We start from the raw sequence: 71,294 nt of genomic DNA on the forward strand, positions 1-71,294 counted from the left end.
AAAGTACAAAAATCAGCTGGGCGTGGTGGCACATGCCTGTAATCCCAACTACTCAGGAGGCTGAGGCTTGAGAACTGCTTGAACCTGGGAGGTGGAGGTTGCAGTGAACTGAGATCACGCCACTGCACTCCAGCCTGGGCGACAGAATAAGACTCCATCTCAAAAACAAAAACAAAAAACTAAGGTAAAATTTATCATAAAATTGTGGACTTGCACATGCTGGCTAGGTGCAGTAGGCATGTTGCTTAACCTCTCTCACCCTCATACCTAAAATGGGATTAAAAATGGTACCTGCCTTATAGGGCTTGCCTGAGGATTAAATGGGATGATTCATGAGAAATATGTAGTTAATAATGTGGTACAGAAAAGTACTCAATAAATAGTATTCATGGGCTGGGCACGGTTACTCAGGCCTGTAATCCCAGCACTTTGGGAGGCTGAGGCGGGCGGACCACCTGAGGTCAGGAGTTTGAGACCAGCCTGGCCAACATGGTGAAACCCCCTCTCTATTGAAAATACAAAAATTAGCTGGGCGTGGTGGCGCGTGCTTGTAATCCTAGCTACTCGGGAGGCTGAGGCAGGAGAATCTCTTGAGTCTAGGACGCAGAGGTTGCAGTGAGCCAAGATCGCACCACTGCCCTCCAGCCTGTGCAACAGAGTGAGACTCTGTCTCAAACAACAACAACAACAACAACAACAACAACAACAACATCAACAACAACTGGTATTAATGCAAACAAAACCACATTGTGAATCCATTGCTCGCTTACCTGACAGGCAAATGCTCACAGCGCACCCTGCTGGCGAATCTGTGGGAAAACAGGCTCTCAAGTCCACTGCAGGTGCAAGAGTAAATTGCACTTACACATTGGGGAATTTACTCTTTACACATTTGCATATACAAGCTGTCCCACTGTAGTACTGTTTGTAACAGCAAAACCCAGGAGACACCCACATGTCCTTCACAACAAATGACCTCCAAAACTAATGTTAAAAGTTTTGGAATGGAAAAAGATGTAGATAGTGGTGGGCAGGCTGACATACTTGTGAATAAGAATCGCTGCAGATCTATTGGATCTAAGATGCCAGGAGTGACAAAGGCACTATTAATTTATATGCCACTAAGAAAGTCCATTGCTGATTAAATTGGCACAATGCTTAGAATTTTATATTTGAAAACTCGTTTAGACTTATTTAGACATGAATTTATATCAATTTTGGGCACAAACAAAAAGGAAACATATAGACAAAATAAATATGTTAAGGTATTAGGTGACACCAGGACTGCCTGATTGTATGACGCATTCTGATTTCAGAGTTGCTAAATATGGGAAACAATGGACGCCTTAGAATAGAGTATTGGCTTGTATTTAGGAATTCTGGAAGGACAACTAAGAAACTTATAGTGGGGAGGGACGGAGGGGAATTGGGCAAATGGCATGGATAAGAAGGGAGGTATCTAAGACATTTTTTGGCACCGTGTAAATATATTACCTATTTAAACGTAATTTTTTTTAAAAAGGCCACTCCCAGGTCATAGTCAAGATTTTGAACTTCATTTAGAAGTACATCTTCTTCCCTCTCTCAGGGGCAGGGTCGCAGGGGACATGGGGATGCAGGAAGGGCCTGCTGGTTTCCTGTGGCCAGTGCAGATGCTCTGGGCTTCCCTCTAGGGTGCACTTGTTCGTTCCTCAGATCTTGGTTCACTGCCCTTGAGGAAGCCAATAGATTCTCTAGCTGGCTGCTTGTAACTCCTCCCTCAGTCCTGGAACCCAAGGTCTAGCTTGCACTGAGGTCCCTCTGTCCTTCCAGAGCAAGACCCAGGACAGTCCAGTCTGGCTGCCTCATGGGTCCATGTTTGGCTGATGGGACATGCAGCACCTTTTGGCCCCTTAGGCTCCTGGGGTACAAGCTCCCTCGCACCAAGTTCTCTTTGCTTCATCAGCCTCTTGCTTTCAAGATTGCTCAGGTGTGAGGTGGGTGCCTGGCACCTTCGTCATCTCCAAGCTCGAGTGGTCTCCTTGAGACCCCAATCCCTAGGCTGAGGGAGGAGGAAAGCTCCCCCTTACCCTGTGGACTCAAAGCCCTCCAGCAACTTCCTTTAAAGAAAACTCTTCTCAGAGCTCCAACTTGAACCTTTAACGTCTTTGGTGTGGGAAAGAGGCAAGGAGTCACACAGCTAGTTTTTGACCATCTCTTTGTAAGCCCTGTGTGTGGACAGCAATTCATCCTGGGAGGTGGAGTGGCTAGGCCCCCTATTGCCTTGGGAACCCAGCCAAATTGGGATGGAAATAATTCCATCTTAGTATATTGTCACGTGGATGATCAAACTAAGGAACTTGCCGACGCCACACAGGTAGTACCCAGCAGGCTGACTCCTAAGCTTGAGCTTTTCCTGCTGCAGGTGGTTCACCCAGAGCTGATTTAAAATAAGCTCATGGTACAGAGGCCAGGCCAGGAGGATGGAGTTAGATGGCCCTTGGTTCAAACTCAGTTGTCATTTATTAGTAGTGTGTCCTTGACAGCTTTCTCCTGATTCTCCAATCATTTAACCAATAGATGCTTAATAGCCAGGTTGTCTACTACGTGTGAGGCACTCAATTTCATTCTCTAAAGATGTGAATAATAAAAGCACCTGTCTCACAGGAGTGTTGAGAATTAATGAGATCATGCTTAAGTGTTTAACAGTGCCTGGCACATGGTAAGGGCTCCACAGCAGCACCTATTGTCATTCATAAAGTTCCTACTATGTGTCAAGTGCTTCACAGACATCTTTAATCCTCATAGTATAAGAGGTGGGAACTACCATTATCTCTGTTTTCTGAATGAGGAAGCCAAGGCTCAGGGAAGCTTAGGTGAAGTCTAAGGTCATGCCTGGTATAAGATGGAACCTAAGTTCAAAGCCTGCCCCAAGCCTCCACATGCCCTCTGAGTTTGTCTCTTGAGGAAGGAAAACTTTTTTGCCTTTTTGTCAAAGAACCAACCTTTTTATTTATTTATTATACTTTAGGTTTTAGGGTACATGTGCACAATGTGCAGGCTTGTTACATATGTATCCATGTGCCATGTTGATTTCCTGCACCCATTAACTCGTCATTTAGCATTAGGTATATCTCCTAATGCTGTCCCTCCCCCCTCCCCCAACCCCACAACAGTCCCCGGAGTGTGATGTTCCCCTTCTTCTGTCCATGAGTTCTCATTGTTCAATTCCCACCTATGAGTGAGAACACGCAGTGTTTGGTTTTTTGTCCTTGCAATAGTTTATTGAGAATGATGTTTTCCAGTTTCATCCATGTCCCTACAAAGGACATGAACTCATCATTTTTTATGACTGCATAGTATTCCATGGTGTATATGTGCCACATTTTCTTAATCCAGTCTATCACTGTTGGACATTTGGGTTGAAGAACCAACCTTTAATCACCGTTCACAACCCAGCTCAAGGGTGCCCGCTTCTGTTTTCCCTGTCCCTCCCTGCCCGACCCAATCATCCCTCCTGCTACTGCCTTTGTGCCTGCCTTTTTCACAGAAGTAGAGCCTCATGGTCAAGGGCCGTGGCTCTGCATTCAGGTAGTTGGGGATTCAAATGCCTCTTACTCCGTGTGTGACTTCAGGCAAGTCTCGTCACTGCTCTAAGCCTCAGTAACTTCTTCCATAGTGGGCTAACCATGGTACCCTTGGGTTGTTAAGCACAAACGGCCTGGCACAAAGTGAGTGCTCAAATAATGGCAGCTGCTATTACGATTAGTAGTAGCAAGTCCTAGTCCTGGCACTGAAGTTCTCAGGTGCTCAACACGGAGGGTAACTGGCCCTTAATAAACCTCTCAGTCCAGCTGAGACAGGGCAAGAAGGGACTGGGGACATTCCTGTCACACCTGCTTCCCACCCCAGACACACCTTCTCAGCACCTGTTGCAGGAAGACCCTGTGGCTCCAGGTGCCCTTTAGGACGCCCCCTCGTGGCTGAGAACCTGCTTTGGGAGGAGGGACTGCAGTTGCCAAGCAGGCACCACATGGGGGTGCTTTAAAAGCCTTCTTGCCTTCCATCCTTTTGTATAAGGTCTGGTCTCCATTTCACAGGTTCATCCAAGCACGCACTTGTCGAGGATCTACTATGCGTCAGGCACCACGCCACCTGCTCTGGATACAAGAGTGAGTAACAGGCATTTCTGCCCTCATGCAGTTTATAATCTAGTGGGGGACCAAGGAAACAAGCACGTTAATAAATAGAGTACGTATTAGATGGAGCAGAGAGAAAAATGAAGCAGGTCAAAGGGATGCAAGGTGGTGGGAAGGGGCCGGGGCCTATGGGGCTCTCCAGGTCTTAGAAGTTTCCAGGGGTAATGGTAAACTCCCAAGGACGTTGAAGGATGGGAGTGGCAGGCTGTGGTTAATGGTGCCAAAGAAGCCCTTTGCCTGGGTGGGGCAAGGGCAGAAGCTGGGGGACTGATGAGATTCTGCAGTCACAGGTGAGTGACTATGGACATAGGCTGGCCCAGGTGATCGTAGGGGAGGGGTGACCAGAGGCACCCAGAGGATTGCTGATGGACTGGACATGGCATGAGATGAGGCCACTGAAACAGAGAGGCATAGTCACAGTGCAGGAGCTGGCTCAGACTGGGACCTGGGTCAGATGCTACAAGTCAAAAAGTGTTTTCTACTCTGCTTCCCTGTCCTGGCCTGGGAAGAGTGTGGCCTGGAAGAGGGGGACTGGGATCCCCAGCCACAGACCCTAAAACACAGGAGCCCAACCCCATTTAAAGAAGGAAGGCCTTTTATTTGGGCCTGGGAGTCTGGAGTTGGCAGTTCTCTCTGAAATGCCGGAAGTTAGGAGACAGGGAGCAGCAGGGAACTCTTATTCCTGTACCAGCTGCTTCCCCTGAAAGAGCTCTAAGTCATCTTTAAGCTCCTAGCAGGGAAGGGCATGCTTTGTCCTATGGATTGGCATGAAAAGGGCCGCTGCCCCTCTGGAAGACACTTTGGAATGCCATTAAAGCCATGCCCAGCTCTTGACCACATGCCTGCTTCTTCCCTGGCCTTCTGCTGAGGAAGCAGCCGGATCTGTGCAAGACTCTACCTACAGGGTTGCTGGGCATGATTGTTAACAAGATCAAACAACCCATATCCCACAGCAGAGACTAGTTAAAACTGCACTTTTAGAAAGGGCATCAAGACAACTACTTTGCCTTTTTTCATTTTGATGAATTTTGGATATCTATCAAGGCATGTCCAATGAACTGACATGCCTCCTTGGCCTGGCCCATTTAATGCCAGGAGGTTCTCTTACCAACCAGTTTTTGGGGAGATCCAAAATGCCCCAGTTGAGAACTGAATTCAGAAGCCCCGGAACCAGTGGCTGAGTATCCTTTTTCTTTTAAACCTGTGAAAGCCTATCTGGGTGGATGGGCCTTTCCATCTGGACTGCCCAAAACAGAAAACTAGGGCTGGGAACATCCTTCCCCAGCCTGGAACCAGACCAGTGTGATCCCTGGTCCAAGGTCAGAGGGACTGTCTCTCAACTGTGGTGGCTGCATCAACAATATAGATAAGAGTTAGATCACCTGCCTCGCTTACTTCCCAGAGGTGCTGGGGGCCCTTTGCAAACTACCGTAGATGATACAGGTTTTAAGTGGGTGTTTTTACAATCTCTTCTGCAATATACTAATTAAGCAGACACTGTGAGAAGGAGGTAGGGGGAGGTCAAGTGTATGTATATGGGCCTGGCAGTTAGGGATGGAGTGTATACTGCACTCCATGGTGGCTGAACGTGGGCTCTGGATGGGAAGAGGCAGTACCTTATCACTTACTAGCAGTGTGACTGGGGCTCAAGGTTTTGCACTGTAAAGTGGGACCTTTGTGAAGCACTTAAGTACTTCTGCTGGCTGCTGTAGTTTCCGTCAAAGCAACCCATTAGAAAGTACAAAACTCCATTGTCCTCATTCTGGTTTTTAATGGTCAAGGTGACAACAGTGTACAGTTTTTCCAGACCCATATGTAGGTTCCATAATCTCCACCTGCTGGAGAAAACACCGTGACAGATGCCACTGCCCCAGCAGGCCATTGCCAGTGTGGGAACTTTGGGATCAAAAGCACCAAGCCAAGTCCCTTGCTCAGGATGGGTCTTGGTTGAAACCACAAGCCCTTCTGCAGTTCTAGGTGGATGTAGTGTTGGTTCTTGGCTCATTGCAGGGGTGAAGCAGGAAAGAGAAAGAGACTGGTGAGGCCTGCTTGGAAAGAGGATCGAGGCACATTACGATTCCAAACCAGGAGATCCTGAGTCAGCACTGATTCTGTCTCTGGTTTAATAGGGGAAAGGGTTCCATCCAAGAGCCCGATGGGCCTCCTCTACCAAACCTGCATAGGAATCAGACTTATAGGGGTGGTGGTGGGTCTTTACCAGGCTAGGACTACTGCCTATGTTTCTGCAAGTCACAAGTCAGCAGGTCAAAGAACAAGTGTGAAGCAGAACCTGCTAAGCAAAGCCAAGTAGTGACACTCACTTCCAAAACATACCCAGCAGAAGCCTCCTGCAAGTACCAACAGTGACAGGTGCTTGTAGCACAGGAAACTCACCCCTTCTTCAACAGTTGATTTGATTTGCCACACATCACTAGTGAACAGCTCGGTGGCATTTTGACTGTTTATCTTTTAGGGCAAGATACCCTGATTCTGAACTCACTTGGGTTGGATTGGCATGAGCTGTATCCTAGTGAAAAAAAAAAAAAAATCCCACCTACCTCCTAGGTCCACTCAAGACTTCTGCACGTGGAGTAAATCAAGCCATAATGGAGACCATGAAAGTCCCCAGGAGGCGAGCAGTCTGGATGGTGACGGAGGAAAGGGCCAGGCAGGCAGGTAGGACAGAATCTCAACTGGCTAAGGCCTGGCAAGACTGGATATCGCAGGGGTTGAGTAAAAGGAGCACAGGGAAGTATTTATTTTCACCTTCTGAAGACACTGTGTGCATGTAGCTCTGACTTCCCACTTTAGGGGACTCTGGCTGCCACCCAGTTTTATCTGGGCAAGTGATATACTCTTGTGGGAACAAGTGGTGGCGAAGCCTCTTTCTACACATTTCCTCTCCTTCCTCCAGTCATTTGTGGGGCTGGCGGGTGGGACACACTAGCGAATAAGCATTGTGTGCCACAAGTTTTTATGCAGAGAAGATGGAAGGAAGTTTCCTCCCACAGGCCCCAAGATAAATATAATTTTAAAGCAATTAAAGCCTGCTTCAGTGGGAGAGTTTCCGTACAACATGCTGGTGATATTCCTTCAATTTTTTTGGTTGTTTTTATTTTTTTTCATTAAAGTCCATTGATCGTCACAAAAACCCAGGAAATGCAACTAAGGAGAAAACAAATGTCCAACCAAGATCTAAGAACCCAGAGCTATGGAGGAGACGTCGCACTGGACTGCTGGGTGTGCACAAGGGGGCAGGAGGGGCGATCCCCATGGGGCATGGCCACTGGCCATGGGAAACACAGGAGGGAGGCCAGGCAGCTGGCTGGGCGGTTATGTTAACCGCTGCACGATGACAGCATTGAGCAGGTTGGCTTCCTTCAGGGTCTGGCTCTCATCAGCCAGCTCTTTGTTCGGGAAAGTAGTCATGAGGATAAAGCTGGTGGCAGCCATGGCTGGCCGGGCATCCACGATGAAGAGTCGGATGTCGCTGATCCTGCAGGAGTTGGGGAAGTGGTGAGCAGTGCCATCCTCTGCCGTCCACACCCCTGCCCTGTGGAAAGCTAAACACCTTGCAAATTCCCTTTCCTGACTTTCTCCACAGAACAGCGAAAGCTACGCTCAGGCATGTGGGACCAAGTCCCTTTCTTGCCAAGAGTCCTTCACTGTTGTCTCCATTTTCCTTGAGATAAACACCAACAACCCTACTGTGTTCCCAAGGCCTACCTAATTTTATGCCACTCTCTTTCCCCTCGTTCTCTTCTGCCCACTTTTAGTTCATCAGGCTGTACTCTCTTCCCACATTTGGGTCCTTCTTTCCAGAGGCTCCCCTGCCTGATCCCCTTCCTGTAATCCTAATCACAACTCAGGCCTCGGATCAAACGCCACCTCCTCAGGACAGCCTTCCTTAGCTCCTTGTCTCCATCCCTGACCCTCCTTCCACATTTCTGGGATGATCTGATTAGTGTTTCCTCCTGCAGCTCATTAATTTCACAAGGGCAGTGTATGTGTCTTTTGTATGTCACAGGAGGCACTTAAAACTATTTGTCAGAAATTAATGGTCAACTTCTCAGGGCCAGGAATCGTTTCTCCAGACACTGCCTGTCTTCTGAACCTGGAGATCATATGAGAATGAAACCACCTGGAAACAATGCCTCCTTCCCTAGAGCACTTAAACAGAAGCTTCCTTTTTGCCCCAAACCCCTAAAATCTATGCAACTTACAATTTGGCACATCTAAGGGCATGGACCTGCAGGATTCTGCCTGTGACTTTTAGCAAACCAAGCTTTTTCACCTAGCAAAGCCCTCTGCATGGGCTGTCCACCCTGGGAATGGGCAGCAGTGTGCTGAGCTTAATGAGTGAAATGAAACTGAGGCAAATAACTCACATCGCTGGGATGGATCACTCCCTTAACCACCAGGCACTTGAGTGTAATGAAGGTTCCTGATGAAGGAGGTCTGAACAGGCTCTAGATGGTCCTGGCTCACAGCTGGGGCTTGTCTCCCGCTTTTACCCACAGGCGAGCCCAGTCAATACTCAATGATTGACAAACAATTCACTGACCCCACATGTGTGTGCTGGCTTAGTTGGCTCATGACCAATAAAATTTAGACACTTCTGTTCTACAGAAAGGACGTACCAAATATATTTACTGGCAACAGTCCTCTAACACCTCTCCTACTAGTCTCTTCACTTTGCTGTGCCTCAGTTTCCCCATCTTTAAAATGAAGAAGGCACTGATCCAGCCCAGATGGTCTGAGATATGCAGCAGGCATTCCCAGAATTCTCGACAGCCAGATCTAGAAGAGATCTTCCTCGCCCAGTAGTTTTCACAGGCCCCTTGTGGGGAAGGAGGTGGAGGAAGCCAGGTGAGTGGGACGCTGGCACTGCAACCCCTTCTCCTCCATCAACCATAGCAGTTCTAATTTGATCTCTTCATAGGACTTTAGCATGAGACTTCCTCTGAAGTCTGGTAGCTTAAAAAAAGCCCTGAGAAATCCAATACTCTAATTTTACAGATGAAGAATGAGACACACAGGGGGAAGTGAACAGTCACTGGCCACACTAATGGAAGAGTGGGGACCAGAACCTAAGGCTTCAGACTTGTAGTCCTTACCACCCTCGTGTCTGCTTTGGGGAAAGCATGGAGTGCCTGCTGGTATTTAGGAGGAAGAACGGCTCTCTGCTTCCCACACATTTGCGTGAGGCCCAGAGGACACTCCTAGAATAAGCTAGGCCACACAATGCAAGGTACCTGTGGCTGTGGTTAAATTTCTGCACCAGCCTCCCGCCGTCTGCAAGCCGAATTTGGATGTTTGTGGTAGGCTCTGATTCGTCGATTAAGATGGAAGAGCTGGCTTTGGCTTCATTTTCTGCCTGTTGGGCTGGAGAGCTGGTACTCAACACCTGGGGGGCAGTGCTGAGGAGAGAGGATGGCATCAGAACACAAGCAGAAACAAGGCCCCTGGCAAGAAGGGAATCCTTTCTTGGACTGTTACTGAGCATTTGCTGTGCGCCTGGCATTGTTTGGTGCTGCTGATCTATTGACCCAGACAAGGAAAATCGTGCCCTTATGGAACTTACAGGTCCAGCAGAATTTACCTCAAACCCTGAGTCATGTTTCATACGTTATTGCTAGCTCCCTCGCTCCTGAGTAATGTGGGCAAGTTACTCGGCCTTTTTCCTCCTTGGTGTCTTCAACTGAACAAGGGCTTGAAGGGAGGAAAGCAGGACAGCCTAGGGTGGGAGAGACAGGGTCATAAGGCTGGAAGACATAATAGAACAGGGTCAGTTTTAGCCTCAATGGAGTGGTGGAGGGGCGTGTTCCAAGTCTGCAGCTGAGGCAGCCTTGGCACAGCCTGGCAGGTGAGTGGCAGGATGCAGGCGAAGCAATCCACATTCTTCTTCTGTGATGGAATTTTCAGGCCTGCATTACCTAGTGCACCTCACTCACATGTGTATCTGTACTCATATATCTACTATTGAGGGCAGGGGAGAGAGTTCTAAAGGGCACTGAAAAGCCAATCAAGTGCTGAGTACTGCTGGGATTCATCATACAATGAACAGGACACGGTGTCTGCCACAGTGTTAGATTTCGTATCTCAGAATCACATGGACCAGGGTTTGAATTACTCAAGCATCCTTAGTTTCAACAACGGTAGTAATTAGATTTTTAAAGGGTTAAGGCTATAGGCCTTGCTCAGTTTTTGTGAGGATTAAAGGGGAAAATTGCATAATGCACTCAGGATGGCTGACAAACACAAAATGCACATAGGACTCCCAATTCTCCACAACTGTATGGAGCCACCTTCTCTCCTCCAAACTACCTGTCCACTTCACGCCCAGTCTTTCTCTTAGCAGATGACCTGACCTAGACCTTTGCAAAGAAGAAAGGCCATTAGATGAGTGTTTGCTTCCCCTCAAAGCCTCTAATTAGATCAGTTCTTGTACCTTACTCTTCCCCCTTCACAGCCCAAAAATGGTACTGAGAGCAAATCCAACTGAAAGTGCTTTCCAAAGTGTGTTCCATAGGAAGGTGTAGGAAAGGCCACATATTACACCAGAAGCTTCAGAGGCCATTGGCACATTAAAGGTTTTGAGAGATTGCATAGTTAAATATTGCCCTGAAGCATATAATTAAAGAATGACTGAAAAGTGAACTTATTCTTTTCTGTGAATGTGAAAAATATGGACTTACAGAATTACAAAGTAGAGCTCAGAGGAGAATGTCACCCACATTACTAGCACTAGAGAAGCTGCTTCTATGCATCAGCCTCAAAGCATGTGGGACTCAAAAAGTGTGGGCTGGGACACACAGTTTAAATGACACTACCATAGGCCACAAGAGTTGCTTGGAAATAGTGAATAGGTAAATCTCATATACCTGTAAATGCCTAAGCTCTGCACCAAGCTTGTCCAACCACCCGTGGCTCATGGGCCATATGTGGCCCAGGACAGCTTTGAATGCAGCCCAACACAAATTTGTAAACTTTCTTAAAACGTTATGTTTTTTTTTTTTGCTTTTTGTTGTTGTTAGCTCATCAGCTATCATTAGTATTAGTGTATTTTATGTGTGGCCCAAAGCAATTCTTCCAAAGTGGCCCAGGGAAGCCAAAAGACTGGACACTCCTGATCTACACTATCTCGTTTTGCTCATTAGTTTCACAGACATTAGATCAACTCTCCAGTTAGACTTTGGGCAGCCTGTCCCTCAACTATTTATAATAATTCAAAGTATATGTACTCATTGAAACCACCGCCTGACAAAAAGGGAACTGTAGCATTTTCAGTCAGGCCTAAAATGAGAAAGAAGCTGTTAAGCCAAAATAGCTGATATCTATTCAGGCAAGGGGGTGGGGAGTAGAAAAAACAGGAGTGACATTTACACCCACTTTGTGCAGGTATTGTCTAAAGGGGCTTTCACAGCCACGACCTCACTGAATCACCACAACCATCCTTTGAGATGGGTGTATCTCCATTTTATAGGTGAGAAAACACACACACATGCTATGGATCATTTTTAAAAACTCATGCAATAAACAAGCTTTCAGTATGTATTCTGTGTATTCCCACCAGCCAGGATTTTGTCAAGCTTTACAATTAGGATGGTTTATTTTAGAAAAATATTTACATTGAAAATGCTTTCTCAAACTTCTCCTTGAGTTTCATTCCTCACTTATGAGCTGATGACCCTCAGCAAGTTACTGAGCATCTTGGCACCTCAATTTCCTTTTCTATAAAATGGAGATACTCTCCTTATCACACCTCCATGCCTTTTAGGGGAAGCAGTCTCTACTGTCCCTATTATCAAGGAGAGTTGGTGTGATGCTAGAGAAATGGCACAAGCTTTGGAGCTGTGCCACCTACCATTTGGCTTCCGCTCTGCCTCTAAACTAAACAAACAGTGTGGCCTTAAGCAAGTCACAACTTCCCAGGGCTTCAGTGTCTTCGTATGTAAAATGAGGAGCTGTTCTGTTGTGAGGATGAGACGAGATAATGTGCACGCAAGGCCTGATATTTAGGAAATCCTCCACACAAGGAAGCAGCTGCTGTTTGGGTTTGCTTCCCAGCACGTCCTGTTGCAGACTGCTGGTGGCTCATCACTGGAAGAGATGAGGAAAGCCTGATGCCTGGACTTGGCTGTGTTGCTTCTGACTGGCTGTTTCTCTTACACACTCCCTAAAAATTAGGTGAGGCAGGGTGGCCTGATAAACATGGTGACTATTTATGAGGGACCCATTCCTAAGCCAGGTCCTGTGCTGAGTACTTCACATGTATTAACTTACTTAACCCACAGGCTTAACCCCCAGCCTATGAGGTAGGGATTCATTACAGATGAAGAAACTGAGGTACAGCAAGGTTAAGCAACTTGCCCAAAATCCCAGTGTTGGTTTACGGTAGAGGCAGTATACAATCCGAGCTGTCTAGCTCTCCATCCTGTGCTCTTCACACTGTCCCACTCTCCTGTTGGGCCTTACAGTCAGACAGGTATAGGCCTGGATTTCAAGACCCAGTTTCCTCATCAATAAAACAGTTAAAACTTCCCAGATAGTTGAGAAAATAGCTAAAAACATGCACTGTACCCAGCACATACTGAAAGCACAAACAAATGTCTATGTGGCTTTGCAAGAATATCCAGGATGCTATGCAGGTTGGCAGGTAAGGGCAGAAACTGGAGGGACCCCAGCTCTGCACTGGCCAGCAATATGGATCTCACCAAGTCTCAGGGTCCTTCTTTGTAGAATGGGGATCAAAACAGGATTAAAGAAGATAAAATATGTGAAATACTTAGCATAGTGCTTAGCTAACAATATAAAACACTCGACTAATTACTATCATTCTTGAAGGTCCTGCCCCACTTATATTTGCCTCAATTCTGGACCAAAATCAATTGGAAATGCTATCAGCTGCCATGGGCTGTAAGTGGAAGGTCACCTGACAGGCATTCCCAGTCTGTACTGCTCTCAAGGAGGATGGAGAGGAGGAGAAACCTGAAGACCAGGCTTTCTGATTTTTCAAATAATAAGAGCACATCATTCAAAGAACATTAGTTCCATAGTGCTCTAATCATCCCGCAGGGCAGCCACATGCATCTGTTCAAAGGAGCCGGCCTGTCAGCTCTTCCTGAGAACTGCCAACAGCTGGGCTACTGCTCCCAGTGAGTGGCTGGCCATCTGCAGCTGTGAGGGTGCTTGATTCACAGGCAGGAAAGGTTAGAGCAGACGTCTATAAATGGTGTTTTTTGGTGTCTCCCTGCAAATATCCGTAAGTTATGCGGAAAATGAGTCTCAATTCAAGAGCCCAAACCACCCAACTCCTCCTGTCTTTACAGGGGGAATAAACTGGCACTAGGTACTTTCTTGCCACAGTTACAAATCCTGAGACCAGCCATCTTCTCCACAAAAATAACCACTAGAGAAGGCACGGGAGCAGCTAAAGCTCACTTCCAGCAGCAGTGACCCCACCTCCCAAGTGCACTCTTGCTGTTTGCAATTCGAACCTTCCCATCAGCTCCCAACCCAAACAAACTAACGTAAAACCTAAAAACACAACAAAATTCTCTGGTTTCTCTTCAGATTGTATACATCTTTTGCCTTTTACTAAAACGACAAAAAAATTTAATACAACTGAATTTTCTCAAAATATTTAAACTGAGACAACTTATTCATTCACTTGAAGTATTTTCCCAGATAATTAAGATTTTGAAAAAGCCCAGTACTGACTGATTTTTGAAGCAAATCTGAGAAAATTTTCAGGGAAATTTTCAAGAAAAGTTCAAGACTTTTGGCTTCTGAACATTTTGGTTCACAAGACAATGAAAAATGTAGTAAAATTTATGGGAAAAACTAAAGCAGCTGTCCTGATTTATACTGAAAAGCTAAAGTCCCATCTCACTTAGCTATATAAAACTGTGGCTGTTTTTTTTTTATGCTAAGTTTTCATAAAAAGCCAGAACTGAAATAAAATGCAAGTGGAACTGGCAGTGAACACTTACTTTGTTGATAAACATCATGGTGATATCAAGTTCTATCTTGTGCTCATTCTCCACATTAATATTTATTCCTATCATACTAAAATAGACTTTAAAGATATTTTAATTTTCTGAGATGCAGAGTTTCACACACATAATATGGTTAGACTTTCCAACAGTAGAAGCATTTCCTGTTAGTACTATAAAATCATACCCAAAGTGCATGGTGTTCTGAAGTTCTGAGCCCTCCCTTGTAACTGGTGGTGGGCATAAAAAATATAACCTTTTTGAAGGGCAATTTGACATCTTAAAAATATGAAGCCCTTTCGAAACAATAATCATATGTCTAGCCCAAGATTAAAGAGTATACAAAGATTTAATCACAGAGATATTCACTGCAATGTTCTAATTCTGGTAGCTGCCTAAATGTTTAACAGCAAGGACTGGTTAAATTATAGCACATTTATGGGCTAGAAAATTATGTAAGCATTATAATTAAAAGTGTAGAAATAAACTTACCGATAAAGGATGATAGCCATACTTCACTGATAAAGCAAAAAGCAGGTGATACAATAGCATGTTTACAAACACATGCAAATGAGTAAGAGAAGAAAGATACACTTGCCAGATATTTCTGGACGTTAGGTTTAGGACAGCTTTTATTCTTTACCTGCACTTTCTATTAAGATGAACATGTATTACTTTAATAATCAAAGAAAAAAAAATTAGGTGCCCTATAAAGCTCATCACAACTGACAGGGACACTCTCTGTGGGAATAGCTGTCCTGGGCTAGTCCACAGCCCTTGATGCAGTAGATGAAATCATGAGAACAGGGATGACTTAACTACTTTGGGCCTGGTAAATCTAATACCCTGAACTCTGACCCTTGCTCCTGATGAGGCATGAATGGTCAACAGGCAGGTAAGGGATTCTAGGAAAGGGCCAGCCAGAAGCTCAGAGGGCATGGTTGTTGGAAGACCAAGCTTTGATCTCTAAAGATAGTGAGGTGAGCAAGGGCAGTAGCTACTTTGAGAACTGCCAGATCTAGGTTAGAAAGGATGTCTCATTGTGCAGGAGTGCAGGAAGGAATGCCAGTCAGAAGGCCTGGGGTCTTGGCTCTAACACACACCAGCCATGTGCCCAAGGACAGGCCCCTAATATCCAAGAGCCTCAGCTTTCTGTCTATAAAATAAGGATCATACTGGCAAGGAGGGTCACTATGCTCTGAATGCCTATCATGTGCACAGTTCCCTCTGAAGAACACTAATCAGGTGACCCCATGGCCATGGCCAAAGCTAAGTGGATCCTGAGAGAAGGCAGCCTACCTATGGGCTGGCCAAGGGTCTGGTGGGAGAACTGTATGAGGGATACCAGTGACTATTAACCAATCAGATATCATCAGAGGGTTTGAATGGAAGATAGAGAATGTCTGTTAGTAGAGGGTATAGGAGTGAGAAGGCAGTAGCAGAGGACACAATGCAGAAAAAGTCACAACAAGTGGCAGAGTGAGTGTCAGGAAGGGCCAAATAAGTAGAAATAAGAGCTGCTGAGCTGCCATAATGGTGGCACACCAGCCTGCAAAGGGGCAGCAAGGTTCTTGAGTGTCCCTGCATCCTGAGCAACACACTGTGAGGCCTGGCTAGGCAAAAGTCTGTAATTCCTTATTCCCCTGGGAATCCCCATTTCAGCCTTAAGTCATCAAGGAGATGACACCTTCCCTGAACACCCTAGATTACTGAGCCACAGCAGCAATTACGTTACACTTTCTGCTTACATTGACTGCTCACTATGGAACAGTGTTCTACATGCATCAGCTCACTTATTCCTTGCAACAATAATCCTAGGAGGTATGGACTCTTATTAGTACCAATCTATAGTTGAGGAAACTGAGGCTATACAGTCCAAGGTCACACTGCTAGAAAGTGAAGAAGCAGAGATATAAACTCAGGTCTGTTAACTCCAAAGTCCATGTTCTCCACACTCTTCCTCCCATACAAATAAAATTTGAAGTATTTTGTAAACAGTAAAGAACTAATAACCAAAGTGAGTGATACACAGGGTCTGCTGGGCTTGGCAGGTGTGACTGACAACAGTCTGGCTCTCACCTGTGCTGCTCCTTACCTGCCCAGTTTCTGACCCTCGCCAGTGAAGGCTCTGAAGGCTCCTTTCGGCTTCACAAAGTCCTCGTCCCGATGGTCCTCCATATCCAAGTTCACTTGTCCACCATGAGCTAGCCTCCGAAGCTCTGCTGGCACCTCCCTGTGGGAGAAAAGGCCATGCTGGGGTCCACAGAGAGAAGATGGAAATGACAGTGATGGGGAAAAGGGGAGAAGAAACCTCTCAGTCCCATGGTGAAAAATCGCTGGGCCTCCACAGCGAGCAGGCTAATCTGGTGGCTACCTGTCTGCCTCCACCTTTTCTCTTGTTTGTTTAGCCATGGCTGACACCTACTTCTTATTTGGCCACTTAGGTCTGCCTCAGGCCCAAAGGGGAAAAATAGACACAAAAGGTTTTTGGAGCAGATCTATGAATCCGTATCTCAACTATGCTGAATCTGCTTCAAACAATTTACTTCTCAAATAATAAACATTCTGCCTCCTCCTTTCCCAACTGCTATCCACTCACTGATTTGGGACCTAGAGGATGGCTTTTTCACTCACCCTCTGCGGATAGACTCCAGAAATTGGGCATTGGATGGGTCTTGGTAGCTTCTGAGTTCTCCATTATCCAGGCTGAATCCACTCTTCCAGAGTTTCAATACTACATGGACCTGTGATGACAGGGAGTAAACAGTTACCAGTGATCTGGCAAGCATACCAATTTGAAATCGCAAATTAGCAGGTTTTTACTATTTCTCAGTGTTGCTACTATTAAAACACACATAGACAGACACACACATATACATGTGTGCACAAGCAACTCAACAAGCAAACTAAATTAACCTAGAATAGGAAGGTGGCCTAGCACAGACTAAGAGCAGGGGTTTTGTTTTAGGACACCTGAGGTTGCATCTTGACTGTGCCACTCACTAGCTATATGGCTCTGGGCAGGTGACTCAATCGACACTTTGCTTGTGCTTGGTATGCCGTGAGTGTCTGACTAAACTACCATGGCAAATCTTGCTCATGGACTATTCCACAGTCATTAAAAATGTTATCTACAAGTACTGTTCACAACAACTCCCACACACATTCACAGCAAAGGGTCCAGAAGGCTAAAAACCAATGCATTATCAGCTGCCTCGGAGGATAAAATTTTTATTTTCTTCTTGCTTGACTTTATTTTGGAATAAAACCCAAAATGATTTAAAACATATTATAGAAATTAATGATCACAAGACTACAAGAAAATGTTTGTGGTATAATATTGAATAAAAAAGACTCAAAATTGTGTGTATGATTACACTTGTGGGGAGGGGGACCCTATGCACAGGGCTAAAAAGTAGTGGACAATGAGGAAAACTTAAAAAAAAAAATTGGTGTTAAGTCTTCTCTGGTGGTCTGAAGACCAAGTTCTTCAGCTATACTCGCATCACTAGAGAACCCCAGATACACTGTACCTCTGCCTGAGATCCATGGGCTGCTCAAAAAACTCCTTCATTTGCCCATCCCCTTTCCCCACCTGTTCTCACCAGCTCTCACCCAGCACCCACGAAAGCTCCTTTGATTTTCCAGTAAGCGTCTTTGTTCGTGAACCACAGCAAGGGCACTGTCTCTGTTAGCTTCCCTTTCAGAGGCTGCTGGTTCATGCACAATATGTAACCAATCCCTTCAGAAAAATGGCAGAACAGTCCACAAGATTCCCTCATGGGAAGGTGGATGCACTCACATCTTGGCTGGAATGCTGCCTCTTTTCTCCTGCCACATAGGCAGACTCTTCCTCTGGTGCTGCCCCAAGGCGGTAGCCACCTCCTGCAAATGGCTGTAAGGGAAAGTTCATACACATTTAAGGGGTTGGTCCATGGTACAAGCGTTACTCAGATACAATGATATATATATCTTAGGTAAGAGTAAGAAAGAGGACAGGGTTCCTGATCAAGCTTGTTAGCTACTAGATGCACTTTCTCTGATATGAGACTCAGTGGATACACGGCCAGGCAGTATGGTAAATGAATTAGGTGGCCAGAATTGGGGTTAAGAGCTGGAAGGGGCAGTACCTGGCTAAAGGAAACAGATGCTACTAAACTCTCATTAACTGTGACCATGTAGGAATTTGGGTACAAGATAATATCAAAGACTTTTTGATTTTCCCAAAGGAGACAGAAATCCCGATTTTATATAAAACAGATGACTATTAATTCAAGTAAAACAAAATAAAACACCAAGTAAGTCAAATTCGACAGGCCAAACAAAACATGTACGCAGAATCCAATCTAGATCATAGGCTGTAGGTTTGAAAACTCTGCCCCAAATCTTGGTTTCACGTTAAAGGGTGAGATAAACTACACTCACGTTCTGCACAGAAGACCAAGTAAGCAAATGAAAAAAAGAAAAAAATCAGTTACTACCAGGGTGAAGAAGGTGGCATTCCCAGTTCTGGAATCTCAGTCCTGTGGGCACAGACAATGACCCTTATACTCACTCTCGGTTTACTGGTCTCTCCGGGGCTCTTGGTCACTCGCTCCACAGCTACAGCTCCATGCTCTTTGGCACCTTTAAAGAGATCATCCACCAGCTCGTTGGGACTTTTCTTCCTGGGAGGGCCAACAATCTGCTGTCCACTTCTCTCTGAGCCCCCAGCATAAAACCTGTGTACAAAATACACCTCTAACATGAAACACTCATGGAAAACATAAATAGCGCATGTGCCAGGTTGGTGCTGGGCACACTGAGGTAAACGGTACAATGCTTGTCTTTAAAGAATTTACTGGCTAGCTGGGAACACATGGAAGGAGGCAAGCAGGTACAATGCAGTGTGAGCAGCAACAGAAGTCAGTAAGGGAACACTGGGTGGGAAGGACAGCCAAGGCTTCCTTTAAGGGCGTCTTCTGGGCCGAGTCTTGAGGATAAGGATGAGTTTATCAGGTGAACAAATTGGGGAAAGGCATTCCAAGCATGCAAAACAGCTTATCAGCTCAGGAGAGAGTCTCAGCTGGGAATATCAATCTGGTGGCCAGGCTCCTCTCCAGGAGACAGTGACTGCAGTCATAGTCAGAAGTAGCTACCACTAGTGACTTGGGGTTAATGGTGGCACTGGCATGGTTAGTACAAGCAGCTAGGCTCCAGTCTTGGCTCTGCCACTGTATGTCCTGGGTAAGCCAGTGCACTACTCTGTAACTCACTTTCTTTGTCTTTGAAATGGGAGGGAAGGACCACATGCCCTACCTACCTGCTCCTTAAGTCAGAGCCGTGAGGTTCAAATCAGCAGATGTATGCAAAAGAACAAGCACAGAGTAATGCACACAGGTAAGGTGGTGTGACACAGCACCAGGAGCTCCCCCAAGCCTCACCTCACCTTGCCATTCATGTGACACACACTGTGGCCCCTGAGGAAAGGGTACCGGAGGTCAGAGAAGCTCCAATCTCAAATACAAGCCCCAAGACACCCACACTGGGCTTTGCAATAGGCCAGGCATGGCTTGAGATAATCAAGTTAGTACTTTTTTATATGGGCCTGAAAACCAGTTGTCATGCAGCCTGGCCTACTGCCTCCTTATTACTCCTATTCAGAGCTAAGTCAACAGCTTGCCCCCAAGCGGGAAAAATTGAGAACCTATAAAAATTAGTCTCAGCCCTCTATTTCCTGACATTCACCAGGGAATGAGAGGCAAAGCCACAGGCCCTGACAAGGTCAACAGTACCAGTGTCCTTTCAGGTCTGAAATGCTGAGGGGTCAAGGAAGTAAGCAGAATGTGAAATAAAGGAAGGTCACTGCCTGGAGGACGTGACTGGGTGGGAGGAGAATGAGAAAGTCATTTAGGAGCTAGGCATTCATGTACTTGATGACACTGCCTTTCACTCAGGAGTGTGAAACCCTAAAATTAACATATATTCTTATATCCAGGAGTATCTAAAAGGAAGGTTTTGAGGCAGTGTGAAGGTCACAATAGGAATGAAAATAGAGAACAGAACACATGTAATTTCTCAGCCCACTTCCCCAAAGACTGACCATGATGAGATAACTGCATTCCCGAAATAGTTATTATACAATTTTCCTTAGGAATGTCTGACAGACCAAGGCAGACCCTGTAAAGAATCAAAACCCATGAAATGAGGCTGTAGCCAGTTCATTCTTGTTCATTCCAGGTAGATGAAGTTCTGCTAAATGGACTATAAAGTCTTTATTAAGGGATCTCAAAGCCCTGGTTTCAGAACTAGGAGCCTGTAATCAAGAGCCTTAAAAATATGCATGCCCTTGACCTGGTATTTCCATTTTTAAAAACTATCCTAAAAAATAATCTGAAATGTGGTTAATTAATCCACAAAAATGTTCACAGCACTGATATTTACAGTAGTAAAACATTGAAAATAACCTAAATGTCAGGCATCCCATATAACACATTATTATTACAGCATATGAAAAGGCATATGAAGGATTTTAATGACATGGGGAAACATTTGAGATGTAGCATTGATCCAACAAAACCATATTTATATACAAAGACTGGATGGAAATATGCCAAAACATCAACCAAGTTACCAAAAGGTAGATGAGTTTAAGACTTTTTCATTATACTAGTCTGTATTTTCCATAATGGACATTTTTATTATAATGTTCTAAAGGTTAAAAACAAATAGTTGATGTGTGCATGTCTACTGGGGGAAATATACACTTATACGCCTATTATTCTGTTTTTTACATGATGTTTTTTAAATTAAAAAGAAAAAGCTGGAAAGAAATATACCAAAAAATGGATACCTGGTTACGTATGGACTGTAATATAATGAATAACTTTTTCCTTCTTTTCCTTATTTTTTAAAATTGTAAATTGGCAATTTATAATTGTTATATACTTATGGTGTACAAAGTGATGTTATGCTTTAACAATATGAAGTGGATTAAATCAAGCTAGTTAGCATATTCATCACCTCAAATACTCAAAATTTTTGTGGTGAGAACACTTGAAATTAACACTTGGCAATTTTGAAATGTACAATGCTCTTTTATTAATTATACTCATCATGCTGTGCAAGAGATCTAAAAAAGAAAAAGCCCCAAACCATATTCCTCCTAAGATTTTATACCCTTTGACCATCATCTCCCCATTATCCCCTCACTTCTGCCTCTGTAACCACACTCTGCCGACTGTTCTAGATTGGAATTGCTCTATATTCCACACATGAGAGCATGCCATATTTGTGTTTCTGTGCCTGGCTTATTTTAGTTAGCATAACGTTCTCTATCCATGTTATTGAAAATGACAATTTCCTTCTTTTTAAAGACTGAGTAGTATTCCTACTGTGTATATACACCACATTTGCTTTATCCATTCATCTGCTGGTAAGACACTTATGCTGATCCATAACTTCGCTACTGTGAAGAGCACCGCAATGAGCATGGGAACGTAGACACCTCTTTACAAATTGATTTCAAATCTTTTTAGTCAATACCAAAAAGTGGGACTGCTAGATCTTTTCCTTGTTTCCCTCCCCTAATATTCCTCAATAAATACATTAAGTAACAGAACAGGGGTCACTTCTAAGCTACAAGGAATAGAAGAGACTTCCTAGGATATAACCCACACAGACCAGCCCACAGTAGTAATGGCTAACAATAACCAAACATGCTTACCAGGTCTTGTTCTAGGTGATTTACACATTACCCTGGACTTCCCTGTGAACTGTCCCCCTGACCCCCTCTAGAAGACTCACCTCTGGCCTTCCTCCTCCTCCTCATCTTCATCTTGGTCATGAATGAGGTCTCTGAAGGATGTCACTCTATTATCACTGGAGACACAGAAAGGAGCAAAATGATCTCAGGGAGCATTAAGAAAGGTAACCCTCATCACCAGCTGCTAAGGAGGTGAAGACACTGAGGTTAAATTTTTGGTAGGCGAGAGGAGGACATTATGCGGAGAAAGGTTAATCCCCTAAGATTACACATAAAATAATGTGGCATTTATTTTTTCAAGATCACACAGATCGAGTATAAATTAGAAAGTCCTATCGTGAGGTAAAAAGGAATCCCAATTTAAGCTGTCCTGGCTTTAATAAAAACTAGAAAGTATTGATTAATATTTAGGAAAAATAGCAGTGTTGTGTGGGGTGGACACAACTAAAAATGAGTACAAGGCTTAAGTAGTACAGACAGTGGGGAATAATAGGGAAACTAAGAAACGCTTCCCAGAAAAATGAAATATTTGGACCAGCTGCCGAAGAACTAGTGGACAGTCATGGTGATGGGGCTGCTGGGGAAAAGGGGTTGGTGTAGCATTATAGGAAAGCAGCATACACAGTGCACAGAGACCAGAGAGAGTTGAAGGAAGGACACATAGCCAAGAAGTAGGAATGAATGAATATGAGGGTGACAGCACTGGAGGAAAAGCAAGCCCCAGTCTACTTCTGCTGAAGGTTAGTCAAGAAGTAGTACTTATTTTTAGAAAAAAAAGCAGTGTTGTATGGGATGGGCACTACTAAAAATGAGCGTGAGAAGGGTTCTTTCTGACATTATCTTCCACTGCCACTTTCCACCTAGTTTAGATCTGTCCTCAAGGAACAAGCTTAAGTTTTTCAAGGATCATAAGACAAGTTTTATCAAAAAAAAAAAAAAATTCTGTATTTCTTAGGAGAAAAAAGCAGCTTCCATATAATATGGGAGAAAGAGGGTGATATGGTTTGGCTCTGTGTCCCCACCCAAATCTCATGTTGAATTGTAATTCCCAATGTTGGAGGAGGGACCTGGATCATGCAGGTGGATTTCCCCCATGCTGTTCTCATGATAGTGAGTGAGCTCTCACAAGATCTGATCGTTTTAAAATGTGTGGCACCTCCCCCTTCACACATGCTCTCTCCTGCCACCATGTGAAGATGTGCTTGCTTCCCCCCTTCGCCTTCTACCATGATTGTAAGTTTCCTAAGGCCTTCCAGCTATGCTTCCTGTACAGCTGTGGAACTGTGAGTCAATTAAATCTCTTTTCTTCATAAATTACATAGTCTCAGGTAGTTCTTTATAGCAGTGTGAGAAAAGACTAACACAGAGAGTAATACAGGTTTAGTGAGGCTTTAATGAGCTGTTTACTAGGAAGAAAGCTCCAGTTCAGTCTTGAAGATTTATTTCAAGGAGACAATCAGGGGACAGAAGAGTTTTGAGGTTCCATCAACTAGAAGTGAGAAGGCAAAAACCAATCAATGGAGCAAACAAGCTCCCTGCATGAGTTGGCTCCTGAGAACAGTCTGCTGGGCATTCCTTGATGCTTGATATGACATGGTTCAAAAGGATCTGGGTGATGAGATCTGTACTGGTACCCTGAGAGTACTAGTTCCACTCATTCATCTTCCCAAAGGGAATTTTCCATACATGCTTAGCCTAAAGTTTCTTCCAATGACTAGGCTAGGATGAGCATCTATGAAAAAAATATTTTCTATTTCCCTGTTGTTAAACTTTCAAATATATGTGTGTACACTTGCTTGGGCAAATCACTTGCTCTGGCTATGGCTTTGTTTCTTTCCCCCAAAACTCATACACCCAGACTCTGATGGTATCCGACATTGATTCTGGTGTCCATGTACCAGGTTCCAATCCTAATTCTGACTCCTATCCTTGGGATCTTGGACTTGCTGTTTAAATTCTCAAAGCCTTCATTTTCTCACATGTAAATAAGATAATCACAGCAGCAACCTATGGCCTTTCTGTGTGCAGGTGGGGTACTGATGCACGGAAAGTCTTCTGCATGGTGTGGCACATTTAAGTACTACTCTTGAGTAGCAGTTCTCAAAGTGTGGTCATGGACCAGGAGCATGAGCATTACAGTGAACCTGTCAGAAATGCAAATCCTCAGGCCCCCTCTTAATTCTCCTGAATCAGAGCCTCTGGAAGGGGTATCCAGCAATCTAGCCTTAAGGAGCCCCTGAGGTAACTCCGACATATATTCAAGTTCAGAACCACTGTCTGGAGTACTGCTTTCAGTTACCTTATGGCATGGATGTCCTAGGGATATTACCAATTGCAGAATACTTTTGTCCTACGGTCTCTATAAATTGGCTAAATATCTCAGAGAGGTCAATTTTTCAATATTAGAACTATCTCCCGGGCTACTCTGGCATACTGAAGTGGCACAAAACTCTTTCATCAAATGACATTTTCTGCTTTTAATCTGGTTACCCTAGCTCTGCCTCTCTGTGATGATGGAAATGCTCTATCTGCACTGTCCAACACAGAAGCCACTAGCCACATATGGCTATTAAGCATCTGAAATGTGGTTAGAGCAAATGAGTAACAATGTTTAATTCTAATTAATTTAAATAGCTAGTGGCTACCTTATTGGATAGTGTAATTTTAGAGACTCAGACAATGGTAGTCCCTGAAAGTTTAAAGTACAACTTTTGCTGGATGAAAGAGGAAGAAAAAAGGAAGAAACTGTTACCTCTTGCTTGACCCTGCATACAGGGGTTGGGAGGTGCTGGCAGGGAGGTAGCATGTGGCAGTAGAAGCAGCTTTGGACTGAGGCATACTTGGCCTTGAATCTGTGATAACAGCAGCTGTAAGTTACTTGACGTTTCTAAGAATTAGCATCCTGACCAGCGAAATGGTGAGCACCTTACCTATTTCAAAGCTGTTGAACAGTATCAGAAGAGAACGCAGGTGAGAAACATGGCAGAGCTTTGGTGACTACTCCTGAAATACTAGCTCTTCCACTTCCAGGAATTTACAATTTACTTGGGGAGAAAAATTAAGTTAAATATCAGGAAAAGAGTTCAGGGCAATGTGGGAGAGATGCCACCCAGTAGTATGTGGATATAGTCAAAGAACTGAAGGAGTGATAGCTGTGACTAGAGTTCTGTGGAACAGAATTATGGCATGCCGCCTGGTCATGGGGTTAGGAATAACACGCTCAACAGAGTGAGGATGGAGGTGAACATGGAAGGATGCATGGGATTTGTATAGGCAGAAAGCAAGAGAGCAGGCACACCTGATCAGGTGAGAGGCTCAAACAAAAACAGGAGAACCAAAAATAAGGAAGAACTAGAACACCAAAGAAATCAGTTTGGTTGGAACAAAGGATTTAAGAAATGAGGAAAAGGGAATCAGATTAGGAAGGTGGGTCCAAGGGTAAACTCTGGAGGACTTTGAATGTCCACAAGAAGAGGCAGAACATTGATGGGGCTAAGAGATGAAATGCTGAATGTAGAAACAGCCCTACATTTAAATCCTTGTTTTACTAGCTCTGTGATCTTGGAAAGATCCCCAACTTCAGTGTCCTCATCTGTAAAACAGCAATAGTACTAACCTCAGTGCTAATAGTACTAACAACAGTACTAACCTCACAAGGTTGCTGTGAGGACTAAAAAGATGTTCATGTAAAAGCTTAACCCAGTGCCTGACTCCTAAATACTCAACAAATGGCAGCTGTTATTATTGAGTTTAAACTGTCTCCTATAGCAATGGTTAACATTTTTATGTCTGTCAGGCCTTTGAGAATCTCATAAAAGCCATGGACTCTCTTGCCACAAAAGATACCTGCTAACGTGTACACAAACTTTTGCCTGTAATTTTAGGTATTAATAATTTAGAGACCTTCTCACGTCCATTCCATAGATTCCTCCTAGGGTTCTTGGGCTCCATATTAAGAATCCCTATTCTAGAGTTGGGTGTTGCTCTGAGGCAGCAGTGACAACATAAAAGGGTATGTGAGAAGTCGAAAGTGGGGTATGGTGAGGGCAGCAGCTGGCTAAGTGTCCTGCAACCGCCAGGTCGAAGCAGAGGCAGGCCCCACACAGAATTCCTCTGAGGTGCTAGCACAAATTTGGCTTTTCCTGAGAATGTAGTCCTAGCATTTGCTTTCCTCCTCAACAAGGACAACCATGCAACACACTGCGCCCTCCTCCCTCCCTTTTTCTTGTCTTCGGTTCTTTTCTAAGCCTACTACCAAGTCTGAGCCTTAACCAGAGCAATAAAGCCATGCCTCTTGGACCGAATGGGTGTCCAGTCTTTTTACTCACTTCAGTTCTAATGTTAAACTCTATCTCCTTGATTCTTTTACTTTTATGCCTATTCTTTTTTTTTTTTGAGAGAGTCTCGCTCTGTCACCCAGGCTGGAGTGCAGTGGCACAATCTCGACTCACTGCAAGCTCCGCCCCCCGGGTTCACGCCATTCTCCTTCCTCAGCCTCCCAAGTGGCCGGGATTACAGGCTCCTGCCACCACACCCGGCTAATTTTTTGTATTTTTAGTAGAGACGGGGTTTCACCATGTTAGCCAGGATGGTCTTGATCTCCTGACCTCGTGATACATCAGTCTCGGCCTCCCAAAGTACTGGGATTACAGGTGTGAGCCACTGCGCCCGGCCACTTTTATGCCTATTCTTAAATGTACATACTTGTTGGGGAATAGAGTAAACAAAACAGGTAAATTGAGAATGAATGCTAAAAATGATAATACTAAAATTATAATAACAACACAAACTGTGTTCTATTTGCTTTGTAAGTATTAACTCATTCAATCTCTCATGTGGGAGGCACTATCATTACCATTTGACAGGTGAGGAAAATGAGGAACTGAAACGTTAAGTAACCTGCCCAAGGTCACAAAGCTTTTACTTAAGTGGCAGAGCTGGGATTTGAACCAAGGCAGTCAGGCTCCTGGGCCCAAGCTAATAAACCACTGCCTTAATAGAACTTTGGGATTACTGGAGAAAAGAGAGGAGTAAACATGTAACTGGCGTTAGAGACTAAGTTTAAATCTCTCTCCCTCTACAATTCTGACATGCCAAAGTCCCAACAATACCCTAAGGTGGCTGTCAAAGACTCATACCCCAGAAAATCAGCCATCTCTACTAGCAGCTGCAAGAACAGCACTTACCCTAACAACATGTCCCAAGCAGTAATACCCAGATGTGCCATCACCAACATCTCATAGGTTAGCATGTGCAAACAGTTACAAGATCACTTTCCTCCTACCTCTTTTCTCTGGATGGGAGTTAGAGAAAGAAGAAAGCAATGAGATCTGGGGTTAGCGCTCCTTATTTGAAGGGAGGAAATATATTTTAAACCTCAGTTGCCTTTAGAGAGAAACATAATTTACCACTTCATGGCAAAGAAACACTATTGGTTATATTCTGGGGTTGAATTCAAACCCAAATAGAATTCCCTGGGTAAAACACACACTAGAGAGTAGAAGCAATAAGGCGAAAGCAGAGAGGGGAGACACCTCTGCTTACACACTCTCTGTAAAGGTTCAGACACCTTTACAGGAAGCACCCCTGCCTGTATCCTGGAAGACCAGCATTGTCTCACTCTGCAGAGCACAGGAGTAATCTGCTGTGGGTGCCAGGGAGGCGGTGACAGGGGATGCAAATGGGATTGCAAAGGTTAACACTGTTTTACCTAGTAAGACAAGGTCTCCCCAATCAACTTGGCAAAGGGTGGGTTACACAGGTTTATTTTGTACAAGACTTCTTAATAAGGTAACGGGCATCCTAAAATATCAAAACAGCTTTCCTAAAGTCATTTCGCCTAATCTTTCACATCTATAGCACCCTTGAAAGGAAGTTTTTTGGCTTTTACTTAAAAACTTTAGACTTGCAGTGGTCATTCCTCATACTACATAAGCAAAAGTCTTAAAAGTAGGTTTGTGGTTTCCCCCAGGATTGGACCATAAACCACACCCAGTTAAAAGTCATGCATCTCTGTATAGGAAATGACTGAGGCCTGCTAGGAAGTACTACCCATTGATCCAGTCTAACCTTCTCATTCAGACCTGGTCCACACACCCAGGCCTGAACCCTCTGGTCAGAAAATAGCTCCTCTTCACTGCTGGAAACACGCATGTAGCAATAATTGAAGCTGGCCCTTACCTGGGGGCTGTGCCTCTGGACACTGAACTGGGGGTTGCCTGCGAAATGGTCACAATGTCTTCATCCCCTCCGTCCTCATAAAAGCTCGCTAGCGCGATCTGAAACAGAGAGGTAGTACCTTGGGACCCTTAAACAGGCCTTCGCCTAACACATATCTCCTTTGAGCACAAAGGAATACAGACATGGCCAACACTTACAAGGTAGCTCGCATCCATGGGCCAAAGAAAATTAGACCAGAAGGTTAACAGCTCAGCTGTTAGTCTTCGTGTCAACTGAAACAAATTACACCCACTAAGGTGAAAAGAAGGCAGTAAGAATGGCTGGGGTGGAAGATACTCTTCATTCTCATTTTACGAAGAAACGTGATCTAGTAAAAGTAGCACACATTTAGTGAGCATTTATATGCCAGGTTGTTCTGAGCATTCTACATATGTTAATTTGTTTAATCCTCAAGAACTCTATGCTATTAGTACTCTTATCATCTCATTTTATAGTTGATACAGAAGCACTGATAATTAAAAAAAATTTGTTCAAGTTCACACAACTGGTAAAGAGTGGAGCCAGGTTCCTTCCCTGCTAGTGTGCTCAGGCCCTTACTCTTAAGCACTTCCAGTACAGCCCGGAGTCAGGAACTGTGGAGTCAGTCCAGGTTGCTACTTTTCCTTTCTTTCAAGTTGTTTACTAATCTGTGAAATGGGGGTACCTGTCTCACCAACCTGCACACTGGATGAGATAATCCATTAAGATTTATGCATACTCGCATCTTAGGTCTATACATACAGAAGGAATATGGGAATCCTTTGGTCATTTGTGACATCTCTGTCACCAACTCAACGGACAGGCATTTACTAATCACTTGCTTTGCACAAACACAAGAAAGCATTGAGGTCACAGAGATGAAATAGACATGGCCTCTGTCCTCAGGGTCACCAACTTCACAGGAGACAGTGAGCTGTCATGGGATAAAAGTAATCTGCTGGGAGGCAGTGTACTGTCTCAGGACATGTAGTGAACTGGCATTCTCAGGGAGCCTACATTCAAGTCCTGTTCCTGCCAGGCAAGTCACATGCATGAGCCTGTTTCCCCACTACAATGTGAGGGAAACGAGACAGAAGATCTGTTGGTCACAACACTGTGTGCTTTTAGGTCTTTCAGGTAGAAACTTTTTATTTCTGCACAGCATAGGGGCTTCCCATTGTGTCTAGGTGTGATCTAGGTGTGATGCTTTACCTAATTCTTATGTTTGGGGAGCAATTTACGTTTGGCAGCAGACCCAGTTCAAATTCCAACCCCACTACTTACTGGCTATGTGACCTTGAGCAAATTCTTTGCCCTCTGTGCTTCCAATTCCTCATCCATAAAATGGGTCGTCTTTACCACATAGTGTAGCTAGGATTAAACGAATCATATTATGTAAAGTGCTTGGCACATGGTGGTTTAAAGCTTGGGCTCTGTCTGCTTGGAATCAGACAGAACTGAGTTCCACTTCTACCTCTTCTGCCTGGTAGCTAGTGAGGCCTTGAGCAAGTTACTTAACCTCTTTAATCTCAGCTGCAAAATGCGAAGGTTAAATGACAAAAGGCATGTAAAGCAGTTAGAACAGCGCTTGGCTTATGGTAGGTACTCAATAAATATTAGTCATCACCGTCATCATCTACCTAAGACGAGGCTAGCCAATAATATTTATGCAATTCTTTCTACAGTTAATTACCGAGTGCTTATTACGTGCCAGGCATTGTTGTAGGCACTGGGAATTCATCAGTGTACAAAAATCCCTGCCTCGTGAAGCTTAAGTCTTCTTGGCAAGTATTTAGTGAATACTTAGTACGTGCCAATGAACTACACAGCAATTTCCACGAGACTCCCATTTTACAGATAACTACGAAAGGTGAAGAAGCTCCAACCTTGCGCCACCACCCCAGAGGTATTCTCCCAGCAATTAGGAAGGCTGGGCGGGGGTCAACTCCCGGGCTGGACTTCGGAAGTGGAAATGAGCGGCCACCTAGTCCCGAGTGGGGCTTCACCCAAGAGCTGCTCACTCGGACCAGCCTGGCCTCCAGCAGACATTCGGCGCGGCAGCCACGCCCCCAAGCGCTCCCTCTCCTCGCCGGCTGCTGCAGTGCCCGAAGTCTCGCTGACGCCGCAAGCGGGCGAGGCAGAGTGAAACGGGCACGGCAGAACTGGCTGGGGCTGGCCCGCGTTCCCCCACTCCCAAGCCGAGCAGGCGACGCGTGACAAGCGGTCCCGGGACCATGAGGCCTGGGTCGGGCTGCGGTAGAGCGGGGATGACTGTGCGCTTCGGCCGCCGCGGGCTTAAGGCACCAGGCGCCCGCTCCCAGCAGTCCCCGGCCCACCCGACACAGCCAGCCTCGCGGCGCTACCTGCAAGTCCCAGCCGGCAGACTCGAGAAAGAAGCGGGCCCGGTCCTCCTCGGCGCCCGTCACCGCCACGAACTCCCTCAGCGCCTCCTGTCGCTCCGCCGCCATCTTCGCCCCGTGCGCCTCCCAAAGCGCTCCGGCGGCTGCCGCACAGTCCCAACCCCGCTGCCGCGTTCCGCTTGCCGGTCGACAAGGCCCAGCCGATGAGGGCCTAGTCGATGGGAGCCCGCCCTCAGCCCCGCCCCACGCGGTGCCTCACGCAAAGCCCTCCGTGAGGGAAACCCCGCCGCTCCGCGCCCTCTGGCGACTGCAGCGCGAACCGCAGCCTAACGGCGGGGGTGGGAGCCCGAAGGATGAGAGCCGGGGCGGGTCTTAAATACACCTGTGGGCTGAAGGATCCCTGCAGGAGTCAGATTCCCGGTCATTCATTGGCGCAGCCCTCATTTCATTAATTAGTGCATTCGTTCATTCACTTACTTGTCAAGCATTTACTGAGAGCTATCAATTGGCCCGATGTTTTTCTAGGGCTGTGGATATGGCAGGGAGCAAAACAAAGTCCCTGCTCCCATGCTTCTCACATTCTGGGGGTAGAAATTCAGACCTTGAACAGGCTAGGCCTCCGCTCACAACACGTCCATGCCTCGCTATCTCGCCCCGCATAAAAGACAGTCTCATGGCCTGCCTGCAGGACCCATGAGAGATGGGCCATTTCCTCCATCTCATCTAGGGATCCGCCAGCTTCCTCTGCTCCACGCGCCTTGCCCTCCTGGCTGTTCCTGGAACTTGCCCGTTATGATGGATTTGCCTCAGGGCTGTTGCATTAGCTGCTTCTGTGCCTGGATCATCTTTCCCTTACCGATGGGCAAGGCGCTCTCTCCGCTTTCTTTGGGCCTCTGCTCCAAGGCCACCTTCTTAAGCACAATCCTGTCTTCTGGGTCCTCAGCTTCTTTGCCCTCTTGCCTCTTGCAAGAGGTACAGTAAGTTCCTCTCCAAAGAGGAACTTACTTGTTCAGCTTACTTGTTCTTTGTTCTCTATTTTCAAAGCCTAACTTCCTCGTTCTTTGTACCTCCTTACCCCTAGTTAGGGTAAACAACCTTCCCGCGGGTCCTAATCTATAACCCACATCTGTTCCCTTGGATACCCTCGCTACAATTGCCATTCCCGTGGAAACTCTTCGTCCCGCCAAAACCGCTTGCCCTACCACTGTAGCCCACATTTCTGCTCCATTTGAACTAGCCAATCGGGATTAGCTTAGATTGTTCAGTCCAGCCCCAGCCAATGGGAACAGGACACAGAAGCAGGGACTAACCGCATTAGGGATAAAAACCCCTTCTCTCTTTTGTTCGGTGTGCTTTCCTGGAGACCAGATGTGTGAGTGGCACCCTTCTGCAGAAGTAAATTGGCTTTGCTGAAAAATCTTTTATTTGAGTTCTGGTTTTCCTTGCGACTTCGAGCTTTAATTTCCAACACCACCGTGGGACACTCTTCCCTTCCTCTTCCTCTGTCGGCCCCTGCTGATTCTTCAGCTCTCAGTTCAGGTGTCCCTTTCTCAAGGAGACCTTGAGAAGGTCCCCAGGCTTAGTCAAAACCCCTCTTAATCAGGTTATGAACAGCACAAAGTTCAGTCTTCCCTCAATTGACACAGTAGTTGCTTTCCTGGAAAATTTGGTGTCTTATTAACGCTATGCAAGAAATCCTTTAAGTTTATGTGACAAACGAGTTAGGGGTTGGGTTAGGTTATTAGGAGCGTGGTTGCAGCCACAATAGGCCCTGGCAGGAGGCATGGGAGGAGGGTCCTTTCTTTGTGGTGTGAGACTCTCCTTTCTATTGCAAGGCCACCCAGCACCAGCCCTGGTCCCTAGGCCTTACCCCTTTCATCATTGTGTCAACCCGAAATGCACCCCAACTTTCCAGGAAGTCCAAGAAGCTAGAGGCTCACTCTGGACCTCATGATTGGCAACCAGCAAGGTCTTTCTACCCTGGAAACTGACAAAGACTAACTCTAGCTTAAATATCTGCAGGTGATCAGCTCCTCAAGGTCCAGTTCCCTGGCTGGTATTGGAGTCATTGAAACTCATTGTCACCCCCTCTTCATTTTTGTGCCATCAGGGAAAGCTCTTTGTTTGGCCAGAGGGTCCCTGATCCCTCTTCTAGAGGCCTTGAGGGCATCCTTTCCCATAACACTACCTGGTAGCTAGTGTTTGTTGAGCACTTACTATGCCCCCAGACACTCTACAAAGAGCCTTAGATACACTAACTCATGCACCCTATGAAGTGAGTTCTATTGTTATCGTTTCCATTTTACAGATGTGGAAACCTCGACTTCTAAAGAGTTTTGAATCCAGGTATTGCACAGCTCCTGAGTCTGCTTCTAACCGCTACACCACACTGTCTCTCCTTAGACTGCAGGACTGTGCTGGTCACTTCCTGTGGCTGGTTTCTGGAGGCAGCTCCAGATGACCCAACTGGAGTTTAAGGCAGGGGATGTGAGGGCATAAACTTGAAACTACATTTACATAACACTTATCTAAGTGTCCTTAACAAAACTAGAGAAGGAGGTGCTGAAGGCTCAGCTTTAACTCCACACTCCTATGTCCAACCACACCACCCGCCACCTCCAGCCCTATCCCCAAATTCTACCACCACTACTACCTCCAGCCTCACTTCTACCTCACAGATCCAACGCCAGCACCTGACCCACCCAGCCCCCCTTTCCCTTCTAATTCCACCCTCAGTACTAAATGCACCCCACCCTCCAAAGCCCACTTTCACTCCATTTCACCCCCAGCCCCCTCCAGGCTCATCTCCATCTTGCTTCCCACTCCAGCCTCACCCCAGCCCCTCCCTTTAATCCTATCTTCCACCACCTCCCGCCCCACCCCAGCCTTCCTTTGGCACCCTCTCTGCTGTGTCGTCACTGGTGGTGACTTCACTTTGGGCAGGAGCTGTGTGTACCCAGGACTGGTGTCTCCTCTGACCCCCTACTCCAGTCCCCTAAGCGCTAGACCCTCTATAGCTTAGTGGCCCAGGGGAGCTGCTATGTGGAGCAAATGATTGATTTCTCAACTGACATTCAGACCTTCCAGAGGCCCCTATACATGGAAGCTGCCGGTACCACTCACCCTTCTCTACTACCACTGCCTCAGCAAAGTTGGGACTATTTGTCTCTCTTTTCACAACATCTTCAACTAATGACAATAATAATAAAATAACAGTACTGCCAGCCGGTGTATGGAAAAATGCTTGGTTGCATTAGTCAGCAGTGAGAACCAATGAAAACTGCAATGAGATTCCCTTTTGCCTTATTCAATTGGTAAAACATTTACAAGTCTGACTGTTAGAGTAGGCAGATGGCCAGAAATGAGCAGGCAAGGGAGCATTTGGGAAAAGAAGGCCTGGAGACTCCGTTCACTGATAGTCAGCGCCACCCACTGGCAGCCAGCAAAAAGACAATGGCTACACTGGCAACTTCTGGCCTTGTGGTTGGGCTCCTCTGTCCTTAAAGGGGACTTATGAGGCCTTACCCAGAGATAACCATGGTAGGGACTTTCCCACTGACGAGCATGTGCACTCCTCTAGTAACTCGCCCTACAGTAGCCTTTTGCTCATTATAATAACAAGCCGGGCACAGTGGCTCACGCCTATAATCCCAGCACTTTGAGTGGCCGAGGTGGGCGGATGACGAGGTCAGGAGTTGGAGACCAGCCTGGTCAATATGGTGAAACCCGTCTCTACTAAAAAAATACAAAAATTAGCCAGGCGTGGTGGTGGGTGCCTGCAGTCCCAGCTACTCAGGAAGCTGAGGCAGGAGAATCGCTGGAACCCAGGAGGCAGAGATTGCAGTGAACCGAGATCACGCCACTGCACTCCAGCCTAGGTGACACAGCGAGACTCTGTCTCAAAAAAAAAAAAAAATAATAATAACAAAACACACCCCTGAGTGGAGATTTTAAATGCTAATGAGACATGCAATGTGTTTACTAGCGTGTACAACCACAGAACATTCATGGCCAAGGGGACCACCTAAAACATGATTGTAAGTGACACTCCCTCATGCCCCTTCACGAATAATCATGTAAGATTCTCATAAAGAGGGTCCCCCAGCACCAGCTGCTGCTGGCTGGTTCTTTCAGAGTGTACTGTCTCTTTAAATAAACACTGCTACTGCTGTTTTTCGCCTGATGCTGTTTTCCAGCCAGGTCAGCCCACTCCTTTCTAGGAATGTACTTTATCTTTCTTCAATAAACTCTGCTACTTAACCTTTGCTGTGTGTCTCTTGGCTGAAATCTTTCTTCCAAGCAGACAAGAACTGAAGATTCCCACACTTCCCTGTAATGTGACCATAGGAAATATTGGCATAAGCATGAAACAGCAGGAATTTTCCTGTGTCTGGCAGCAGTATATGTTGGCTTAATGGCATTGGGGCATGATTTGGCCAATCTAGTGGAGTTGAAGAAGCACAGAACCTGTATAACCCTCCAGTTCTACTTGTGGGTGTGTGCACTTGTGCATGCATCAGGAGACGCAATGAAACTGTCTCTGTTTCGGATAGTGAGAAACTGGAACAACTAAGGTCTCCATCCATCAACAGAAATCACAAATGTAATATGTTGATACAATGAAATACTATACAGTTCTGAAGATGAATGAATTAGAGTCACAGGTAACCAATCTGGATATAACTCAAATGTTGAGTCAAAAAGCAAGGTTGAGAATGATCTGTGTAGCAAAGTGCCATTAATTAGTGCCATTTAGATAGAATTTAGAAATGTGCTTGACTAGGAGGCCTGGCATTCCCCACTTTCTCAGCCCAATGACATGTAGCTGCACTCTGGGCAGTGTGTCTTGCGGAGAGGATGGACTATTCTTGACCAGGCTGGCACCTCCTCTCACCCCACCCCGATACCGCCACCTCAGTACTGCAGCAGGGCTGCCATCCTTGGGTTGTCAGGATATAGGAAGCCCCTGTCAAGCAGTGTTTGCTCCTTTTGTTCCTCCAGCTCTAGGTCTTACCTGCAGGGGGAAATGGAGGGTCCTCGAGGCCCGAGGAGAGTGGTGTGAATAGACCCATCTCTCACAGGGAGCTGTCACAAAGGCTGGGACTTTGGCAGCCTTGATGGGGGTTCCTTGGGGCAGAAGGAGCATGGGACAAGAACCATGGGAAGGGAAGGAAAGAGCTAAAGAAGAGCTGCAGGAAGGAGAAAACAGAAGGGTAGGGAGAGAAACAGATGCCCTGATTCAGGGATCTTGGAGTGTAGCCACTGACATCCAGGCATCAGATCTGAAGGCCCAGGCAGGACATGTAACAGTGACCTGTTGGCCCTTAGTGGGGGCTATGGCATGCCCCCTGCTCTGTCTTTGGTGGGTCATCTGACCTGTGCAATGCCTGGGGCCCCAAAGCAGCAGAAGGGCTGGGCTGAGGAGTTCTGTCTCCCATCCATTCCCCACCCTATCTATCTGTGGTCAGCAGGTTTCCCAGAGTCCCCACGAAGGGCCTTAAATTATTCATCTTTTGTTATATTTGTCTTCTTTAGTGGACTTGCCTCCACCTTGCTCCCCTGCCATGTCCCTATAAGTCTCTAGACCCAAGCAGGGCCAACTTTCTATAGGATTTTCCAACTGAGTCTGTGGTGAGCAGGGCCATCTGGCGTCTGAAGTTGCCTGATAGGCTGCCGTGCTCCTCGTCATGGGGAGGATAGTGCCTACAGTTTATAGTTAGAATTGCATAACAATTGCCTAATGAAATAATGTAACTATAATAATTATTTAGGACTTGTTATGTGTCAGGTGCTGCACATATACCAATGCATTTTAGCCTCAAAACTACCTAATAAGGGAGACACGCATGTTATTATCAGTTTATAGACAAGGAAACTGAGAGAAAAAAACTCACCCAAGAGATAAGTAGGAGAACTGGAATTTGAACCTGCACAGCCAGATTTCCGAGATTGCGTACTTCATCTCTGCCATGCATGTAGTTCAGGTGTTTACGGGGTCTAATACAGGCCAGGCATTCTGCTTGGTGTTCGCTGTTCTTGTGCCAAGTCAAGCACGCTCCTGCCTCAGGACCTTTGCATTTGCTGTTCCTTGTACTTTTCAGCCCTTCCCCTGGGTATCTGCTGGGCTCCCTTCCTCACCTCCTTCAGGTGTCAGCTCAAATGTCACTTTATCAGGAGGCCTCTTCTGTCCACCCTGCATAAAATAGTGTCACTTCCCCTTTGCTCTGGCAACTTCCTTCCCCCTCCTCCTGCATTGTGAAGGCCCTCAGCACTCAGTATAGGGGGGCCTGTTACTCACGTAGGGTTACTTGCTCATTGTCTGTCTTCTTTCAGGAGGAGGTAAGCTCTGAGAGAGCAGACTTCTGTTTCATTCTCAGCACACTGAGTAGGGCTTGGCACAGAGTCATGTTTCAGGATTGAATGAGGGTGGCTACAATAGTGGACCGTCAAGTTCCTGTCCCCAGGGAGCTCAAATTCTAGTGGGGACAACTAACAACCATCAAGGAAGCAGACACACAAACACAGATGCACACACAGACATGCACACATGCACTCACGCACACACACACGCACACACACATGCACACACACAGACACACACACACGTTTTCAGGTAGCAGTAAGTACTATCAAGAAAACTTAAGTGGCAAGTGGGAATGAGAGTGATGGAGGTGGTTTTTTGGATAGAGTGGTCCAGAGAGGCCTCTTGAAGGTAAGAGTTAAGCAGAGACTTGAATGAATCAGGGAGCTTTGTGTGGTCAAAGCCCAAAGGGGTGCTGGAGCAGAGTCAGCTTATGGGATCTGGGGAGATGAGGTCAGAGGGGGCGGCAGGGACCAGCTCATGCAGGGCCCTACAGGGTGAGGGGGCTTGCAGGGGCAGGTGGGACCCACCTCCAGTTAGTGGAGAACCAGCTCCATGCTTTCCTGTTGTTTTAGCTTCCCGTGGGTGCTGTAACAGATCACTGCAAACCTGATAATTTAAAACAACAGAAATTTATTTTCTCATATTTCTGAAGTCCCGAAGTCTGAAATCAAGGTATTGGCAGGGCCATGCTTCCTCCGGAGGCTCCAGGGGGAGAATTTCTTCCTTGATTCTTCCAGCTTCTGGTGGCTGCTGGTGTTCCTTAACCTGTGGTCACATCACTCCAAACTCTGCCTCTGTGGTCACATTGCTTTCTCTTCTACATCGAAGATCCTTCTGTCTCTTTCTTGTAAGGATACTTAACATCTCTTTTAGGCCTCACTTAGATCATCCAGGATAAACCCCCACCCCCATCTCAAGATTCTTAATTTAATCACACCTGCATAGTCTTTATTTTCTTTTTTCTTTGTGTGTGTGTGTGGTTTTTTTTTTTTTTTTTTTTTTTTTTTTTTTTTTGCCAAACAAGGTAACAGTCACAGGTTCCAGAGATTAGGACATGGATATCTTTGGGGTGGGGGTTAGTATTCAGCCTACCTTCCCTACCCTCTCTAATGTCTGGTAATTCAATTTTTATTTCATTCTCAGACTAAATTACTGTTCTCTCTGGCTTAGTTCAAGCTGTTTTTCTGTTTGTGGTAATGAAAAACATCTAGACTCATCTACTCCCTGCTATAGTGAGTGCTAATAAATGTTTGCCTGGAAAGAGAACAGGGAATTTACATGTATCGAGTTCACGCAGTGCACACAGCACATAGTAGGCCCTCAGTAAATGCAGAATTGAATTGGTTCTTTTTTTTTTTTTTTTTTTTTTTTTTAGAGACAGAGTTTTGCTCTTGTTGCCCAGGCTGGAGTGCAATGGCGCGATCTCAGCTCAGTGCAGCCTCCACCTCTCAGTTCAAGCGGTTCTCCTGCCCCATCCTCCCAAGTAGCTGGGATTACAGGCACACACCACCATGCCTGGCTAATTTTTTGTATTTTTAGTAGAGACGAGGTTTCACCATGTTAGCCAGGCTGGTCTCAAACGCCTGAACTCAGGTGATCCACTCACCTCGGCCTCCCAAAGTGCTGGGATTACATGCATAAGCCACGTGCCTGGTCTTGAATTGGTTCTTACACAATGCAGAGAAGTCCACATTAGTATCCTGGATGTTCTGTGATGTGAAGGGACTCTGATTAGTCACTGAGGGCGCACAGGGAGGGGGCAGAGGCCTCAGGGTTAAAGGCAGGTGTGTCTGACACCTGGGCATGCACACTCTTCCCCATGTCAGGGCTTCTCAGTCCACTAGATGGTGGTAGCACCCCCCAGGTTGTGCCAACCAGAAACATCTCTAGACATTGCCAAAAGTCCAATGGGGGCAAAATCACTCGTCTTGGGAACTACTGCCCCACATCATGCTGCCCCAGGGGAGGTGATGGTGGGAAGAAGTGCTGGCTAGCTAGCTGGGCATTGAACTCAGGTGTCCCACAGGGCAGGTGAGAGGCTGTCTGTATGCTGCTGTGGTGGAGATAACTGGTTATCCCCTGATATCTACCATCCGGTTTCTCTAGTGAAAACTTGCAGCTGGGCGCATTGCTGCCAGAAATAAAGACTACATTTCCCAGCCTTTCTTGCCGCTAGGTGTGACCATGTGACCACATTCCAGCCAAGTAGAGATAAGTGAGGTGGCCAAGTTCCTGACTGTGCCCTTAAAGGGGAGGGTCCTGCTCCCCTTCCCTGCCTTCTTCTCCAGTCTGGTTGCCTAGAAGGTGGACTTGGTAGCAATGAGATCGATGAATCCTGGGTCTCAATACCAGGGAGTCTCTGTATTGCTCGGCCTGCTGATGGTCAACTTTCTGGTTGATTTCCACTGGTTTAAGCCACTGTTATTTAAGAGCTTTGTTATAGTTGCTGAACCTGCATCTAATATTACAGCTGCCCAAGCCTGCTACGAGGGGGATGGAAGTAAGGCAGGAAGGGGTGGGGAGAAAGGTGTAGATGGAGGGGCACAGATGATCTGGCTAGTTGAGCTCAGAGATGCTTAGGGACATCTCCTGGGAAGAAGACCCTGAGTTGGATGTTGGAGGCCAAGAAGGATGTAGTAAGGTGGGGAAAGGGGCAGGACACACCAGAAAGGGCTGCAGTAGGGGCAAGGGTGTTGAGGAGAGACTGAGCCAGGGACTGAAAAGCAAGGAGGTCTTGAACAGGCCAAAAAGAGAAAGGGAGACATTTTAGAGGGAAGCCCGGTGCAAAGAAGGAAATTTCACTAGGTGGACCAAAACCAGATGCAGGGATCTAGGAGTTTGTCATGAGGCCTGGGGGCACCTGGAGGAGGCTGGGACTGGAGGTAGGGAAATGGTTGAGGAGCCCTGGCTCCTCTCCAACTCAGAGGATCCCCACTCTGGGGCTGACCCCTCACTCTTGACCCTTGCTCCATGCTAAGGTGTTCATGGCTCCTGCTGGGCCTGTGGTCTTGACATCTTCTTGCCCAGGGCTCCTCCGAGAGGTAGCCAGGGCCAGTAGGAGTGCAGCCAAGGTAATTGCCTTCAGCCCCAGGACCACAGGTGCGAACACAACCAGGAGGCCTGGGAGGCACAGGAGAGAGCTCAGGGGGGACCCGTGGTGAGGGCCCCACAGCCCACACCTCAGTGCTGCCCATGGGCAAGGTCACATCCTGCTGCTGAATAACCTCTGGAGCTGTATCCTTTCTACATTGAGAGAGGAGATTAAAGACCACCCTTCTCTCTGCCCTGGGCCCAGAGAAGGGTTGCCCAATATTCTACCTGCATCTGTAATCATCTCAGTCACATCCCTAACCTCTGCTCTTCCTAATTGTCTAATGCAATCCTCAAGGTAATCCTACAGTGTAGGATAGTGATCCAATTTTTATAGATAAGGAGATGGACCCAGAGTGGGGAAATGATTTTCTCAGGGCCACATGTGTTAAAGAAGTCACGGGACCCAGGCAGTCTGGCCCCCATGAATGGCAGAAGCAGGGCCGAGCATCCAGAAGGCAAATCAGACCACATCTATCACAAGCTCCCACCAGATACTGAGAGCCCTCGAATGTTAACATGAGATGTGCTAGGCACAGTTCTGGACACTTGGCATGTGTGATCTCCTTGAGTGCACACACAACCCCATGAAGTAGGGTCTCTGATTCTTGTCCCCTCCTCCCTAGTTCATAGAGTCAGATACCAGATTCAAGGGGCAAGAACCTGCCCATTACACTAGGAAGGGGCTCCATCCAGGAGGCTTAGCTACAAAGCCATGTTCTCCAGTGTCGCTGTGCATAGCCTCACAGTGTGTCCCTACACTCAGAATCACAGGGAGCTCACCACCTCTCAAGCAAAATTTCCCGCTAAACCATTACATGGCCCTGGCTATGAGAAAGTTCATTATAACTGAGCTGTTATAACATGGTTCTCTGGGGTCCTAGTTCTGCAGTTGAGATGAAGTCCTAGGAGCTTTCTTGATGGCAGATTAGCCCCCAGGAGTCTAGGACAGCTCCCTTCCCATGACCAAGCCATTCATGGCCCCCTTGCCTGTTGGGGACTCATTGACTCCACTGAGGTGGGTACACTCACCTGTTGCAGACATCTCAGTTGCATGTTCACTGGTGAATTCTGCCTCTTGGGAAGAGGTAGATTTTGCTGCAAGGGAGAGAGGCTTTCTCACACTTCCCTTTATCTTTATCTCCCACCACTTCCTAAGTCCCAGGAGCTGGGATCTCTGGGATGAGTCTGCCAGTTTCTACCTGGGTGCGGGCTAGAAGTCAAACCCTGCAGCTATGAAGGACAAAGTTAGACTTTCTACTGGAGCACGTTTAGGGTATGGACATGTCTAATTCATTGCAGTGTCTCCAGTACTTAGCATAGTGCAGGACACTCAACAGGCATGTAGGACACTCAACAGGCATGTAGTAGATGTTTGTTGAATTACTATTGTTACTATTATTTTTTGAGATGGAGTTTTGCTCTTGTTGCCCAGGCTGGAGTACAATGGTGCGATCGTGGCTCACTGCAACCTCCACCTCCCAGGTTCAAGCGATTCTCCTGCCTCAGCCTTCCAAGTATCTGGGATTACAGGCATGCACCACCACGCCTGACTAATTTTGTATTTTTATTAGAGATGGGGTTTCACCGTGTTGATCAGGCTGGTCTCGAACTCCTGACTCAGGTGATCCACCTGCCTTGGCCTCCCAAAGTGCTGGGATTACAGGAGTGAGCTACGGTGCCTGGCCAATGTTTGTTGAATTATTAATGATCTATACAGAGTTCTGTGGAAACCAGAATGGGGAGAAATTAACTCTGCTTGAGAAGAGGAGAAGGTTTTACAGAGGAAGGGCTATTTGTGCTGGGTCTTGAAGGATGAGTAGGAGTTTTCAGGGAAAAGGAGAAAGCATTTCAGGTAGAGGGAAAAACTTACGTAAAGACATGGAGGCTGGGAAGAACTGGCTTGTTCGGGACATGTAGAAAAATTCCTGATGAATACCTGCTCCCCTCTCCCGACAACTCCAAAACCGACTGTCTCACCTTTCACTTTCAGCCTGGTGCCCTGTCCAGACAGGTATTGCCTGTTGGGTTTCCTCTGAAACTTTACGCAGTAATAGGTGCCTGCATCCTCACTGGAGACGTTCTGTAGAAGAATGCTGAAGTCACTGTTGGAGGTCCGCACCGCTGTCGCCTTGGGGCGGGAGTTGCCTCCAAAGTTGTAAATGGCCTCCCGGCTCAGACCAGCTCCCTGGAACCACCTGATGGGTCCGGGGGGACCGTCTCCAAGCACTGTGCAGTTCAGAAAGACAGTGTCTCCAGTGGTCCCTAACACCAATTCCTGGGGCTGGATGATCCACAGGTCTGGTTCAGGGTCCCCAGCTCCTGAAGCCAAAGAGGAGGTCCTTGTTGAATTCCGTCTCCTCTTCCATCGTTCACTCATTTCCTCCCTGGTGTTTTCCCTCCCTTCCTTCTTTCCAGATTTCTTCACTCAGCCACTCCCTTCTGCTTTCTTTATTACTCACCAGTTGACTCATTCAGTAAAAACGCTCTGAGTACCTACTACATACCAATGGTAGGATTGGGGAACATGAAACTCAGGAAGACACACAAGTGCCCGGCCCTGAAGCCATTCTCTGTCTTCCAGTGGAGATGGTCAAAAAATTGCCAAGAGGTGGAAACCCAGAAGACGGCAGGACTACAGAGGAGGCACCATCACAGCTTGGGAGAAGCCAGCGAAGCCTTCCTGAATCTGGCATCAAGTTAAAATGAACTCCTACGTACAGATACTCTCCATGTCACCAGTTTATGAGGTGTTTCCACAAGCATCCATTCTATTTAATCACCCGAATGACCCTTGAAGTACAAATTGTTTTGCCTGTTTTTCAAGCAAAGCACTTGAGGCATGTAGAGCCAGGGTAACTGACTTAAGAAGGAACTGCTATTCAATGACAGGCCCAGGATTTGGGTATTCAGGTGACCACAGGTGGACTTACAGATGCCATGATTGATTACTTGGGGAGTGTGGTAGATGACATGATCAACCTCAGGTTTTGACTCTGTGCTTGTAATAGGGTACGTCCATACTCTTACCTTGGGTGCACGGTGGAAGACTATTCTTCCTTGTCCCTTGACTTGGAGCTGAGCCATGTGACTTGCTTTAGCCAGTGGGCTGTTAGCAGACATAATGTGAGTAGATGCTTGAGGTGTACTTGAAGAGTTGGGACTGAGCTTCTGCTTCTGCCATCTTTATGAGAAAAACCTGCCCCACATAGTTGCTACCTCTCCAGCCTGGGCTCTGGCATGAGACATGAGGAGTGGAACCACCCAGCCACATGTAAATGTGCATGTAGAGATAAAAATATGTATTGTTGTATGCCACTGAAATTTTGTGTGATACAGCATGATACAGTGGATAAAGGTGACTGTGCAGGGAAACAGACTGGAGCAAATGTGTGGTCTGCAGGGCCTGATACTCACCCTTCACAAGCACTGAGGTGCCTTCATCCGATTTCATTTCTGAGTGTTCACTCAAATCATCAAACCTCACACAGTGGTAGGTTCCAGTGTGCTCCCTGGTGACGTTGTGGATATAGATGGAATAATCGCAATTCAGTGGTTCTGATGTCCGTTGGATCATGGGCATTACCCCAGGGAAGGAGCCATGTTTAAAGTTATAAATTTCCTGTTGGTCCTGAGTCCTCACCTTGACCCATTTTATCATACCATCAGTGCAGGAGCCTACCGCCATACACCTCAGTAAAAGTGTCTCACCTTCTGCCACCAGCATGGGGCCCTCGGGCTGTAGCACCTGCCAGTCATTCCTGCTGCTCTGCCCAGAGGCATCTACAAGAGAGGAAGAAAGACCTTGCATTGGGCAGGAAGGACTTGGAGCCCTAAATGACAAGCGTAAAACAATCAAACCATTATCTGGCCAAGAACAATGGCCCAGGACAAGACAAGAGTGTCATTAGAGAGGGAAGGGAAAGAGGGGATGAGATGGCTGGCTGCAGAGAGAGAACTGAGCTATGCAATGGCAAACCTACAAATAATAAATAACACTGAAGTGCTCACCATGTGCTGGGCCCTGCATGCATTATGTCACTTATTCTTCACAATGCTCCTGTAAGGTAAATGGCATTATTCCCATTTTTGACAGAGGAAACTGAGGGTCCAGAAAGGTTAGGCAGCTGTCCCAGGATCGTCGGCTAGGATTGTGTCTCCCAAATGCACATGTTGATGTCCTAACCTCCAGTACCTCAGAATGTGACTTATTTGGAGATAGGGTCTTTAAGGAGGTAATTCAGTTAAAATGAGGTCATTGGGGTTGGGCCTTAATCTCATCCAACTAGTGTCCTTATAAGGAGAGGAAATTTAGACACACACATGCAGGGGGAAGACCATGTGAAGATACAGGGAGAAGGCGGCCATCTATAGGCTGAGGAGAGAGGCCTCAGACAAACCAGAAACAGACATCTTGATCTCAGTTTCCAGCCTCCAGAATTGTGAGAAATTACATTTATATTGTTCAAGCCACTCAGGCCATGCTACTTTGTTATGGAAGCTCTGGCCCACTCATAAATCACTCAGCAAGAGAGTGACAGGCTTGATTCAAGCCCTCTCAGCCTGTTTCTGGAGCTCTGGCTATTAATCTTCAAACGCCACCCTTCAGAGACATAGGTTTGTGTGTTGCGGGGTTCAGTGTAAATACCGTTTCTGCCTCATGTGAATTATCAGCAGACTGCAGTTCATGTTAATGTGTTGTGAAGTGAGTCTATTTTGAAGATAGGTTGAACTGTTGAGTTTATCCTCAAAGTGGATACAGAGAAAGAGGGCTGAGGCCTCCCATGGATGTTCTTGGTTACAAACATCATCACATGTACTCCTTTTAAGAATTCTGTGAGGTAGATGCTGTTACAATCTCAATTTAAAAAACTTCTCCATTTATTATTTATTTATTTTTAAATTTTTTTGTAGTGATGGGGTCTCACTATGGTGCCCAGGCTGGTCTCAAACTCCTGTGCTCAAGTCATTCCTTCCCCTTGGCTTCCCAAAGTGCTGGGATTACCGGTGTGAGCCACCATGCCCAGCCTATAATCTCCATTTTTGAGATGAGAAAGAAAACGAATGCTCACGGTGGTAAACAAACATGAGGTGAACCATGCATTCAGTAGATATCGTGTCCAGGATTTGAACTCAGATCAGGTGACTTAAGATTCTGCTCAGTTCAAGGTCAGCAGCTTTGTACCCTGAGTTTCCTTTTTGTCTATATTCCCATCAGCATTTGTGAATAGCTCAGTCTCACTCCACACATTTGTTTGCAGTATATCACGGTGTTTCTCAGTTGTGAATGAGGCAAGGAGAGTAGGAAGGTGAAGCAAACATTCCCTTCTAAGAGGGTCTAGGAAAGACTTAAGGAATTCTAAATTCTATTTCTACGTATCTTCAGCTAGGCATGTGCTGTTAACCACCAAGAATAACTTTCTCACAATTGTGACCAAGTGATAACCACATGTTGAATCCTAGGGATTGCTTTTGTCCTTGATGTCCTTAGTTCCAAGAAATTCAGCAACATCCACTTTCAAACATTGTTTGAGCCAGTCAGATCTGTAACCACTAATCCTTCCTGTTTTTTTCCCTGGCCTCAGGGAATTTCCTCACACACAGGTACAGAACTGTGCCCATCACTCAGCACAGGGCTAAGAATGGTGCCTGTTCCCACCAGCCAAACTGGTAAAACCCATGATTGTCAGGGCACTGGGGAAACTCCACAGAAGAGAGATGCAGCCCAGAAAGAAGTGTTCTGGTCCACCCAACAAATCTTAAAAGCAAGGCCCCAAACTGATTTAAAAAAAATGACATTCTATTGTGAGGCTTCTAACACATGTATAAGTAGAAGTTATGACATCAATAGAATAAAGACTGGGAGTGGAGAAATGTGAGTTTATTACTGTAAGTTTCTTTTTTTTTTTGGTATCCACCACTTGAGTATTTATTATTTCTATGTGTTGGGTACATTTCAGGTCCTCTTTTCTAGTTGTTCTGAAAAACATAATACATTGTTGTGAATTATAGTCACCCTACTCTGCTATCAAACTTTAGAATTTATTCCTTTTATCTAACTGTGTGTTTGTATCCATTCACCAACCTCACTCTTAATCCCTCTCCCTGAGACCCATCACCTTTCCTAGTCTTTGATATCTGTCATGACACTCTACTTCCGTGAGATCATTTTTAGTACCTGCATAGTTGTCTTTCTGTGTCTGGCTCCTTCCTTCTTTCCTTTCTTCCTTCCTTCCTTCCTTCCTTCCTTCCTTCCTTCCTTCCTTCCTTCCCTCCCTCCCTCCTTCTTTTTCTGGAGTGCGATGGCACGATCTCAGCTCACTGCAACCTCTGCCTACCAGGTTCAAGCAGTTCTCCCGCCTCAGCCTCCTGAGTAGGGCTTACTTCACTTAACATAATAATCTCCAGTTTCATCCGTGTTGCTGTGAATGACTACATGATTTCATTATTACTATTTTTTTATGGTTGAATAGTATTCCATTGTGGGTGTGCTTGGGGACACCATATATATGTATATTTTTTTTTATCAATTCATCCATTGATTGACACTTAGATTGATTCCATACATTTGCAATTGTGAATATTGCTGCAATAAACATAGAAATGCATGCACTCCTTTGATATATTGATGTTTTTTCCTGTAGATAAATACCCATTCTAGGATTGCTGGATCATATGGCAGTTCTATTTTTAGATTTTTGAGAAATCTCCATACTGTTTTCCATAGTGGCTGTACTAATTTACATTCCCACCAATAGGGTATAAGAGTTCCCTTTTCTCCTCATCCTCATCTTTTTTTTTTCTTTTTCTTTTTGAGAGGGAGCCTTGCTCTGTCACCCAGGCTGGAGTGCAGCGGCACCATCTCGGCTCACTGCAACCTCTGCCCCCTGGGGTCAAGTGATTCTCCTGCCTCAGCCTCCTGAGTAGCTGGGATTACAGGCATGTGCCACTACACTCGGCTAATTTTTGTATTTTTAGTAGGGACAGGGTTTCACCATGTTGGTCAGGCTGGTCTCGAACCCCTGACCTCAGGTGATCCGCCCGCCTCAGCCTCCCAAAGTGCTGGGATTACAGGCACGAGCCACAGCACCTGGCCTTTTTTTCTGTCTTTTTAACAATAGCCATTCTAACTGGGATAAGACGATAATTCATTATGATTTTGATTTGCATTTCCCTGATGAGTGATGTTGAGCATTTTTTTCATATACTTCTAGGCCATTTGTATATCTTCTTTGGGAAATGTTTATTCATTCCTTTTCTTTGCTCATTTTTAATTAGATTATTTATTTGTTTGTTTGCTTTTTTAACTGTTGAATTGTTTGAGTTCCTTGTCTATTCCAGATATTAGTCCCTTGTCAAATGAGTACTTTGTGAATATTATCTCTCATTTAGTAGGTCATCTCTTCACTCTTTTGATTATTTTTCTGCAGTGCAGAAGCTTTTTAGTTTAATATAGTCCCATTTGTCTTTTTTTTGCCTTTGTTGCCTGTCTTTCGAAGTCTTAGCCACAAAACATTTGCCTAGAGCAATGTCTTGGAGTGTTTTCTGATTTCTTTGTATTGTTTTTCAGAATTATCTTGTATCTTACTGAGCTTCCCTAGTATCAATATTTTGTGTTCTTTTTCTGGGATTTTGTAAATTTCTTCTTGATTGGGATGTGTATTTGTATAATAGACAAATGGCATAGAATACATAGACCAATGGTATAATAGACCAATGGTATAGAATAGAAAACACAGAAATAAATCCACGTATTTACAGCCAATTGATTTTTGGCAAAGGTATCAAGAATATACATTCAGTAAATGGTGCTGGAAAAACTGGATATCCATATACAGAAGAATAAAAGTAGACTGCTCTTTCTCACCATATACCAAAATCAACTAAAGATGAATTAAAGATCTAACTGTAGGACCTAAAACTATAAAAACTACTAGAAGAAAACAGGGAAGGCACTCCAGGACACTGGTATAGGTAAAGATTTTATGACTAAGACCTCAAAAGGGTCAGGCAACTAAGACAAAAATAGACAAATGGGACTATATTAAACTAAAAAGCTTCTTCATAATAAAAGAAACTATCAACAGAGTAAAGAGACAAACTCTTGAATGAGAGAAAATATTTGCAAAGTACTCACCTGATGGGACTAATCTAATATCCAAAATATACAGGACACTCAAACAACTCAACAGTTAAAAAAACTCATTAAAAAGTGGGCAAGGGACATGAATCAACATTTCTCAAAAGAAGACATACAAATGGCCAACAGGCACATGAAAAAATGCTCAACATCACTAATCATCAGGGAAATGCAAATCAAAACCACAATGAGATATCATCTTACCCCAGTTGGAATGACTATTAAAAAGGCAACAATAAAAAAAATAAACAAACCACCACAAATATGTGCTGGTAAGGTAGCAAAGAAAAGGAAACTTTATACATTGTTGGTGGGAATGTAAATTAGTACAGTCACTATGAAAAACAGTATGGAGATTTCTCAAAAAACGAAAAATAGAACTGCCATATCACCCAGCAATACCACTACCGGATGGCCAGTATGTATGGAATACTATTTGGCTATAAAAACAAATGAAATTCTGTCATTTGTAGCAACATGAATGAAGGTGGAGTTCATTATGTTAAGTGAAATAAGCCAGGTGCAGAAAGACAAACATCACATGTTTTCACTCATATGTGGGAGCTAAAAAAATTGATCTCGTGAAAGTAGAGGGTACAATGATACCAGACGTGGGGAAAAGTGAGTGTAGGGGGAGGGGGATGAGAGAAATTTGTTAATGGGTACAAACATACAGTTAGATAGAAGGAATAAGATCCTGCCATTTGATATCAGAGTATGGTAACTGTGGTTAACAGCAATGTTTTGTACATTTCAAAATAGCTTGAAGAGAGGACTTAAAATGTTCCTAACACAGATAAATGAAAAATACATGAGGTGATGGATATCCTAAATACCTTGACTCGTTTATTACACATCCTATGCATGTAACAAAGTATTACGTGAACCCCATAAATATGTACAAATGTTATGTATCGATTAAAAAAAGAGAAATTAGAAAATATTTTGAACTGAATGAAAATGAAAACATAATATAAAAATTTGCGGGATCCCGTTAAAGCAAGGGGAAATTTGTAGTATTACATGCCTACATTTGGAAAGAAGAAAGAACTCAAATAAATTACCCACTTTCCACCTTAAGAAACTAGAAAAAAAGGCCAATAAACTAAACCCAAAGTAGTGAAAGAAAGGAAATCATTGAGCTCTAAATGAAACTTAAGACAGTAGAACACACACACACACACAACACACACACACACACACAGAAAAAATCAATGAGAAGAAGAAAATCTTTGAGAAGATCACTAAAACTGATAAATCTCTAGTCAGATTGAACAGAGGGGCCACACACAGAAAGACCCTAAATTATTAAAATAAGGAATAAGACTGGTGATACTACTACAGATTTTACTCTTATTAATAGAATACTAAGAATATTATGGAAAACTTCAAGTTATATATATTTGACAAATTAAGTGACATGAACAAATTCCTTGAAAAAGATACACTGCCAAAGCTTTCTCAAGAAGAAAAAGATAACCTGGTTAGCCCTATTATCTATTAAAAAGTTCAATATGTTATTAAAAATCTTCCCAGAAGTAAAGCTCCAATCCTAGAAAGTTTCATTCGTGAATTTTCCATATCTTTTTTCTTTTCTTTTTTTTTTGAGACAGGGCCTCACTCTGTCACCCAGGCTGGAATACGGTGGCGTGATCTCGGCTCACTCCAACCTCTGCCTCCCAGGTTCAAGCGATTCTCCTGCCTCAGCCTCCTGAGTAGCTGAGATTACAGGCATGCACCACCATGCCCGGCTAATTTTTATATTTTTGGTAGAGGCAGAGTTTCGCCATGTTAGCCAGGCTGGTCTTGAACTCCTGGCCTCAAGTGATCTGCCTGCCTCAGCCTCCCAAAGTGCTGGGATTACAGGCATGAGTCACCATGCCCAGCCAAATTTTCCATATCTTTAAGAAAGAAATAATACCAATTTTGCACAAATACTTTTAGAAAATTGAAAAAAGGAGCATACTTTTCTAATTATTCTATGAGTCCCAGTGTTATCTTGAAACCGAAGCCTTTTCCTTACGAGAAAAGAAAACCAATATCTCTCATGAACATAGATAAAAAATTTTAAACAAAATTTTAGTAAACCAAATTCAGCAATCAGCAATATTTAGAAAGTATAATACATTATAATCGAGTTGAGCTTGTCCCTGGAATATAAAGTTGGTTTAACATTCAAAAATCCATCAATGTAATTTACCATATTACTAAACTAACACACACACACACGCATATACACGCACGCATATAATCATCTCAACAGATGCAGAAAAAGCAGTTTTCAAAATTGAACATGCATTCCTAATAATAACTCTCAGCAAACTAGGAAGACAAGGAAGGTTTTTCAAGTTGATAAGGGGCACCTGTGAAAACCCTACAACAACTCTATCAACCTTAGTGGTGCAAAAATGAATGTTTTCCCTGCGGATCAGGAGCTAGACAAGGATGCCTATTTTTACTATTTCTATTCAATATTGTAGGATCGGTACTAACCATGCAAAAAGGTAGTAGGAAATAAAAGACATCTTGAGTTGAAAGAAAAAAGAAAACTATGTGCAGATGACATAATTAAAATTTAAATGAAAATTTCTTAAAAAGGCTACTAGACCTAATAAATGAGTTTAGCAAGGTTGACGATAAAGATCAATGTACAAAATTATATGTATTACTATCTACTAGCAATAAACCACTTGAAATTGGAATTTAAAAATTTCCAGTCATCAATATTATAAAAATAGAAAATATTTAGCCAAAAATGTAAAGGAACTACAAACTGAAAACTTACATGACATTGCTAAGATAAAAAAAATCAAGCCTAAATAAAGACAGAGGTACACACTATTCGTATGTTGGAAGATTCAGTATTGCTTAGATGTCAATTCTTCTCAAGTTGATATATAAACTCAATGCCATTCCCATTCAAATCCTAGCAGGCTTCACTTTAGAATTGATAAACGAAATCTAAAATTTATAGAATAGCCAAAACAACTTGAAAAAGAACAAAGTTAGCAAACTAATACCACCTGCTTTCAAGACTTAGATAATGTTACAGTAATCAAGACAATATGGTATGGCACAAAGATAGATAAACATATCAGTGGAACTGAATAGAGAGTCTAGAAATAGTCAGTGCAAATAGAGGCAACTGATTTTTTAAAAAGAGATGAGGTCTCGCTATGTTTTCCAGGCTGGAGTACAGTGCTATTTTGGGTGTGATCGTCATAGCACACTGCAGCCTCAAACTGCTAGTCTCAAGCAATCCTCCTGAGTAGCTAGGAGTACAGGTGCATGCCATGGCTCCTAACTATAATTATTTGATATTTGACAAAGGTGCAAAGACAATTCAATGGAGAATGGGGAGTTTTTTTCAACAATGGTGCAAGAACCATTGGAAATACATGTGCAAACAAATGAACTTTGGTTTATACCTCAAACTATATAAAAATTAACTCAAAATAGATCGTATAACTAAACATAAAATGTTAAAGTATACAACTTCTAGCTGCAAACATGGAAAAAAACTTTGTAACTTTGGGTTAAGCAAAGATTTCTTGGATGTGACACCAAAATCATGATCCATTAAAGACAAATTGATGAATTGGACTTCATAAAAATTAAGAACTCCTGCTGTTCAGAAAACACTTGTAAAAGAAAAAAAAGACAAGTCACAGAGTAGGAGAAAAATCTTTGCAAAGCATATAGCTGGCAAAATATTTGTATCCATAATATATAATGAACTCTCAAAACTCAATAATAAGAAACACACTTAAAAATGAGAGTCGAATAGACACTTCACCAAAAAGGATGCATGATGTGAAAAATGTTCAGCATCATTACATATTAGGGAGTTAAAATCACAGTGAGAGTTTGGTAATCCTAGGACTTCGGGAGGCTGAGGCAGGCGGATCACTGGATCCCAGGAGTTCAAGACCAGCCTGGGCAATATGGTGAAACTTTGTCTCTACCAAAACAAAAAAACTAACCAACCAATCAGACAACCACAAAAATTAGCTGGGTGTAGTGATGTGTGCTTGTAGTCACAGTTATTTGGTAGGCTAAGGTGGGAGGATCACTTGAGCCAGGGAGATGGAGGTTGCAGTGAGCTGAGATCAAGCCATTGCACTCCAGCCTGGGCAACAGAGTGAGACCCTGTCTCAAAAAAATAAATCACAGTAAGATATTACTATGTACCCATTAGAATGACTAAAATGAAAAAGATTGATCATAATAAGTGTTGGTGAGGAGGCGTAGGAACTGCCATCCTCCTACATTGCTGATGAGAATGTAAAATGGTACAACTCCTTTGAAAAACAGTTTGGCAGTGTCTGAAAAAGTTAAATGTACGGCAACCATATGATCCATTTTATCCTCAGATATTTCCCTAAGAGAAATGAAAGTATATATACACACAAAGACTTGTACATGAATATTCACAGATGCTTTATTTACAATAGCCCTAAAGTGCGAACAACCCAAATATCTGTCTACAGGTGAATGGGAAAGTGTTTATCCATACAATGGATAGACATGAGAAGAAATGAACTATTGACATATGCAACAACATGAATGAATCTCAAAATAATTATGCTGAGTAAAAGAAGCCAGCCAAAAAGGAGTACAACTGTGTGATCCTTGTTACATAAAATTCTAAAAAATGCAAACTATAGTGACAGAATACAGATCCATGGTTGTTTTGGAGACAAGGAGGAGTGGCAAGGATGAAGCACAACAAAACTTTTTGGGTGCTGTATACGTTCATGATGCTGATTTTGGTGATGATTTCACAAGTGTGAAATACACCCAGCACTCACAAACAAAACTTATCTAATTGTGTACTTTACATATGTATGGTTTAATGTATGTCAATTACACTTCAATAGAGCTGTTAAAAATAAATTATTTGTAAAGATGAAGCCTGCATGTGTGAGGAGAAAGAAGCAACGGAGGACAGGAAGAAGGAAGGACTCAGAAAGTCTTATCTCAGCTAGGGGTGAGTCTGGGGAAGTGAGCACCAGAGAAGAAGCTGGAGCCTGGACTCAGTCCTGGTGCCCACACCCCTTCCCTCCCTCTCCCCTTCTGAGTTCCCTTTCGTATTGTCACTTGGGCTTTAGGAGGTGTCCTAGGAGGTTTGCCTCTGCCTTGTCAGTGGAGCTGGACCTTCTCATCCATTTTCCATCTGCATCCTCTGCCTTTCATGGTTCCTGTGTGGGGCTCCCTTTAAAAGCCTTATAGAAAATGTGTTAGCCCCAGTCTCCTCTACTACAAAATAGGGGCACTCATAGGACCTTTCTCTGGGGCTGCTGTGAGTATTAAATAGAAAAGTGGTGAGGCTCAATCCTGGGCCAGCTATGTAATTTGTGAGGCCAAGTGCAAAATGGGAATGCAGGTCCCTTGTTCAAAAACTATTGAGCAACACAGCAGAGCATTAAACCAAGCATGGGGCCCTTCTAAGCAGGGGGCTCTGTGCCACTATATAGAGGGCACACCCATGAACCAGCCCTGACTCAGCTTGAGACGCAGCTGGAATCAAACCTTCCAACCGACTGGTTTAAGCAACTTCTCTTATTTTCCATCTATTCTATTGCAACAGTCATTGGGAATATTTTTTATTCTGGGTAGTTTAGATTTCTGATTTCCTAGTCTAGTGCCTAAAACATAGCAGACACTCAAAAGTACTTGTGAAATGAGACCTAGGAATTATGATTCACATCTTAGAATTGAGGAAATCAGCTCAGAGAAGTGAAGTGGTGTCTTGAGTCATATGGCCAACGAGTAAGGGAGCATCTAGGTCCGACCCCACACCTGGGTTCTGCCAGGATCTCTCCTGGGGATGGTCACCACGGAGGACCAAAGATGTCACGGACAGAATCTAAATCTCAGTAGAGCCTGGAGCAGAGGCCCAGATGGGCAGGAGATGGAATGAGTCCACTGAGAGCCAAGTATTCCTGCCTGGTAGATCAGAGAGTTCTGGACTCAGAGGCTGAGCTATATATTCAGGGGTCTCAAGACTCTGGAGCTAACCTGGCCTGCCCCTGAGTTAGAGGAAACATGGGAATGATAATAATAATCACCAACAGTTATCAAATATTTGTTATGCCACTTATGGGTATTATCTTGTTAAATTCTCCTAAGAAAGTCACAAGGTGGGTCCTATTTTTAGCTCCATGTTACGGTTGGAAAAACTGAGGGTCAGAAAGAAATAACTTAAACTGGTTAGTGGTGAGGTTTGAGCCTACTGAGTCTTAAGCTGAGCCAGGGCTGGTTCATGGCTGTGCCATCTATATAGTCGCACAGGGCCCTGTGCTTAGAAGGATCCCATGCTTGGTTTAATGCTCTGCTGTGTTGCTCAATACTTTTTGAACAAAAGACCCCAGTTTTCATTTTGCAATGGGTCTCATAAACTATGCAGCTGGCCCAGGGCTGAGCCTCACCACTTTTCTATTTAATACTCACAGTAGCCCTAGAGAAAGGTCCCATGAGCGTCCCTCTTTTGTAGAAGAGGCTCCTGGGGCTAAAAGAGCTGCAGCATCTGACGTGGGCATAGGAGCAATCGAGCTAGAAGCCAGTGGGTGTGAGCGCAGAGCCTGGGAGCTTATCATTTCACTACACTGCTTCTTGGGACACTGGGTGTGCTCTCTGCCGGAGTCAGGCAAATTTTCAGTGTACCCCCTTTACTCTATCTTCATGGGGTCAAGCCTCTCCAGGCATGCCAGAGCACTTAGTGCCCCTCTAGGAACTGACCAGCCAGAGGTGGACCCTGTTCTGTCCTAGATCCCACTTACCTGAGGGGACAAGGACCAGTGCCAGCAGCAGGAAGCAGGGAAGAAAGCGGGCCAGGCAGGTGGGGGCGGACATGGTGGAGCACATGGCATCTTCTGAGGTCCCCAAGACTTGGGGCTCCTCTGCTCTCTTGTGAGAGTTGGAGTCTGAGGTGTGGCCCGTGGACAAGGCAGTTTCTGCGTCTCTTGGTCACAGCTGTTTGGGGAAGTGTTTTCATTGCAGCAACACAAGGCTGTTGGTGCAATAGGAAGGAGCCTGGTCAAAGGGTTTCCTGCTTTTGTGTCTGGGCTGTGATTCCTGTAGTCACTGTGCTAACACCTTGATGACCCCTTGCCATAGGCTCCATCCTAGGTGCCCAGGAGGGAGGTGGGCACTGAGGTCAGAGGATGCACTCCAGAATCAGGTGGACTTTGGAGCAAACATTGGATCTCCCTCTTCTTGGCTGTGCAAGATTTCAAAGTCACTTGCCATTTCTGAGCCTTTTGTTTCTTCATTTGCAGCATAGGAACAATAGCAATCCCCTCCTCAGAAAAGTTTTGGTGAGATTATGAGAAATAATGTGTGTAAGGGCACAGAACAATGTAAATGCTAAACATATTAACCATTATTATTCATGATGTGCAGAAAATAGAGGAGGTGACATTGCTTAAGAAGAAGGATTTATTATAAAGCAAGCCCCCTGGGGGCCTCCTTTTAGCACTGCAGGGAGGGTACAGGCCTAATTCCTAAAAGTATAATCATGTGTAACTCTCTCAGCCTCTGTTTCCTGGGGTCCAAGTGAAACATACTCAGATTGTGCAAACATTTGCGTTTGTGGCATCTCTGTTTCCTGTAAGTGATCTGAACTTCCTCAGGAGCCTCCTGGTGCTGGCTATCAAGAAGGAAAAGCTTAACCTTGCCAATTCATGCAATCCAAGCAGTCTCTTTAGCCACACTGTCTGGGTTCAAATCTTGGCTTTACTTAGTCTGGCTGTGTGACTTTAGGACAATCATTTGACCACTTTGTGCCTCAGTTTCCTCATCTGTAAAACAGGAGTAAAAATATGGCAGCATGTGTGGGGTAGAGTAAGCACTCCATAGGCTTTCACCATTGTCTTTTAGGTTAACTCAGTCTTTTAGTTAACTCAGGGAAAAATAAAAGAACAACTCAGCCTTTCATTATTTCACTTCCTCCCTCATGCTTCAGAAGGTTTTGGGTGCAGAGGAAGCTGAAGATTCTCCAGCAACAGGGTGGCAGGCCTTGGATCTGAGTATGGCCCCCTGTTCCAGGGGTCTGGTGTCTACTACGAGAAGGTTAGTCTGGCCTGGTCCCCAAGGACTTTGCATTGGGTCTGTGACTGGTCTTTTCTAGACTTTTGAGGCCTTGCATTGATATCCCTGCTCAATTCCATTACTCCCTCTACTTGTTCTCCTGTCAATGAGACCTATATAGTGAAACTTCTTTGAAAGGGCCACAAGCCTAGATGATTCCACCAGACCCTCAGTACCTCCATGTCATTCTTACACGGGAACTTCCTAATCACCTGCTCATCTATGCAGATTTCTTTCTCAGCTATTTGTTTTTTTCTAAAGTTTTACTTACAAATAATTTTATTTATTTTAATAGGCAAGGCATTGTATTGGTTAGCTATTGCTGCGTAACAAACCACCCCAAAATTTAGAAGCTTAAAAACTAACTGTTTAGTTAATTTACGATTTTGTGGGTTGACAATTCAGTCTGGGCTCAGTTTGGTGGTTGGGTCTTCTCATCTCAGCGGATTTTGGCTGGGAATGTTCATGCACTTGAGGTCAGCTGCAGGTTGGCTAGGTGGCTTTGTTACTGCAGTTGACTGATTGTTAACCCAGGTACCTCAGCTGTCCTCTATGTGGTCTCTCATCCTCCAGGACACTAACTTAGTCTTGTTCACATGAAGGGGGCAGTTTGAGAGACAGTGCAAGGTACAAGGAAACTTCTGCCATATTCTTTTGGCCAGAGCAAGTTACAAGACCAGACAAGATTTGAGGAATGGAAAATAGACTTTGCCTCTTGTTAGGAGGAACTGCAAAGCCTAATTGCAAAAGATGCGGACACAAAGAGGGGGTATAGAATTGTGGACATTTCTGTGATTTATCTGCCATGGGCATCTACAGAGTTCAAAATTCAGAGGTCTCAGTGCCTCATTTATAGGGCTCCCAGACATTACTTTCCTTAGGGTTAACCACAGCCACCAGTTTTTGAAGACATTCAATTCCTCTACTGTTTCTGATCTAATGCTCAGAAGCCAGGTTGAATATGGTTTCTTTGTGATGTCGTGGACTATGAACACCTTGGGAAGACAGGTCATGATCCCTTATGCTGTAGGAATCCCTAAACTCCGTTCCCGCCCCACCCCAGCATTTGGACCTCAGGACTGTGGGGTTGGCAGGACTCTAGCATCTCAACCCCTGTCTTCTCCCTCTTTTTCTTACTACCTCACCAAGTCATAAGGGGAGGAGTTCCCATTCTTTTCCTTCTGGTAGGGACTTTCCTAATCTCAGTTCTCTTCCTAACAGCTGGCCTTCTTTATTCTAGATGGAATCCCTCCTGCCCCTTCCTCAAGACAGCAAGTCTCACACTCCAGCTTTAGAATAGGAAAAAAGAGCTTCCAGGGAAGGAATTAAACTACTGGGAGGTGGAAAAATGCAAAAGGAAATAGTTAAAAATGTTATATCTGTCACGTCATCTATAAAACACATGAAATGCGGTTGTGCATGAAGCACTGGCTTGCAGTAATTGCTCAGTAACTAGGAACAGTGGCATTCCTCCTGGTCAGTGTGCTTGGGTACCACACGAACTAGTGTCTATTACTAGCCTGAGTTAAGTTATCTTCAACAAGAGCACCCGAGGTATATATAGAACACAAGTCTACCCATAAAGCTTTTTTTCCTTCCACTACGAAAATGGAACTTTGTTAAAACAACAGTTTTTTCATTGTTTACCATAAAATGGAAAACATACTAAGCAAGCACAGGGAAAGCATTCAACCTTAGCAGGAATCAAGTAAATAGCAATCTTAAAAAGAGCAACACTGGTGTCTTTGCAATCAGCCTCTATCTCCGCCTTTTCTCTGCTCTCCTCTTTTTTTTGGAGGTTCTAGAAGCCTGAGAACTACATTTTCTGTAACTCCTTACCATCGTTATTCTAGAGGTTCTACCAAGGAGAGGTTCTTGCTTAGATTTGGAAGGTAAAAGGAGAGGCATGCTTGCTTCTCTAGCCATGAAGAGGGGGCAGATATGTGAGAACTGGTGGATTTAATTTATGCAAATGTGAGGTTTTGCAGTGCTGCCTGTCTTCTATAAATCACCTCTAAAGCACAAGCAGCTGGCATCATTAGTGGCAGTTTCTGTGAGTCTCTCAGATTCCTGATTTTCCAAGAGCTACCAGTGAACCTGGGAGATAAAGCAGTGAGGATTTCCAATGGTCTGTAAGCACCAAATGCCACAAGGCCCATGAGAACAAAGCATGGCTTTTTATGACCTAACATGAAAGTCATCCAGCCTCATTTCTTACCTTCTTTTCATTTAGGAGGAAGCGTTTGGTGTCTCAATACTAAAGCCTCTAAGGTCCTTGAACTTGATTTTCTGCTGTTGGCAATTGGTCCTGCCTTGTGGCTTGGTTTGCCTTTCTTGCTCCCTTTTCCTATTTCATGTCAAATCCCATGGCTTGCTTTTTGGTGTTTTTGTTTTAAATTTTTATTGAGGTCTGACTTACATACAGAAAAGGCACAAACATTTAAATGTGCAGTTCAGTGAATTTTTAGACTTTTGCATCCGTATACATCTGTGTAATAACCAACCCAAGATGTAGAAAGTTCCTTCTTGTTTCATTGCATTCAATCTCTGGCCTCAGAGGCAACTACCTCTGATTTCTATCACAATAGATTGGTTTTGCTTGTTCTTGGAGTCTTTAGGTTTTTCCAGGAGCTGGGAGTGGAGTGACACAGCAGCCTGTGGCCACCACCACTAGGACTGTGCTGGGTCAGACTTGAAGCCAGAACAGTACTGAGTCCCAAGGCCTGCTGTAACCACTCCCTAGCTGTGGCCTATGTTCACTCAATGCCTTGGGGCTCTATAGTCAGAAGGTGGCAAAGCCAGTCAGACCTGTGTTCTTTCTTTCAGGATGGCAAGTTCCCCTCAGGCTCTGGGCATGTCCAGAGGTGCCATCTGGGAGCCAAGAACTAGAGTCAAAAACCTTAGAAATCTATCTGGTGTTCTATTGTACTGTGGCTGAGCTGGCACTCAAAGTACAAGATCCAGTTCTTCCCACTCTTTTCTCTTTTCCAAATGCAGAGGAGTCTCGCCCCATGACCAACACCACCACAAGCCTATAGGGAGTATTGCCAGACTACCACCAATGTTCCTTTAAGGCCCAAGAGCTCTTCAGTCAGCTTGTGGTGAATGCTGCCAGGCCTGGAACTCACCCTTCAGGGCAGTGGGCTTCCCTCTAGCCCAGGACAGGTCTAGAAATGCTATTCACCAGTGAAGTCCTGGAATTGGGGACCCCAAAAAACCACTTAATGCTCTACCCCACTGTGGCTGTGCTGGTACCTAACGTGCAAGACAAAGTCCCTGATATTTTTTCCCTCTGTTTTTCTCAAGTGGAAGGAGCCTTGCCTCGTAGCCACCACAACTGGGAATGTGCTGAGTCTCACCTGAAGCCAGAAAGTCTCACCCAAGTCTCTCAACATAGTACCTGGGTATTGCTGCTGGTTATTCGGGGCACAATGTCTCTTTAGTTAGTAGGTGATGAATGCTGCCAGGACTGGGTTCTTCCTTTCAAGGCAGTGGGTTCCCTTGTGGCCCAGAGTGTGTCAAGAAATATCATCCTGGAGCTAGGACCTGAAAAGGGGCCTCACGGTGCCCTATCCTGCTGTGGTTGAGCTGATATCCATGTGGGATACGATGAGGTTTCTCTTCAAATAGCCTGATTAATCCTTTATTCTTTAATTCATAGTACCCCCATCCCTTTTTCACTTTTCTCTTTTTTTTTTCCTTTCTTCCTTTCTTACATGCTCAGACACGACACAGTACCGCTCACATTCCTTTCCTTATTTGGAAAGAAAACTTGCTCTCTAGCTCATTGCAGACACCCCTTCCCCTTTCGCCTCTCTTCCTTACATACCCTCCTCATCTGAAAAAAAGTTCAAATGTTTAGCCAACCAGGATTAATTTAGATTGTACTGCCCGACCATTGCCAATGGGGAAAGGGTACAGGGGCAGGACTTGAGTCAGGAATAAAGGCTCTTGTGACCGTTTGTTCAAGTGTGCTCTCATGGCGACTGGCCAAGGAGAAGCACCCCTCTGCGCAGAAGTAAAATTGCTTTGCTAAGAATCCTTGTGTGAGTGTTCAGTTTCCTTAGGATTTTGAGCGTTATTCCCAACATCCAAGATGCAAGACAAAGTCCTCCTCTTTCTTCCCTCTCCTCTCCTCAAGTGGAGGGAAGAGGTCTCTTTCATGAGCTGTGCAGCCTGGGGTTAGGGGAAGGGTGATGCCAGCACCCTCTTAGCTACCCTCGCTGGTGTCTCAGTAGGTTGCATGTTCCCCCAGTCCACCGTCTCTGGGCCCAGTTCAGCACTAGAACTTGCCTAGGACTTGCAGCTCTTGGAGCCAAGACTGCCTTTCAGCTATTTAGAGCCCCAGAGTACTTTAGCCCACAGTGGTAAGGCTTGCAGGAACTGCAGTTCAGATCACTGAGATTGGATTAGCAATTCCCCTCTGCCTAAGGCTGTTTAAATGCTCCCTCTGTGGGTGGGTGTCAGCTGAGTTTGGTCCCATTTTGTATCCTTTTATAATAGGGCAGCACTGAGTTCAATGCTTCACAACTGCTGTGATCTCCCTTTCCCCAGTGCACAGAAATGCTCTCCACACCATGCTGCCACTGCCAGGGGTTAGGAGAGGGGTGGTGTTGGCCATTTAAGACTATTTTTTTTCTACCTCTTCAGTGCCTCTTTCAGTGATATGAAGTAAAACCAGGTATTGTAACTGCTCATTTGATTTTTATTTCTTGTGAGGGCTCTTTTATTCGTGGGTAGATAGTTGTTAAATTAGTGTCCTTCCTGGAGCTAGGGGGGAGATGATTGGTGAGGCCTTCTATTCTATCATCTTGCTCTGCTGTTTTTATGTTTTCTCATTTATCTCTTTTTATTGAGGTATTTATTTGCCTTTAAAGTAATTACTGACATGGAAGGACTTACTATTTTCATTTTGTTAATTGTCCATATATATGGACAAGATATTCAATATATTTTAATATGTCTTGTCCAGTGGTTTTTGCTCCTTTTCTCCTTTGCTGACTTCTTTTGTGTTTATGTTTTTGTACTGACATATTTTGATTCTCTTTTCAATTCTGCTTGTGTATACAGACAGTACCTGAATGCAAACCCAGCATAAGATAAAAAGTTCCCATGACTTACAATGGGGTTATGGTTTCTACTGAATGTATATTACTTTTTCATAATTATAGAGTTGAAAATTTGTAAGTTGAATGTAAGTCAGGGACAGTATGCTGTGTTGCTGGCATTAAATGCAATTTTGACTTACAATATTTTTGACTTCTGATGGGTTTCTTGGTATGTTACCCCATCATAAGTTGAAGAGCATTGGTATTCTATGCATATTTTATTTGTCGTCACCATTGCAACTACACAAAGAGACTTAAAATTATAGCAAGATATTTTAAACTGATAACAACTTAACTTAAATCGCATATAAAAACTCTACTTCTTTACATCTCTGCCCCCTTATGTTACTGTAATAAAACAAATTATCTCTTTTTATATTGTGTATTCATCAACATAGACTTTATTTACTTCATATGCTTTTGCTTTTAAAATTCTATACCACATTCAAAAGTGATTTATACACCTATGTTACAATATTTCCAGATTTTATATTTGTCTCTATGTTTACATTTATCTGGTAGCTTTATACTTTTGTATGGCTTTGTGTTGCTGTTCATCATCTTTTCACTTCAACTTGAAGGATTCCTTTCAGCATTGCTTTCAGGGCAGGTCTAATGGTGATGAATTCCCTCAGCTTTGTTTATCCAAGAAAGTCTTCATTTCTCCTTCATTTTGAAGGCAGTTTAGTCCTATGTAGTATTCTTTGTTGGCAGCTATTTTTTCTCTCATCACATCCCACTCCTTCTAGCCTACCAGGGTTCTGTTGAGACTTTAGCTGATGATTTAATAGCAACTCCTTTGTATGTGACAGGTTGCTTTTCTCTTGCTGCTTTCAAGATTCTCTCTTTGTCTTTTTTTTTTTTGAAACAAAGTTTCTCTCTGTCACCCAGGCTGGAGTGCAGTGGTGTGATCACATCTTGCTGTAACCACAAATTCCTGGGCTCAAGTGATCCTCCCACTTCAGCCTGTTTTTTATTTTTGACAGTTTAATTGTGTCTTGGTGTAAATGCTTTTAGATTCGTCCTAGTTGGAGTTTGTTGAGCTTTTTGAATTTTTATGTCTATTTTTTCCCTCAGATTAGAAAAATTTCCAGCCATTATTTTTTTTGAATAGGCTCTGTGGTGCCTTCTCTTTTTCTTATCTTTCTTAGATTCTCATAGTGTGTAGGTTGTTCCATAATGTTCTACGTAGTGTCCCATAAGTTTCTTATGCTCCTTTTGCTTTTCTTAGTTCTTTGTTTCTCCTCTGTCTTAGTAATTTCAAAAGTCCTGTCTTTGAATTTGCTGATTCTTTCTTCTGCTTGGTAACATCTGTTGCTAAGCCCCTCTAGTGGATTTTTAATTTTAGTTATTGTATTCTGCAGTTTCAGAATTTCTGTGTGGTTCTTCTTCATAGTTTTCTGTCTTTTTTTTGATACTTTCCTTTTGTTCATCCATTGTCTTCCTGATTTCATTTAGTTGTCTGTCTGTACTCTCTTTTAACTCATTGAACATTCTTATGACTATTATTTTGCATTTTTTTGGTCAGATAATTCGTATATTTCTTTGGAATCAGTTTCTAGAGATGTAATGTGTTTCTTTGAATAGGCCATATTTTCCTGTTCCTTTATATGTCTTCTTATCTTCTCTTGGTACTTTGGCATTTGAAAACTCAGCTACCCCTCGCAGTCTTTGTGGTCTGGTTTTCTACAGGGAGGACTTTCTCCAATCAGCCTGGCTAGAGAATCTGGAGACCTGTCAAGCCTTCTCTGGGGAATGCACCCTTTTGGGGCTTACCTGCACAATCGCCTCACTGAAGAGGTTTTTCTATTCAAGTGCTCCCTCTAGTGTCTGCCTATGATGCTGTGGGCTGGCCTGTGCTGCAGTAAGCCACGGTACTGAAGTTCCACCTAGTTTCTGTCTGTGATACTGCAGACTGATGCTAGACCAAACCAATAGCTCCACCTATTATTTACCTGTGATACTGCATATTTTGGTGCTAGACGAAGCCATCAGCATTTAAATTCAGGCATGATGGAAACTAGTCCTTGGGCAGCACCCCAAAAAGTCAAAACATTGGATCAATGTTCCACTCCTTTCCCCTCCCAAAGAGAAGTCAGGAGTTGGGGTGTCTTCCCAATTTGCATGATTATTACTGATACTGAGCACTTTATAATATTTACCAAAGTAGTTTTTTTCCCAATAAAATAGTGCACTTTCTCAGAGACATGCTGGGTACTTTCATTAAGTTAATATTTCATTTTTTACTTCACTACTCAACGTAGCTGAGCAGTTTCCAGTGTACAACACAGTGACACAGATTTCCCTTGTCCAGGACTTAGAAATTGGAGCTAGATCCCTCCTCCGTCTTGCTCCTTGGATCTATCTTCCACCCCAGGTCCTATGTAGCCTGGCTCCTCTTGGAGTTGGATTTCTTTCAGTCACCATGGTTGTATCCCCTGGTCAAGGTCAGCCTCAGTCTTAGGTCTCTTATCAGTAAGGAAGCAAGTCCTCTTCTGTCCAATTTTCTATGTGATGTAATTGATTTGACTTGTGCTGTTTCGTGAGCATTGATCTGGTAGTCTCCCATCATCCTGGGAAGCAACACTTCCCTAAAGCACCCTGAACACCTGGATTCCAACTATTTTTTTGTGTCTGTTAAATATTTTTAGGCTTCCTTTTGACATGCCTGTGTATGCAGCGCTTTTGTTCTCACCAAATATTCAGGCATCATTATTTTGGCAGCAGAATGTCTAGCTAGGAAGGACCTAAATGCCTTCCCCACACTGTGTGCGTGTGTGTGTGTGTGTGTGAGAGAGAGAGAGAGAGACAGGGAGAGAGATAAGTGTGTTATGGTGAGTGTGTGTTATAGAGAGGGAAAGAGAGATAAGTGTGTTATAGCTGTGGTGGAGCAGAAAGACTTCTGCTTTTGATCAGGTGGATCTGGGTTTAAATCCCGCCCTTGGCCTGATGAGGTGGCAAGAATGTGGGCAAGTCATAAGTCACCCCAGCCTTAGTCCTTAGTTTCCCCTTTCCTCTGCTCCAGAGGTGGCAGTGAGAGAAAAGAAGAATGGAAGTGCAAGGTGGAAAATGGCTAAGAAGCCCACCATCACTCATGTTGAATGAGAGATTGCAATTTTTATTACCTGAATAATAGGTACAATTACTGCCTCTTAGGAGGAATAATTTGGCAGACTTGAAAGGGCAGTGGTGAAGAAGAATGAAGCAGCTTTCTGCTTGAACCCTACTGAGTCCAGCATGTTCAATAAACTGGCTACAGGGACAGGAACACAAAGGGAGACCGTTCAACAGGGTTGGGTAAACTTGACTTGGATAGAAACTGGGGAAGGTTGTTGTTATTTTGTATAGGCATTTCCTTTCTCCCTCTTGTTTTGGTCTGCCATGTTAGTAGCCTTTGGGTTCAGCCTCCCAGCACGTTGTTCTGTGTGCTTTATCTTACACACAGGAGGGTCCCACGAGTAGGGTCAGCAGTAAAGGTGGCCAGGGGCCACTGATGTGGGTGGACTGGATGTGGCCAGTCATGATTCCTGGGGCCTCAAGCTCTGATAACTGGATTTATCCTAAGAAGGGAGGGGCAGGGCAGGAGAGTGCTTGGAGCCAGAGAGAAGACAGAGAATTTCAACCCTATTACTCAGAAGAGGTGAAGCAAAGGGCAGCTCTTTCTTCACCTTCCCTCCCTGGAACCTGGTAATGACACATAACAATGCCCCACATCAGAGAATGCATCTTTCAGGAGCCAGGGAAATGATAGACATTGATCAGCCCTGGGTTTGAGGCCAGAACAAGCACACAAACTCCTCCTTACTATCCAGTATTAATTGCTACCTTCCCAAGGAATGATTTTCATAAATATTGTGGTAACTTCTAGCCACAGATCATGGGACCAGCTATTAGAGCTGGCAGGACTAAGGAATGTTCTCTGCAGCCCTAGACCTTGGGGCTCTCTCTTCTTTCTCCCCCTCTGTCTCCTGCTCTCTATTCATCCTCTTCATTTCTTCTCTCACCCCAGTATGAGAGATTGTAGGGTGTAGTTGTTCATTCATTCAGCAAATATTGAGCATGCACTATGTGCCAGAACTATTCTTGGTGCTTAGGATACATCAGTGAATAAGACAGACAAAACTCATTGTCCTTATTAACTGACGTATACATCCCAATTGGGGAGGCAGGCAATACACAATAATAAATAAAGTAAATAAGTAAATGATATAGCATCTTAGAAAGTGATAAGGCCTATGGAAAGAAATATATAGCAGGGAAAGGGGGTTGGCATAAGCAGGTAGTGAGGGGCTGTGGGGGCCAAGGTAAGAACTTCGGCTTTTACTTGCAGCAAGATGAGCAGCTATAGCAAGGTTTTGAGTAGAGGATCTGGCCTTTGTTTGAAAGGATTCCTATGCTGGCTATAGGGAGACCAGTGAGGGGCTAATTGCAGCAATCCAAGAATGAGAGGATGAAGGGTGAATTTTGGCAATGGGGATAGTGAGAATTAGTCAGATTCTGAATATGTTTTAAAGCTAACGTAATTTCCTGACATAAAGGGTGTGGGATAAGAGAGGAGAGGAATCAAGCATACCTCCTAGGTTTTTGGCTCTATCAGCTGGAGAGATGGAGCTCTTATCAGCCAAAATGGGGGAGTCTGTGGGTGGAGCAGAGTTTTGGGGGATAAGCAGAAGGCCAGATTTGGGGATGTAACCTTTGAGATATTACTGGGCAGACAAATGGAGCTGTTGAGTGGGCAGATGGACATGAAATTCATGGGGAAAGTCCCAGCTGGAGAAACAAATTTGAGTCCTTGAGCTATATTTCAATGGTATATAAGGCCATTGGACTGGACAAAAGTATCAGAAGAGAGTATGTGGTAGTTAGGAACAAGGGGGTTTGAACCAGACTGCCTGGGTTCAAACCCTAGCCAGGCATTTAGGAGCTGTGCAACCTTGGACAAGTCAATAAGATTTTGTGTCTCATTTTTTCTCATTTGCAAAATTAAGGTAAGTATAGGTTATACCTCATCTGGTTGTTATGAGAGTAAAGCAGTTTATAACATGGAAAGTACTCAGAACAGTCTGGCACACAGCAAGCTTTCAGTGTATGTTAGCTGTCTGTTTTGCAACAGATATGAATTGCTCCATGATACCTGAATATTACTTAATTAAAATTTTTTTGAAACAGTCTCCATCTGATAGAAAAGTTACAAGTGTGGGATAAAGAACTTCTTTTCAGAAACATCTGTGAATAAATTGCTGGCCTATTGCCTTATCATCCCTTGTTATGGCTTGGATGTTTTATCTCCCCAAATCCATACGTCAGCACCTAATATCCAATGTGATGGTAGTAAGAGGTAGGGCCTTTGGGAAGTGATTAAGTCATGAGGACTCCACCCTCATGAATGGGATTAGTACCCTTAGAAAAGAGGCTCAAGAGAGCTCCTTAGCCATCTTTGGTCATGTGAGGACACAGCGTTTTTCCCCTATGCCATGTGAGGACAGGGAGCAAGGTGGCATCTTGGAAGAGAGGGCAAACCCTCACCAGACAGTGAACCTGCTGGTGCCTTGATCCTGGACTTCCTAGCCTCCAGAAATGTGAGAAATGAGCTTTTGTTGTTTATAAATTACCCAGCTAATGGCATTTTGTTATAGCAGCCCAAACGGACTAAGACACCCCTGAATATCTCAGTGTGTATTTCCTACAAATAAGAACATTTTCCTGTATGACCACCAAACCATCAAAATCAGGAAATTAACACAGGTACATTATTACCATCTTATCTTTAGATTCCCTACAAGTTTTGCCAATTGTTTCAATAACATGTTTTTATAGAGAAAGCATCCAGTTACATTTAGTTGCCATATCTCTCTCGTTTTCTTTAATATAGAAAAAAAATCTCCTTTCCTTTACTTCATGACTGTGACACTTTTTAAAAGTATAGGCCAGTTATTCTGTAGAATGCCCCTCATTTTGTATTTTTCTAACACTTCCTCATGATGAGAGTCAGGTTTTGGCACCTTTGGCAGGAATATCTGGAAGTGATGCTGTGTTCTCATTGCTTCCAATCAGAAGGCACACAATCGGTCCCATTACTAGTCATGTTCACTTTGATTACTTTGTGATGTCTTCCAGGCATTTCCACTGTATTCTTTTTTCCTTTGTAATAAGCATGTAATGTTAAGATTTTTTTTCTCAGTCCTATGAAATCCAGTTTGAGCATGTGCCCCTACCATGGTTGGAGAGAAAGTGAACAGCAGCTATTTTCCATAGCTCCCCACTCCACTCTTGGATTGGATCAGGGCACCGGGGCTGTTGCCTTCCAAGACAAAGGGGATGAATTCTGGTTCTCAGTCTTTATGGGTCACTATGGCCATTGCTCTTTGTCCAGGCCTAACTGGACAAAGTCCCATTTGAAGTTGGCTGGTTCTACTACCTGCTGCAGTCTCTCTATGACAAGCTCTTCCTTGGGGATATTTGATGAAGCTCCCAAAGCTCTGGTTCTTGAAGCCAAAATCTTCTCTGGCATGAATTCAGCACCTCACAGGCCTGGAAATGTCTAGGGCTTTGCATCCTAGGCGGGTGCAGTTTTCCGTAGCTCACTGAATTCACCATCCACTGTGGAAGATACCCTTGTTTGGGCCTCTGCACAGCCAAATGTCCCTCCTGCCTTGCTAACAGAATAGCCATTCCACCAGCAATGGTTTCAGGGAAACCTAGGCCCTTCCCCAGCCCCAGGAGATGAATCATCATTGGTCCAAGCCAGTTACGGCAGCCAGTCCCCTGAGGCTGGGACTCATGTTGAGATGTGAAGGGGAGTTGTCTGGAGGCTTCTGGGGAAAAAATTCGAGTAGCTCACTATCTCTGTGCACAGAGAATGAATATGGTAAAATAGAAAAACACACAAATAAACAAACAAAAACCCTTTGTATATGGATGAGTCCAATATCACCTTTATTAAAGCATCACAGAAACTACAGGTTGGGAATTTTGAGCTTTAGGTTCTGAGAACCAGGTAAATAAATAATAAATAAGTCTGAACTTTCCTTCTATCTGACTTTTTTGCTTTTTCTTGCCAAGCCTGAGATCACTTCCATCAGGGACTCTGGGAAAAAAATGAGGGTTCCGAATGGTTTTCATGAAACTCATTCTTTTCTCTTTCCCACATTTTACTAATGGAAGAGTATTAGAAATTTATAGGGATAAGGCACACAAGGAATTGGTGTGTTTTGTGTGGTTAATGCAAACATCTTTTTTTTCTTTTCTAGCTTTGCTGAGGTATAACTCATGCATATAAAATGTATAGTTTGAAGATTCGAGTATATTCACAGAGTTGAGATTCACTCAACTTTAGTGTGTAGAGGCTTCTGACGCATCGTTATAAAACATGCCTGCTGGTGTCACTGCAGAGCTCCGGCAGTGCAGTTTTCACCAATGCCTTTCCTTCAGTATTGTATGTTTGACAGTGGCCAAATTAGGCAGCAGAAAAATGTGATGCATCTGCCTCATGGGAGGCTGTCACCACAGAAACAGAGAGCAAATGCACCTTTAAGTTTCAAAAGCTGAGATCCAGATGGAAGATACAAACGTTTGGAAAAATACGGGCTCTGCAGAGCCAGCCCCTTCCTCACCACTTACCCCTGACCCAACCTCCATCTTGATTACCTGAGGGGGCATTGCCCAGTTTGTGGGAGAGGGGAGGAGTGCTTGAGAGAACCAACAGTCGTGGGCCCCTGACAAGAGTCCTACAACCTGATCCTGCAAACCCCAGGTCAAATTTGGAGGAACTGGGGAGTTATGAGGACTTGTGTCTTCCTTCCTGGTGACATGGTTCCTGGAGTTCCAGCTCCCAGCCTGGCCTGGCAGCAGAAAAGCAGAACGGGATCTATGCTCAACTTAGTGGGAGAGGACCTGAGACCATATTGCAGAATCTTCTGGGGGTGCCAGAGTAGCCACATTTTCCAGTGTGCTTAAGAAGATCATGGGTGGAGCTGAAATCCAATGGTGTGGAGAAGCTCTGGGATCAGAAAGAAGTTATTGCTAGAAGCCTTTGTGTGGATCTACTGCCAAGAGCTTCACAGGGGGCAGACATCTTAGCAGATACCTGCATGGACTGATGTCACCAAGGCACCTTAGACACCACTGGGGATGTGGAGGCTGGGGGACCCCGTTTTGATGGAAGAGATCCTAAATTGACCACGATTAAGCTCATGGGTAGGGTATTTAAAATATAAATTATGTAACAAACCTGCACGTTGTGCACATGTACCCTAAAACTTAAAGTATAATAATAATAAAATTAAAAAAAGATTATGGAAAAGTTTTAAAAAGTAATACTTTTGCACACCTGGAATTGTGGCTTGAGAGTTGTGTTATTTTATTTTGATCATATCACCTAATACCTTTAGGACACAACTTCCACATTTGTGAATTAGTACTGGGGAGAAGAGATTGTACAAAGTGGTGCCAAAAGCTTTACTAGCTCAGATTGGCTATGATGCTAAAGGTGCAGTGGCTCTTAGATGTCTCATTGCTCACCTTGAATGCTTTCTGTCTCTGTTACTCTCTTTGCAGGACCTTCTCCCAGTTTCCATTGAGGCTACTGAAGATCACCGAGACAGACCAGGGTGACAGGGAACAAGGGGGCATTTCCAGCCCCTGCAGATATCAGATCCTTTTTACCACTAGTTCAGACCATATTTTATTATTTTTAAAGTGATTTGTTGAAGAAATATGCCAACAAATCTCAGTAGATACGAAAATAGAAAGGAAAAATATATCTATAATCATGCCATCTTGACAAATGAAAGCATTCTGTCTTTCTGCTTTCTCTTCCAGTCCATGCCTGCGTAAGTATTAATACTTGTTTTGCACTGGAGCATGGAGACTGCATTGTATCAAAGGGCTTTTGGGAGACCAGAAGGATAGAAAAGGAAAATCTGGATATTTTAGCTCTGCTGATTGGCTGCCCTGGCAACAGACCAAATGACTCCAAAAATAACTCTCCAGCTCTGACCCCTCTCCTGAACTTCAGATGCATCTGTCCGTGTGCCTACTTAACAGCTCCACTTTGATGACGAACCAACATTATATTTAACATGTTTAAAATGGAACTGTTAATTCAGTTCCATTCCACCACCAAACCCATCCCTCCACCTGTCTTCCTCATCTCATCCATTGCTCAACCTTGTCATGAAGCCATCTCCAATCCTCCCTCTCCATTGCCTTTCACATTCAGTCCCCAAGCAAGTCCTGTCACTTCCAATTTTAGGCTCACCTCCCATTAGTCAATTTCTCTCCATCTCTGCTGGCACCACCTAGCTCAGATTACCCCATTGACTCTGGATTTACTGCAATAACCTCACTTCTGAATTTTCTGATTATTTGCTTTCCCCTTGTCTACTTGCTCCACAGAAGTCATGGTGATTTCTTAAAATGTAAATCTTGTACTTTGCTTGGTGTAATTTGCAATCTGGGCAGTGAGACATCTGAGAGTCTCTACCTCTGCAATGCTGTCCCATTGTTTAAATAGAATCCCAAAGTCTCCACTGTGACCAGTATCCCTGTGTAATCTGTTTCCTGCCCATACCTCCAGCATTGTCCCATGTCCCATTGCTCACACTCTGCAGCCCCACTGGTTCCCTACCACTTCCTGAACATTCCATGCTCCTTCATACCTTAAAGTTTGGCATAATAGGTTCCCTTGAGCAGGAAGGTATTTCCCAGGCTCTTTGAAACTTCCAGATATCAGCTCAAATGTTCCCATTTCAGAAAGGCTACTAGCTTACCATTCTGTCTAGATAGCAGCACTTAATTATTAACTCTGTGAAGATCTCTATCATAGCAATCCCCATTATTTTGTGCACTCTTATTTTCTTCAGAGCACTCATCACATTTGAAATTCTTTCTTCCTTCCTCCCTCCCTCCCTCCCCTGTATCACTCCCACCTTTCTTTCCTTTCTATCTGTCCTCATCAGACTGTACCCTCACCACAAGGGTGAGGACCACTTTTACTAATGCTTACTAATGTTTGCTCAGTGT

General features: G+C 44.4%; 2 protein-coding genes across 6 annotated transcripts; both read right to left on the reverse strand.

The window, feature by feature from the left end:
• Positions 1-5,929: 5,929 nt before the first annotated feature.
• NSFL1C (NSFL1 cofactor) lies at positions 5,930-31,442 on the reverse strand. Of its 4 annotated transcripts, XM_030825497.1 has the most exons (11): positions 30,482-30,700; positions 28,101-28,198; positions 21,962-22,036; positions 19,479-19,484; positions 18,732-18,897; positions 18,602-18,604; positions 17,979-18,071; positions 16,811-16,920; positions 16,272-16,409; positions 9,434-9,598; positions 5,930-7,674 (listed from the first exon to the last, which is right to left on the reverse strand). In XM_030825497.1, the coding sequence occupies exons 1-11, from the start codon at positions 30,584-30,586 to the stop codon at positions 7,512-7,514; spliced, it is 1,122 nt and encodes a 373-aa protein (XP_030681357.1). In that variant the 5' UTR covers positions 30,587-30,700; the 3' UTR covers positions 5,930-7,511. The 4 variants fall into 4 exon arrangements, with proteins under 4 accessions (XP_030681357.1, XP_030681358.1, XP_030681359.1 ...); XM_030825498.1 differs by lacking the exon at positions 18,602-18,604 and having other exon boundaries at positions 30,482-31,442; XM_030825499.1 differs by lacking the exon at positions 19,479-19,484 and having other exon boundaries at positions 30,482-30,679.
• Positions 31,443-38,216: 6,774 nt separating this feature from the next.
• SIRPB2 (signal regulatory protein beta 2) lies at positions 38,217-55,065 on the reverse strand. Of its 2 annotated transcripts, none has more exons than XM_003273444.2 (5): positions 54,855-55,065; positions 43,350-43,715; positions 41,913-42,254; positions 40,965-41,030; positions 38,217-39,962 (listed from the first exon to the last, which is right to left on the reverse strand). In XM_003273444.2, the coding sequence occupies exons 1-5, from the start codon at positions 54,937-54,939 to the stop codon at positions 39,793-39,795; spliced, it is 1,029 nt and encodes a 342-aa protein (XP_003273492.2). In that variant the 5' UTR covers positions 54,940-55,065; the 3' UTR covers positions 38,217-39,792. The 2 variants fall into 2 exon arrangements, with proteins under 2 accessions (XP_003273492.2, XP_030681361.1); XM_030825501.1 differs by having other exon boundaries at positions 39,847-39,962; positions 41,806-42,254.
• Positions 55,066-71,294: the final 16,229 nt, after the last annotated feature.

The sequence above is a fragment of the Nomascus leucogenys genome, chromosome 13 (assembly GCF_006542625.1).
Source record: "Nomascus leucogenys isolate Asia chromosome 13, Asia_NLE_v1, whole genome shotgun sequence".
Classification (NCBI taxonomy): domain Eukaryota; kingdom Metazoa; phylum Chordata; class Mammalia; order Primates; family Hylobatidae; genus Nomascus; species Nomascus leucogenys.

Excerpts from the sequence above, each read along its gene's own strand:
- SIRPB2 (XM_003273444.2), bottom strand. The coding sequence starts at position 54,939 with ATGTGCTCCACCATGTCCGCCCCCACCTGCCTGGCCCGCTTTCTTCCC. Across the intron at positions 43,716-54,854 it reads ACTGGTCCTTGTCCCCTCAG|ATGCCTCTGGGCAGAGCAGC; the intron begins GTAAGTGGGATC and ends CCTCTCTTGTAG. Across the intron at positions 42,255-43,349 it reads CACCTCAGTGCTTGTGAAGG|GAGCTGGGGACCCTGAACCA; the intron begins GTGAGTATCAGG and ends CTTTGGCTTCAG.
- NSFL1C (XM_030825497.1), bottom strand. The coding sequence starts at position 30,586 with ATGGCGGCGGAGCGACAGGAGGCGCTGAGGGAGTTCGTGGCGGTGACG. Across the intron at positions 28,199-30,481 it reads CTGCCGGCTGGGACTTGCAG|ATCGCGCTAGCGAGCTTTTA; the intron begins GTAGCGCCGCGA and ends TCTCTGTTTCAG. Across the intron at positions 16,410-16,810 it reads CTGGAGTCTATCCGCAGAGG|GGAGGTGCCAGCAGAGCTTC; the intron begins GTGAGTGAAAAA and ends TTTCTCCCACAG.